Source organism: Rutidosis leptorrhynchoides, chromosome 6, assembly GCF_046630445.1.
Source record: "Rutidosis leptorrhynchoides isolate AG116_Rl617_1_P2 chromosome 6, CSIRO_AGI_Rlap_v1, whole genome shotgun sequence".
Taxonomy (NCBI): Eukaryota; Viridiplantae; Streptophyta; class Magnoliopsida; order Asterales; family Asteraceae; genus Rutidosis; species Rutidosis leptorrhynchoides.
In genome coordinates, this window is record NC_092338.1 from 394,550,128 (window position 1) to 394,622,216 (window position 72,089).

The window sequence follows — 72,089 nt, forward strand, 5'->3', positions numbered from 1 at the left end:
ATTCATAACATCATAATTAGTGAGACTCATTGATACTATTAAACCATAAGCTTTTTGGTTAATTATAATTATAATATAATATAATGAATAATGAATCTTACATACAAGATAATTAAAAAAATTTCCTTTTGATAATGTAGTTATAAGTTTTTCTGATAAAATATATTTATTTTTTAGAAAAAATGATAAACGTGACTCTAAGGGTTATGTTTAAGCATACTAAATATGGTTTAATTTCATATTTGTAAGTCAACCCTGCTATGAATAGTATTAATACCAAAATTACGTAAGAAAATTTGATATTAGAAAAAGGAATTTTTTTTTTCGAAAAGCAAGAATTTTTATAAAACACGAAAAAAGAATACAACAAGGCAAGCCCATATCCGAGGCCTTGATTCTAATCTGTACAGCCTTGGGAAAAGAGATTTTAAATTGCTATTTCCAATCTAATGATCGTTTCAAAACGATGTTGACTCGCCATCACCTACAATCTTCGAAAAGGATGGTGTAAACGCCACCAGAAAATTATCGATTTGTATCCCTGCACGAATGATATTGTTCCAAACCCCTAAAGTCGAACCATGGGATATCTGATAATGCTAAAAACGAACATATATTTCATAGCATTATCCCTCAAGAAAAAAAAGCTTTTAGTTGCAATTGTTCTATTTACAAGTGATATTCGTTTAAATAATAAAAGGTGAAGACAAAAGACAGATTCGACGAATTGAAGACGCAAACGACCAAAAAGCTCAAAAGTACAAAATACAATCAAAGTGGTTCAAATTATTGATGAGAAACGTCTAAAAGTTGCAAGAGTACGAGCCGCAAAACGCAAAGTACAAGATATTAAATAGTACGCAAGGACGTTCGAAAATCCGGAACCGGGACCAGAGTCAACTCTTAACGCTCGACGCAACGGACTAAAAATTACAAGTCAACTATGCACATGAATATAATATAATATATAATTAATTCTTAAAATTATATATATATTATATTATATATAAAACCGTCGGCAAACAAGAAAACAAAGGTTCCTGAGCTGTAAAAGAGGGCCATGCGATAGCATGGCCAGGAAGAACAATTTCCATGCGATCGCATAGCAAGAAATTGGTGGCCACATCCTATAAATTTCGCAGTTTTTGGTCGAACTAAACACATATTTTTCTCATCTCTATCTCTCAACGTAATATATATATATATATATATATATATATATATATATATATATATATATATATATTATAATTTTAATTTTAATTTTAATTTAATAATAATAAGGGTATGTTAGCGAATGTTATAAGTGTGTAAGTCGAAATTCTGTCCGTGTAACGCTATGCTATTATTAATCATTGTAAGTTATGTTCAACCTTTTTAAATTAATGTCTCGTAGCTAAGTTATTATTATGCTTATTTAAGCCGAAGTAATCATGACGTTGGAATAAATATTAAAATTGGGTAATTGGACTTTGTACCATAATTGGGGTTTGGACAAAAGAACGACACTTGTGGAAATTAGACTATGGGCTATTAATGGGCTTTATATTTGTTTAATTAAATGATAGTTTGTTAATTTAATATAAAGATTTACAATTGGACGTACCTATAAATAACCATATACACTCGATCGGACACGATGGGCGGGATATTTATAAGTACTAATAATCGTTCATTTAACCGGACACGGGAATGGATTAATAGTCAATGGACTTATTAAAACAGGGGTGAATTATATACAAGGAATATTGGTGTAATTATAGTTTAAGTCCCCAATTAGTTGAAATATTTGACTTCGGATATAAGGATAATTTGACGAGGACACTCGTACTTTATATTTATGACTGATGGACTGTTATGGACAAAAACCAGACGGACATATTGAATAATCCAGGACAAAGGACAATTATCCCATGGTAATAAACTAAAATCAACACGTCAAACATCATGATTACGGAAGTTTAAATAAGCATAATTCCTTTATTTCATATTTAATTGCACTTTTAATTATCGCAATTTTATTTATTGTCATTTTATTTATCTCACTTTTATTTATCGCACTTTAATTATTGTCATTTACTTTACGCTTTAAATTAAGTCTTTTATATTTTTAATATTTTACATTAGGTTTTAACTGCGACTAAAGTTTTAAAATCGACAAACCGGTCATTAAACGGTAAAAACCCCCTTTTATAATAATAATACTGCTTATATTTATATTTATATTTATATTTATACAAATATAGTTTTAAAAATATAGCGTTAAACTTGGCTAGCTCCCTGTGGAACGAACCGGACTTACTAAAAACTACACTACTGTACGATTAGGTACACTACCTATAAGTGTTGTAGCAAGGTTTAGGTATATCCACTCTATAAATAAATAAATAACTTGTGTAAAATTGTATCGTATTTAATAGTATTTTGTAGTAAAAATATAACTATTTCGTATACACCTATACGCACATCAAGTATTTTTGGCGCCGCTGCCGGGGAACTACTTAAACGCCGGAAGCGAAACGCTATATAAAAAAAAAGATTTTTAATTTACTTTTGTAAAAATACGTTTTAAATATTAAAAATACAAAAATATAAAAAGAAAAACAAAATATATATATTTTTAAGAGTTGTTCAAAATATAAAAAAATTAAAAAGTTTGTATTTTCTTTTAGTTACAGAAACTAATAGGTAGTTTTTTTTTGTAAAAATATAAGTTTTTATTTATTTTATATATTTATAAAACATAAAATTAAAAACAGAAAAAAAAAATTAATAATCGGGCTACACTGTAGCAGCCCAATTTGTGAGCTGAATATTTGGGTCATGCGATCGCATGAACCCGAAGGCTAAAACTCATGCGACCGCATGAGAATTTCTGACACGCGGCTCTGAACCCGGTACAGCAATAATTACGGAGTATTAATTATTATTATTATTATTATTATTATTATTATTATTATTATTATTATTAAAACCCTAATTAGGGTTAGTTATTAAATTAATTTGTTTTAGTTTTATTTAATTTGTAATTTAAGTTAAAATTAGTTTTATTAAATTATAAAATTAATACTTTTATAAAATAAATAATATAAAAATAATATTTTTATAAAAATTGTATTTTTATAACTTTAGTTTTATTTCTATATTTCGTATCCTTTTAATCGTTTATTCATAATATTTATATTTTTCGCTCGTAATTAGTTTTTAATTTAGTATTTGCCGTAGTTATTTTTATCTAGATTTTTAGGCTTTGCCGTAAAATCTCTTAAGTGCTTTTTCTTTAAACTAAGATTTAGGTGCTTTAGAATTTTGCGACGCCGTTTTAAGATTTTAGTTTTTTTTTTTTAAGTTATTACCGTTTTGGATATAGAATTCCTTTTAAGCTTTAATACTTTTAGACGCAACTTTTAATTCTTAGTTTTTAGACTTTTAAGTTTCGACACGCTACGTTCTTTTTATTATTCGACCTTTTATTTTTTGACGTTTTTCGATGCGCTCTTTTTCTTTCTTATTTCTCGACGCTCTAGTTTTTAGGACTTAGATTTTTTTTCTATTTCTTCTCTAAAATTTCTTTAAATATCAACGAAAAATTATTTTAAGCGGTTAAATTGATAGACATCCAAAATTTTCTGGTTCGTAGTAATAGTTGGATTTGTTAGTGGCGAGTTGTGGGCTTCCGATTTAAAGGGTCCTGGCTACCTGCTGCATCTATTGGCTATTCGAAACGTGGGCAAAATCAGAAAAGTCTATTTAATTTGATAACTTATATAATTTTTATCTTTTATAACTAATAGGATATTCAGTGAATGCACCGAGCAAAACGTTCACCACCTTTTATACGTTCACCACCTGTGACTCGATCAAGACATCTAGCCAATATTATCGCCGTTGATTTTTCTTTAGAATCGTTATCAAGTCGACCAAGTACTCCAATTCAAATTTCCGATAATCCATTTTTTGAACCCGACCTCACAATTGAGAATCCGGAGGATATTCAGGGACAATTCAGAGATCCTGAACCATTAATCTTTCCTCCAGAACCACCAATCATTCAAACAGAGATTGTCGAGGAAGAAACCATTAAATCAGAATCCCTTAGTGATTCAGATTCAACAAATTCAATCATGGAAAATCTGGAACCTCTAAGTATGGAAGACCGAATGAGAGCTAAACGCACTGGCCAAGGTCACGCAATTACTTAACCAGACATTAATGCGCCAGATTATGAAATCAAAGGACAAATCCTACACATGGTAACTAATCAATGCCAATTTAGTGGTGCGCCGAAGGAAGATCCAAACGAATATCTTCGTACCTTTAATAGGATCTGTACAATATTTAAAATCCGAGAAGTGGAGGATGAACAGATCTATCTCATGTTATTTTCCTGGACTTTAAAGGGAGAAGCCAAAGATTGGTTAGAATCATTACCTGAAGGGGCGATTGATACATGGGACGTTTTAGTTGAAAAATTTCTTAAACAATTCTTTCCGGCATCTAAAGCCGTGAGACTTCAAGGAGAAATTGTTACATTCACGCAAAAGCCAAATGAAACTCTATATGAGGCGTGGACAAGATTTGGAAAGTTGTTGAGAGGATGTCCGCAACATGGTTTAGACACTTATCAAATAGTACAAATATTCTACCAAGGATACGACATCACTACAAGAAAAGACATTGATATAGCAGCTGGTGGTTCCATTATGAAGAAAACCGCAACTGAAGCTTACAAAATTATTGATAACACTGCTTCCCACTCACATGAGTGGCATCAAGAAAAAGATATCGTTAGATCATCTAAAGCAGCTAGAGCCGATTTTAGCCATGACTTTGATTCCATTTTCGCAAAGATAGATGCTGTCGAGAGACGAATGGAAAAGATGACTAAAGATATTCACTCAATACGAATTAGTTGTGAGCAGTGTGGAGGACCACATTTGACAAAAGATTATCTCAGTATTGAACAAACAATGGAACAAAGAGAGAATGTTTCATATATAAACCAAAGGCCTGGAAATAATTATCAGAATAATTATCAACCGCCAAGACCAATCTACAATCAAAATCAGAATTATAACTGAAATGTTCCATACAACAACCAACAAGGTCCTAGCAATCAACAAGTATCCAACAATACTTACAATCAGCAAAGACGTATTTTTCAAAACAAACCACCACAAACCGATGATAAAAAGCCAAATTTAGAAGATATGATGTCGAAGCTAGTTGAATCTTAAACGCAGTTTTTCACATCTCAGAAACAAACTAATGAACAAAATGCTCAAGCATTTAGAAATCAATAAGCTTCTATTCAAAACCTGGAACAAGAAGTAAGCAACCTAGCAAGGTTGATAGGTGAAAGAAAACCAGAAAGTTTACCTAGCGATACAAATGCAAACCCCCGGAATGAAACAGCTAAAGCCATTACCACAAGAAGTTGGTATTACACTTAAACCACCTGAAATGCCTGTAATTTCTGATGACACTATTCCTAATCCACAAGAACCACAGCCTGATCAAGATAAGGAAACAGGACCGGTAGTTGAAAAGTTTAATGAAGATAACACAGTTAAGGCTAAACCTTATGTTAAACCATACCAACCACCGCTTCCTTACCCAAGTAAAATGAGAAAAGAGAGACTTGAATCCGAGCAATCCAAATTCTTGGATATGTTTAAATAGATAAATGTAAATCTTCCTTTCATTGATGTGATTTCAGGAATGCCTAGATATGCTAAATTCTTGAAAGATCTAATCACAAATAGAAAGAAAATGGAAGAACTTTTGGCTGTTTCTATGAATGCTAATTGTTCTGTAGTACTATTGAATAAGATACCAGAAAAACTTTCAGATCCAGGAAGTTTCACAATTCCATATTTTCTGGGTAGTCTTAGTTCAATAGAAGTATTGGCAGACTTAGGTGCTAGTATAAATTTAATGCTGTATTCACTATACGCTAAACTAGACCTTGGAGAATTGAAACCAACACGAATAAGCATACAACTAGCCGATCGATCAGTAAAATATCCTAGAGGGATAATAGAAAACATGCTAGTTAAAGTTGGTACTTTAGTATTTCCAGTAGATTTTGTTATTCTGGACATGGAAGAAGATTCTCGAGTTCCTCTCATATTAGGAAGACCATTCTTAAACACGGCTAAAGCAATAATAGACGTGTTTGGTAAGAAACTGACCCTAAGTATAGAGGACGAGAGTGTTACCTTTTCTGTTGATAGAGCCATGCAACAACCGCAATCTGCAGATGATACATGTTATTATATTCAAACTATAGATTCACATGCAGAATTGTTAGAAGAATTTCCAGAATTACAAGAAACGGGAGAATGTTCTTTAGGAGAAGGAACTGAACCAATTGAAGAAGCTGAAATGTTAGCTACACTTATGGCTAATGGATATGAACCAACAACAGAAGAAATTCAAATGCTAAAAGAAGAAGACAGATATCGATACAAATCATCGATAGAAGAACCACCGACATTAGAGTTAAAATCACTTCCAAACCATTTGGAATATGCTTATTTACATGGTAAATCTAAATTACCTGTAATAATATCGTCTTCTCTTACTGAAAATGAAAAATCTCAACTCATTTCTGTGCTAAAAGCTCATAAACCAGCTATTGCATGGAAGATTCATGATATTAAAGGTATAAGTCCTTCGTATTGCACACATAAAATCCTTATGGAAGAATGTCATAAAACGTATGTGCAACGCCAAAGAAGACTAAATCCTAATATGCAAGATGTTGTTAAGAAAGAAATTATTAAACTGCTAAATGCAGGTTTAATTTATCCAATCTCTGATAGTCCATAGGTAAGCCTAGTTCAATGCGTACCTAAGAAGGGTGGCATGACTGTCATCACAAATGAAAAAAATGAGCTTATTCCTACAAGGACTGTAACAGGATGGCGTGTTTGTATTGATTATAGAAAATTAAATGACGCCACCAGAAAAGATCACTTTCCCTTACCTTTCATTGATCAAATGTTAAAAAGATTAGCCGGAAATAGTTACTATTGTTTTCTTGACGGTTTTTTCAGATATTTTAAAATTCCAATAGCACCCGAGGATCAAGAGAAAACCACGTTCACATGCCCTTATGGTACTTTTGCTTACAAACGCATGCCATTTGGACTTTGCAACGCCCCTGCAACCTTTCAAAGGTGCATGATGGCGATTTTTCACGACATGATAGAAGAATGCATGGAAGTTTTCATGGATGACTTTTCAGTCTTCGGTGTTACATTTGAATCATGTCTAGTTAATCTTGAACGAATGCTTATTAGATGCGAACAATCAAATCTAGTTCTTAATTGGGAGAAATGCCATTTCATGGTTAAAGAAGGCATCGTTCTTGGTCATAAAATTTCAAAGGAAGGAATTGAAGTGGATAGAGCTAAAGTAGATGTAATTGCTAAACTTTCACATCCCACCAATGTTAGAGGAGTTAGGAGTTTTCTAGGGCATGCCGGTTTTTACCGACGTTTCATAAAAGAGTTTTCTAAAATTGCCACTCCTATGAATAAACTCCTAGAAAAGGATGCTCTATCATCTTTTCAGATGAATGCATCAAATCTTTTAATATTCTTAAAGAAAAACTCACTAATGCACCGATCATGATAACTCCAAATTGGAATCTACCGTTTGAACTCATGTGCGATGCAAGTGATTTTGCAATGGGAGCTGTTTTAGGACAAAGGATTGAAAAACGATTTCAACCTATTTATTACACTAGTAAGATGTTACAAGGAGCACAAACGAACTACACAACTACTGAAAAAGAACTCCTTGCTATTGTCTTTGCTTTTGATAAATTTAGTTCATATCTCGTTCTAGCAAAAACGGTGGTCTATACCGACCATTCTGCTCTTAGATACCTATTTTCGAAACAAGATGCCAAACCACGATTAATCCGTTGGATCTTACTCTTACAAGAGTTCGATATTGAGATCCGAGACAAAAAGGGAGCAGAAAATCTCGCCGCTGATCATCTTTCCTGTCTTGAAAATCCCGAATTAGAAGTTCTAAATGAATCGGCTATACAAGATAACTTTCTTGATGAATATCTATTGAAGATAGATTATAATGAAATTCCATAGTTTGCAGACTATGCAAACTACTTAGTATGCGGATTCCTTGAAAAAGAATTGTCATACCAAAAATGAAAGAAATTCTTCAGTGATATAAAACACTATTTTTGGGAAGATCCACATTTGTTTAAAAGTTGTCCCAATGGAATAATACGCCGATGTGTATTCGGGGATGAAGCTAGTCAAATCTTAAACCATTGTCACACAGGACCAACAGGAGGGCATTATGGGCCTCAACTTACATCAAGAAAAGTTTACGATGCTGGATTCTATTGGCATACAATTTTCAAAGACGCACACTTTCTTTGCAAATCCTGTGATGCTTATCAAAGGGTCGAAAAAATAAGTCAACATGATGACAATGTCACAAAATGTCATTCAAGTATGTGAAGTATTTGACGTTTGGGGTATTGACTTTATGGGTCCATTTCCAAAATCTCATAATAATCTCTACATTCTCGTTGCAATTGATTATGTATCTAAATGGATGGAAGCACAAGCTCTCCCGACTAACGATGCATGAGTTGTAGTCAACTTTTTAAAACATCTTTTTGCAAGGTTCGGAACATCAAAAGCTTTAATAAGTGATCGGGGTACTCATTTTTGTAATAATCAACTTGAAAAAGTTCTCAAAAGATATGGAGTAACTCATAAAATCTCTACTGCTTATCATCCACAAACAAGTGGACAAGTTGAAAATACCAATCGAGCTTTAAAACGTATTCTAGAGAAAACCGTAGGATCAAATCCAAAGGAATGGTCCATGAAATTAGAGGATGCACTCTGGGCTTTTAGAACAGCCTACAAAACTCCAATTGGAACCACACCTTTTAGACTCGTTTACGGAAAAGCATGTCATCTTCCAGTAGAAATTGAACACAAAGCATTTTGGGCTTTGAAGACATGTAATCTTGATTTGCATGAAGCTGGACGTCTACGGTTAAGTCAATTAAATGAATTAGAAGAATTGAGACATGAAGCATATGAAAATTCGTTAATCTATAAGGAAAGAACGAAGAAATGGCAGAATAAAAGAATCAGAAGTTCAAAAGAATTTAAAGAAGGAGACAGAGTTCTTCTTTTCAATTCACGATTCAAGCTATTTCCTGGAAAATTAAAATCAAGATGGTCTGGACCATTCATAGTCAAAAGAGTTTTTCCGTACGGAACAGTAGAATTAATAAATTCAAATGGAACTGAATTTAAAGTTAATGGTCACAGAGTAAAACATTACATAAATAATCTAATGGAAGTTGAAGATGAAGTTAATCACAATTTCGACACCACATCTAACTAAGTGTGGGAAGGTTCGAATCTTTTTAGGGTAATATGTATTTCTGTTAGAGTTAGATATTATGTTTTCGTGTAGTTTTCGAGAATGGAATCCGAATGGTCTTTCCCTAGCAGACCCTAAAGAACTAGTCTTCTCCCCCCATTCTGAATTTTTATTTTTTTTAGGTTTTACGAGATGAAGAATTCCTTTGATCTGAACCATGGTCTAATGCTGCACGCTATGATTACTAAACGTAATAATGACACACTTTCGAGTGAACTGGTATCATTCATAAGAGGCAAAATGGATGGAGTAAGAAAAGAACTCAGAAAAGATCATCATAAGATACATTTTGGTAAAGGAAAATCAAAATCTGCAACAAAAAGAAGAGCACGACACCTTGAAAGATGTTATAAATGCGAAAAATGGTCACACGAAGGTAAATGTTCAAATAATCAAACATATTCAAATACCGAATTTGTTACTCTATGTAGAGAAGGACCGTTTATATGTTTAGAAGAAAAGATATTGAAGAATCGAGGTTACGCTTATGTAGCTATGGAGAACCAAATCACACGACTCTCCTATGAGTCGGCTAAAGCAGGTCTCTGAGAATTCTTTCTCATAGGTAAGTATGTACAGTTTTTATTTTTTATTTATTGCTTTTAACCTTTTGATAATAAACGCTGAATCGTTCGCTATAAAGTATTAAATTGGTATTCAATAAAATTAGGTATGCGTAACCGAAATTATTGATATCATACAAAAATTTATTACATCATTACAAAATTTACCATTTATTCTTAAGGTATAAATATCTTTAATCAATCAACCCAAAATATTTCAGAAATTCGTCAGGAGTAAAACTAGGTCGTTGAACCGAAATTACTTTACTGAAAAGAGGGGCGTATATTTTTGATAATATTTGATTGATTAAAGTGGGATAAAAGACCAAAAAGATTTTTAATTTTATTTTTTTTACTTTGTTTTTAAAATTAAATATTAAATTATTAATGTAAATCTTTAAAATCAATATATTTAAGTTTTTAAATATTTTAAAAATTGATATTTTTAATATAATTTTGTATGTATAAAAACAAAAATATAATATAAGTTTGGTGTGAATTTAAAAACAAAAATTTTCTTTATTTCACTAAGATAAAAATATGATTTTTAAAATTCGTCGTGAGTTGAAAACTAGGTCGTTGAACCGAAATTGCTTTACCCAAGGGAGGGACGAGAAATTTTTTTATCATTATTTTTAATCTTATTGAATTAAAGTATGCCAAAAACATTTAAAAAAAATCCAAAAATCTTTGATTTTAAAACGACGTTTAAAAAGTAACAAATTTTGAAACTTTGTTGAGAGACGGACTAGGACAACGATCCGAAACGCCCTCACTCCTAAAAAGAAACAAATTTTTAAAAATTTATTGATTTATGTTTTAAAAGTATAAGGTTTTTATATTAAAAAAAAAAAAAACCCTGCACCCCATGCGATCGCATGGGGTTTGCACTTGGAATCCATGCGGTCGCATGGAGACCAAATGCAGGTCAGGAACAAATAACCAGCGAGTTCTGCTTCTGTCTCACTCCACACTCACACATATACATACGGGCATATACACACATACACTCCTAAATTCGCCATTTTTTCACCAAATTCAACCAAATTTTGTCCTACAATCCGCTCTAATCATGCATAGGTTTGGATTTTTTAGCAAGAAGGTAAAAATTACACCCCTAAACTCTTAAATTTCTTAGTTTTTGTGATAATTACCAATATTTTACCTAATTTGATTTTGTTAATTTCTAGTGTAATTAGAGTTAAATTGTTAGTATTTTATGCATGTATAACCTAGATTGATGCTAATTAACATGATTTGAAGCCAAAAACTTCAAATTTTTTAGAAATCTAGGGTTTGTGTTCTTGAGCAATTTGGAGCTTTTTGATATAAACAGGTTATGGCCGATTTTTGTCATGAATTATTGCTAAATTAAGTAGTGTAACATGTTTAGGTAGCTAAATGATCCAAACTTTGATTCTAAACATGATTTTTGAGAATTAAAGTAGACTTTTTAGGTATAAAATTCATGAACTTGATTAAATTGATGTAAATGCCATTTGAAACTTGTTTAATTGCTAGTAATGGTTATTTTAACATGTTATTTGAGTTGAATACTTATGAACTTTGTAAACATTTTCATAAATGCTTATTTGAAAAAGTGTAGAATTGTGAAAATTGTGAAAATGTGTATAAGTTTAATTTTGATTAAACATGTTATTGTAATTGTTTCAAGTTGTTATTTTGCTAACACTAATGCATATTTGGATGCACAAATTTTGTGTTTAATGTGTTTTGCAGAGAAATACCGATACTGATGGTGCATCATCATCATCTAGGTAACCTGCTCCAGAACCTGAACCAGAAATGCAATATGAGCCACAATATGAACAAGAACCTGAACCGGAACAATAACAACAACCTGATCAACACGTACCTTATTATGATCCGCAACAAGAATATGTTAATGCCTACGTAATTTTTCTAATTCATCATATAGTAGCACACCCCACGATTCATGAGGAACAGTTGCATCCCAATTTGAGATTTGATCGAAGTTGGAGAGATTACCCGACATATCAAAGTAACAAATTCAAACTAGTAACGAAAAATGTAGAAGTACCGAGGGTAATCGATTGGGAGCCTTTGGAAAGGGTCCAACTAGTTAACTCAGTTAGACGGCATCTGATCCAAAGGTATGGCAGCTCTTCTTTTCCCGATTGGGAGCGTTTATTCACCATTCGTAGGCATGTATATAAGGAATGGTGTGTTGAGCTTATGAGTACTATTTCACTTAATGCGGATGTAGTTAGGTTAGATGATAGAAGTTTTCTTAGATTTATACTTGGTCGTAGGATGTACAGGATGTCCATGCTGGACATGGCCAGGGCTTTACAGATTTACACTCTTGGTGAATTACTACTACCCGATTGTACAAATTTGATTTATCATGGGGAGCGCGTAGATAGGAATTTTGACGCGAACGCCGTCTGGAGGCGTATGTCAGATTATAATGTTTTTACGCTGGGAGGAAGACACTCCTATTTAGATATTAACAAAGCAGAGCTACGTATTATACATAGATTTTTAGCTAATTCAATTACACAAAGAGGTAAAAACAAGGAGAAGATGACCTTACACGATTTATTTTACCTTAAGTGTATTCAAAACCCTAGAAGCTTTGTTAATATCTCCTAATGTGTTGGTTTTTATCTGTCCAAAGTAGTGGCAGGAATACAGGACGGGGGAGTAATAGGAGGAGGTATTTTTGTTACTCTCATTGGAGAGTATTTGGGTGTAGATAGGGATCAAGGGGGTCCACTTATGGTATGTAGGGAATAAGATGATACTTTAGGATTGAAGGTCTATCAGGGTGCTAAGGTATTAAAAAGCAGACGCAATCAGGCAGTACCTTTATGATGGTAGACATCCTCAGGTAGAGAGAGGTTCAGATGAGGAAATGGAGGAAGCAGATGACATTAGGGATGTCATTAGGGAGGCTATGACCGAAGTCTACCAGCGTATAGATGAGGTAGAAATGACAAACCAGGATAGACATAGTCGGTACGAGCAGTGGCAAGCCCGGAATGAGTACGAGCATTCCAGGCAACGACAGCATGATAGATGGCATTATCATCAGCATCATATCATGAGCCAGCTATCACCTCAGGATCACTACATACCGACCCGACCTGCTTACTATCCTCCACACCAGCCCGATATGCGACCACCATTTACTCTCTACGACCCTAACCAGGCCTATCAGTACACCTATAACCAACCATGGAACCCGCCCGACGACATGAACTGGAACCCCTATCCAGATTGATATAGTTCCGTTGGTGATTTTTATGATTTTTATCTTTTTATTATTTTTATTTATTTATGTTTAAACATACAATATTGATATTTTTATGTAAGTTTAATATTTTTATTATGTTGTACTAATATTTCATATTTGATTTGAAAGTGGGATTTTAAGTCCCATTTCAAATTACCATGCATGTTTATATTTGTATTGTATGTATTTTATTTCATATACACAACAGGGTAAAACAACGCATTTTCAAAGACTGGCATTAAGTTCAGCAAAAGCTACTAATTTTGACGACAAAACGAAAAACAAATGTGATGTAACAACAAGATGGAATGAACAAATGATGTGCACCATTTATCATTCAGCAAACAAACGCCAATATGTTTGAAAACTTTGGTAAAATTTAATCATTTTTCTACGCTAATCACCCTCAATAATTTAAATTGTTACTGATTTCTTGCAAATGAGGGCATTGCAAGATCTTAAGTGTGGGAAGGGGTTACATTCTTTCGGATTTTTTAAAAAAAAATTTATACACTTGGTTACCATTAAAAATACTAGTAACGCAGTAGTTGTATTAGAATCTAGTGCTCTCTGATAATAAAGAACAGCCCTAGTCTTATATACTGACTATCCAATTCTAGTAAAAAATTTCAAAATTTTCAAATAAATGAATTCAAAATCATGTTTATACATATTTATGAACGATAAAACTAGGTGTTAACACCGAAATTATTGTTACCTCGAAAAGGACATAAATTGAAAAAACAATCCAAAATGTTAGAATTCATTTAAAATGGAATAGAGGACAATAAAAAGGCAAAGAAAGGAAAATAAAAGCCAAGTGTGGAAAAAATTTACAAAAGTTATTTAAAACATTTATCACATATTTTTGTACAAATAATTGAAGATACTTTTGTTTTGGACAATTTTATCAGTTTTACCCAATTTCTTATAATATATTTGAAAGAAAAGATGGATCTACACGATGAATCAATTCCATCATTAAAAGGAAGTAAAGTCTTCCGAAAAAGACACGCGCTTCTTGATTTAGGTCAGGAAGTTGTCGTCCAGACCAGTTGTAGAGTCTATGAAAAACCTTAAAAAGTTTTCTCGAAAATCAGCTGGAAATCCACGAACCTCAGCATCAAACAGGGTCGCCATGTGGTCAGACTTATCCTAACCATGAGAGGATCTGTCTCGTAAAATGGGGAGGGCGCCGTGCAAATTAGCTTGATAAGACTAATGAATCAGACCCCCAGAAAGGATAATCTCCTTAAAAGATCAAAAATCAGCTTTTAAGACTGAGATTACTCAATCCTTGTGATTGACTTTTAAAGATTGAGAATTCAAACTTATTGAATTCGATGATATCTAAACTCGAGCTTGAACGAGAAAATATTTTGATCAAAATTACAAACCGATTTGTTTTCTGAAAACTCATTTTCAATGAGTTCATTACCATTGAACGTAAAATCCTAGGAATTCACCTGAAATTCATTAGGTCACCTGAACCAAATCGGGTGTCAACCGTAAGAACGGTGGTTGCATAGCATGGTCAAAGACAGGACCTTGTGCCAGACCGAAAAACTATAGGGTAATCTTTACTATTGCTCTTACAAAGGATAGTAATTGCATCCGACACGATATAGACCATAATCAAAAGCATGTCACGGGACATTGCCTTAACAGTTGCTTGTTCAACGCTTTCATTTACAACCGGACGGTAGTTTACCGAAAGGTAATATACGGAGCAAGTATACTGGACGTGTTGCTTTCCCAATACAAGGTTAGCAAGTGGGTGACACAAAACCGCAAGTTTTGAGCTAAAATTTTCAAATATGAAACCCACCAAACCCACAAAAACAATTTGCAAACACCGGTGAAGGGTTAAATCGAAAAACTTATCTAGGGTAAAAGCTAGATTGAATTTTCAAAAGATCAAATGTTTTCATAAAGATCCAATTTCCTAAAGGATCTAAATTTTCATAGTCATGTGGGACTGTAAACCACATCGTTACTACCATTGTTCATACCGCCGTATTAAAATCACTGATGTACAAAGTGTGAAGAATAAAGAAGTGATTCTAGTAAAGTTTTATTTCAAGACTATATTGCTTGAGGATAAGAAACGCTCAAGTGTGGGAATATTTGATAATGCTAAAAATGAACATATATTTCATAGCATTATCCCTCAAGAAAGACAAGCTTTTAGTTGCAATTGTTCTATTTACAAGTGATATTCGTTTAAATAATAAAAGGTGAAGACAAAAGGCAGATTCGACGAATTGAAGACGTAAACGACCAAAAAGCTCAAAAGTATAAAATACAATCAAAGTGGTTCAAATTATTGATGAGAAACGTCTAAAAGTTACAAGAGTACGAGCCGCAAAAAGCAAAGTACAAGATATTAAATAGTACGCAAGGACGTTCGAAAATCCAGAATCGGGACCAGAGTCAACTCTCAACGCTCGATGCAACGGACTAAAAATTACAAGTCAACTATGCACATGAATATAATATAATATATAATTAATTCTTAAAATTATATATATATTATATTATATATAAAACCGTCGGCAAACAAGAAAACAAAGATTCCTGAGCTGTAAAAGAGGGCCATGCGATCGCATGGCCAGGAAGAACAATTTCCATGCGATCGTATGGCAAGAAGTTGGTGGCCACATCCTATAAATTTCGCAGTTTTTGGTCGAACTAAACACATCTTTTTCTCTTCTCTATCTCTCAACGTAATATATATATATATATATATATATATATATATATATATATATATTATAATTTTAATTTTAATTTTAGTTTAATAATAATAAGGGTATTTTAGCGAATGTTATAAGTGTATAAGTCGAAATTCTGTCCATGTAACGCTACGCTATTATTAATCATTGTAAGTTATGTTCAACCTTTTTAAATTAATATCTCATAGCTAAGTTATTATTATGCTTATTTAAGCCGAAGTAATCATGATGTTGGGCTAAATATTAAAATTGGGTAATTGGACTTTGTACCATAATTGGGGTTTGGACAAAAGAAAGACACTTGTGGAAATTAGACTATGGGCTATTAATGGGCTTTATATTTATTTAATTAAATGATAGTTTGTTAATTTAATATAAAGATTTACAATTGGACGTACCTATAAATAACCATATACACTCGATCGGACACGATGAGCGGGATATTTATAAGTACTAATAATCGTTCATTTAACCGGACACGGGAATGGATTAATAGTCAATGGACTTATTAAAACAGGGGTGAATTATATACAAGGAAAATTGGTGTAATTATAGTTTAAGTCTCCAATTAGTTGGAATATTTGACTTCGGATATAAGGATAATTTGACGAGGACACTCGAACTTTATATTTATGACTGATGGACTGTTATGGATAAAAACCAGACGAATATATTGAATAATTCAGGACAAAGGACAATTAGCCCATGATAATAAACTAAAATCAACACGTCAAACATCATGATTACGGAAGTTTAAATAAGCATAATTCCTTTATTTCATATTTAATTGCACTTTTAATTATCGCAATTTTCTTTATTGTCATTTTATCTATCGCACTTTTATTTATCGCACTTTAATTATTGTCATTTACTTTACGCTTTAAATTAAGTCTTTTATATTTTTAATATTTTACATTAGGTTTTAACTGCGACTAAAGTTTTAAAATCGACAAACCGGTCATTAAACGGTAAAAACCCCCTTTTATAATAATAATACTACTTATATTTATATTTATATTTATATTTATACAAATATAGTTTTAAAAATATAGCGTTAAACTTGGCTAGCTCCATGTGGAACGAACCGGACTCACTAAAAACTACACTACTGTACAATTAGGTACACTGCCTATAAGTGTTGTAACAAGGTTTAGGTATATTCACTCTATAAATAAATAAATAACTTGTGTAAAATTGTATCGTATTTAATAGTATTTTGTAGTAAAAATATAACTATTTCGTATACACCTCTACGCACATCAATATCCCATGATCCGACATGAGGTTACCATGAGAACCATAAATACTACGAATAACCACCGCCCACAATGAATTGGTTTCGGTTTTAAACCTCCACCATCATTTACCCAATAATGAAAGATTTTTAATGTTTAAGCACCCAATATTAATCCCTCCCGCCCTATAAGGAGCAATAGTGTGACGACCCGAAAATTCCCGACCAAATTTAAACTTTAATCTTTATATTATTCCGACACGATAAGCAAAGTTTGTTAAGTTAAATCTCAAGAATTTTAAACTGTGTTCATATATTCATTATAACCTCGACCAAATTCCGACGATTCACGAACCGTTATATATATATATATATATATATATATATATATATATATATATATATATATATATATATATATATATATATATATATATATATTATAACTTGAGAATATTAATAAAGTATTAAACGTATAATACTTTACACGAACGTATTTGTTTCAATATGATTTTTGACGAAATTAAAAATATATATATTAAATGATTGAATTATCAGAAACATTGAATTATGATTACAAGTCTCTGTTGAGAGGTCCACTATGATTTGAGAAAATCTATTCCTCTTAACGATATTCAGAATAATTTGTAAAGCTATTTATAAATAAAAATAAAAAGTGTCATTTATGAAAGTTAGACAAAAGTTAGTGGAGAATTGGTTTCCAAAATATTCTATTAATCTATTTTCAAACGTACAAAGACGTTTTCAGTTTAAAAAGAACTTTATTATTAAAACGTATATAACTTTTATAAATATCTAGAATCACTTTTGACAACTCATTACTTAACCAGTATAATAAATATAACGATATTTATATTTTATTTCATTAAATATATATAATGATTTAAATTAATATTATATATATTTATACGCGTATTATACATACATAGTTTTTATACTTTTACTATACTTTAACTTTACCTTTACTTTACTTTTACTTTACTTTAACTTTAATAATTCACTTTAATAATTCATACTTTAATAATTCACTTTAATAATTCATACTTTAATAATTCACTTTAATAATTCAAAAATCTATTATAAATAGAATTCAATAGGTTTCATTATTTCATAGAAACTTGAAAATATATTTCTCTAAACTCTCTCAATCGATTTATATATATATATATATATATATATATATATATATATATATATATATATATATATTTGCTCTGTATTATTTCAAGATATTATTAGTATACATAAAATATTACGACGGAGTACTGTCCGAGTGATTTCAAAATAGTTTTTTTGAATGAGTCGAAACTAAGGAAATTATGGGTTATAGCTATGGAGGTGATGGGTATAGTTCATGGGTATGCTCGTGAGGTCAATCTAGTGTTTATCATCTCCGTTGCGTCTACGTACTTTCCTGCAATATTGAATCTCAATATTGATACGTTCGTGAATCCGAGGCCAACCTTGCACTTGTTAAATGACGTTATATGTATTTTTACTACGAAATACAGTATTGTGAGTTTCATTTGCTCCCTTTTATATATATTTTTGGGACTGAGAATACATGCGCTGTTTTTATAAATGTTTTACGAAATAGGCACAAGTACTAAAACTAATTCTACGTGGGTTTAAACCAGAAATATACCCTTAGCTTGGTAACATTAAACTACTTGTCTATGTACGGTAGGCGCGAATCCTAAAGATAGATCTATTGGGCCTGACAAACCCCATCCTGACTATGGGATGCTTTAGTACTTCGAGGTTATTTTAAACACACCTGATCTGGTGTACTTCAGAGGGTAAAACATGAACGTTAAGGCTTGTTACCGGGTGCCTACAACTTATAGAATACTTTTATACACTTGCGAGTGTACATATATTTATAAACGGAAATCTTGTGGTCTATTAATATATTGAAATGATTGTTATGATAAACCTATGAACTCACCAACCTTTTGGTTGATACTTTAAAGCATGTTTATTCTCAGGTATTAAAGAAATCTTCCGTTGTGCATTAGCTCATTTTAAGGATATTACTTGGAGTCATTTGTGGCATATTTTGAAAGACGTTGCATTCGAGTCATTGAGTTCATCAAGATTATTATTAAGCTAATTATAGTTGGATGTATTATGAAATGGTGTACATGCCGTCAACTTTCGTTGTAAAGAAAGTTTGTCTTTTAAAAATGAATGCAATGTTTGTAAAATGTATCATATAGAGGTCAAATACCTCGCGATGTAATCAACTATTGTGAATCGTTTATAATGTATATGAACGGGTCCTTTCAGTTGGTATCAGAGCGGTGGTCTTAGCGAACCAGGTCTGCATTAGTGTGTCTAACTGATAGTCGTTAGGATGCATTAGTGAGTCTGGACTTCGACCGTGTCTGCATGTCAAAAGTTTTGCTTATCATTTTTATCGGAAATTACCTGCTTATCATTCTTAGTCTAGACACATCTTATTGCATTGATTGCATGAATAGTGTATAGACAAAATTCATATCTTAGCGTATCTGCTAATTCATATCTTAGCGTATCTGTTACTGTAAACTTTGCCTGACATATTCCGTAAATTCTTCCATAATCTACGAAACCTTTTGCTCTATATAATTAGAATACCACCCGATAGCCGGAAAATCATTTCATATCGAAAAATTCTTTATTCAATCGTACGAAATGGAATTCGTCATTAGTTCAAGTCCCTCAGATTCCGAAATGGAATCCCACTCAAGTTCCGAAAGCAGTGTGACCGGAATGGATCAACCAATTAGTCATCATCTATTCTGGATGAATTGGGGATGAGTTTGTAGCCTCCTTAATCATTGGATACAAGAAGAAGGTGATCCCTTCCATCCACCACATTGCCCTCTTGGCGAAAAACCTGAAGCGCTTACCGACGAACCTATCCGAAACACCATTTTCTCTCTTATATCTAGAGTATCTCGTCACGATTACATACTACACCAAATTCTAGATTTTATTTATCCGCTCGTCCGAACCGACAATCACCCCGGTGTAATAGAAGAAGTCAACGAGCTTCACGCTCGGGTAGTGGCTTTGGAGAATATGGTGCAAAGGTTACAAACACCAGCAGCAGCATCAGTAGTATAAACTGTACTACCATCAGCAACACCAACAGTACCATCACCACCACCAACAACAACATCCACATCCCACACCGCAACATCACAATCTGTATCTCAAACATCAACGTCATACGCCCTGTAAATATCCAGGAATATCAACAACAACAACAACAAACAATGAAGTATTAATTCATAAACTTCATTGAAGAGATATCTCTGCGGCAGTTATGTAATCTCCAAAATCTTAGAGATAATTTAATTCTGACCGTAAATCGGATGAGTGAACGGAGATGGTAGAGTAGAAACTTTGATCGAAAATGGTGTACGATTTACAAGCTAGAATTGTTTTACCAACAGCATCAACAGGACCGTAGCACCATCAACACAGTCAGTGCCGTCAGTATCGTCAGAATCAACAGCACCTGTAACATCACAAACTCTGTCAGTTCAAGAATCATTGTGGACATCATTACGAATCAACAACAAATATATTGTATCAACGAGTTATGAAGTATTAACTCATTTCCAATCGAAAGATTTATATGTATATTTTATATGTATAAATTTTTAAACCATAATAAATCTTCCCGTACTAAGCTATTATGTGTGAATCTTAACTACTCAGTTAATTCATATTACAAATATGCAATGATGTACGTCCTTCATCCGCAACTTAACCATCGTTAATTACAATCTCTGTCTCAATTAAATAAAAATCCAATTCATAATAAATCAAGTGTATTATTCCAATATATGTTTGATTTTACACTTTCATCATCGATGTACTCGAAACTTTTCAAATAACATCATTCGTACCTTGCGAAGTTCACAAGAATTTCACGAAAACCAACAAATAACAAAGTAATGATTCATAATTTCAATATTATTGAAGAAATACTTATGCAATTTATAAAGTTTTAGGGATTACTCAATTCTAGTTCCAATCATTAAACAAATGAGTTTAATTTAATATTAACTCATTAAATCTATATTACATCTAAAGAAAATAACACATATATTTTCATAAAGACTGTAATAAACTTCATAAAGACTCGCAGCATGTCTACATCAACAATTACATATACGCACAATGTCTACCTCCAAGACTTACATTCTTTGAATGAGAAATTTCTGAAAACACCCTAAACTGCGAACCAGTTCTCGAAATTTTGAAAAATGCTGATGAAGCAGCAAAAACTGTAAACGACCTTAACAGTAAAAAGTTGGATGATAAAGGATAGTATATTGGCAAAGCTCAGAAAAAGAGAAGCTTTGGAACTGGAAAACGGATTGAGCAAAGTATGAAGGAGGCTGTGGACAAATCACAAAGGCTGAACCTGCCTTCAAAGAATCCAAATGATTCAGTACTTGCTGAAGTCATTAACGAATACTTGCTCCTGACTCTAAACCCCTGCGGACAATATCCTTCATCATCCTCTGATATTAGACATTCTAAGATATCATCGTATCTTTCATTATAAATATCATCCATACTTCTGAAGATATTTTTATAATTATTCTTATCTGAAATCATTTACCTCTTCGCGCTATCTGTATTATATTATAAAAGAAACTATTTTAGTTTCTAAATTCTAAAACATTCGAGTTTAAAATAGGAATATTCTTGAAGAAGTGTTGGGAGCTGAAGCATGAGTTAGTATAATATAATGACACTTGATCAACGTGATTATATTACAGTAATTCATGCTGAGTTTCTAAATGGAACATGATGATTCACAGATCATAACGTCATCATGTGCTATGTTACACGACTCTTGTATTCTCTTTGATCTCTAAATATCAAGAAAATATTTCTTGATGATTCGGCCTTTTTCTGAGATATTATGGTAATTTGACAAGTCAAGATCGTGCCATTACAATTTTCTTCCTAGAACATTAACAATGTTCATTTCAAAATTTATATCTGCGAATTCTGGACCATTACAAGCGGTACTTAATCGCAAGAAGAAGAAACGAAAGGAAATAGCTCCGAACTAGAAATGGGAGTATAAATCATAGCAAATAGAAGAGGGCATTAACTGTGGATGAAAATGATTATAGAAGAAGCAAGGACTTTGAAATATAAGGGAAGATATAAAACCCAACAACAACCCAGAAATCACAAACCGTATATATCAATGCATATAGCAATATAAAGACACGGGAGAACTAAAAACACTATAAAACAAAGAGTATAGTAGAAGTAAATAGATTCTTCCGGAGGCAGATGAAAAAGAAGATCGACAGATATGAAAATGAGGAGTATATCAAGAATCAGCACTGGATGAAGCATATTGACAAACACTTTAAAATATGAGTTGAGAAGGTGTGAGTTGTAAGAAAACAAATGAGGTTGATTTATAGTGAAATATCCGACAGAGAAATCAAAATGGATTATCGCATTAATTCGAAGAGGATCATAATTTCCTTAATCGCCGAATAATCAAATCCAATATAGATTACAAAGATTTTCTTTTCGGAGAATAATCGTGATGACGTCAAAAGATACGATGAATCACTATTATCTTATTTCATTCATTTACGATAACTTCACTCACACGCTTCGAGTAATCGAATTATTTTATCCATTCTTCTTGAACATGATAAAACTCTATAATCGTTATAATAACATTCTCATTGTTAGTCATGATGACCTCTATCAAATTTCGGGGACGAAATTTCTTTAACGGGTAGGTACTATGACGACCCGGAAATTTCCGACCAAATTTAAACTTTAATCTTTATATTATTCCGACACGATAAGCAAAGTTTGTTAAGTTAAATCTCAAGAATTTTAAACTGTGTTCATATATTCATTATAACCTCGATCGAATTCTGACGATTCACGAACCGTTATATATAAATAGATATGTATATGTATATATATATATATATATATATATATATATATATATATATATATATATATATATATATATATATATTATAACTTGAGAATATTAATAAAGTATTAAACGTATAATACTTTACACGAACGTATTTGTTTCAATATGATTTTTGACGAAATTAAAAAAATATATATTAAATGATTGAATTATCAGAAACATTGAATTATGATTACAAGTCTCTGTTGAGAGGTCCACTATGATTTGAGAAAATCTATTCCTCTTAACGATATTCAGAATAATTTGTAAAGCTATTTATAAATAAAAATAAAAAGTGTCATTTATGAAAGTTAGACAAAAGTTAGTGGAGAATTGGTTTCCAAAATATTCTATTAATCTATTTTCAAACGTACAAAGACGTTTTCAGTTTAAAAAGAACTTTATTATTAAAACGTATATAACTTTTATAAATATCTAGAATCACTTTTGACAACTCATTACTTAACCAGTATAATAAATATAACGATATTTATATTTTATTTCATTAAATATATATAATGATTTAAATTAATATTATATATATTTATACGCGTATTATACATACATAGTTTTTATACTTTTACTATACTTTAACTTTACCTTTACTTTACTTTTACTTTACTTTTACTTTAATAATTCACTTTAATAATTCATACTTTAATAATTCACTTTAATAATTCACTTTAATAATTCAAAAATCTATTATAAATAGAATTCAATAGGTTTCATTATTTCATAGAAACTTAAAAATATATTTCTCTAAACTCTCTCAATCGATTTATATATATATATATATATATATATATATATATATATATATATATATATATATATATATATATATATATATATATATATATATATATATATATATATATATATATATATATATATTGCTCTGTATTATTTCAAGATATTATTAGTATACATAAAATATTACGACGGAGTACTGTCCGAGTGATTTCAAAATAGTTTTTTTGAATGAGTCGAAACTAAGGAAATTATGGGTTATAGCTATGGAGGTGATGGGTATAGTTCATGGGTATGCTCATGAGGTCAATCTAGTGTTTATCATCTTCGTTGCGTCTACGTACTTTCCTGCAATATTGAATCTCAATATTGATACGTTCGTGAATCCGAGGCCAACCTTGCACTTGTTAAATGACGTTATATGTATTTTTACTACGAAATACAGTATTGTGAGTTTCATTTGATCCCTTTTATATATATTTTTGGGACTGAGAATACATGCGCTGTTTTTATAAATGTTTTACGAAATAGGCACAAGTACTAAAACTAATTCTACGTGGGTTTAAACCAGAAATATACCCTTAGCTTGGTAACATTAAACTACTTGTCTATGTACGGTAGGCGCGAATCCTAAAGATAGATCTATTGGGCCTGACAAACCCCATCCTGACTATGGGATGCTTTAGTACTTCGAGGTTATTTTAAACACACCTGATCTGGTGTACTTCAGAGGGTAAAACATGAATGTTAAGGCTTGTTACCGGGTGCCTACAACTTATAGAATACTTTTATACACTTGCGAGTGTACATATATTTATAAACGGAAATCTTGTGGTCTATTAATATATTGAAATGATTGTTATGATAAACCTATGAACTCACCAACCTTTTGGTTGACACTTTAAAGCATGTTTATTCTCAGGTATTAAAGAAATCTTCCGTTGTGCATTAGCTCATTTTAAGGATATTACTTGGAGTCATTCATGGCATATTTTGAAAGACGTTGCATTCGAGTCATTGAGTTCATCAAGATTATTATTAAGCCAATTATAGTTGGATGTATTATGAAATGGTGTACATGCCGTCAACTTTCGTTGTAAAGAAAGTTTGTCTTTTAAAAACGAATGCAATGTTTGTAAAATGTATCATATAGAGGTCAAATACCTCGCGATGTAATCAACTATTGTGAATCGTTTATAATGTATATGAACGGGTCCTTTCAAATAGTATTTTCCCATTTTACCCATGACATTTTTGACCCGAAATATCCCTACCCCAAAAAAATTGTGTCTCACACTCTCAAGTAATTTGATTACACATTAAGGGGCACGGTAGAGTGAAAAATAATACAAGAGAGACTATTGAGAACTGATTTAATGAGGACTAATCTTCATCCAAAAGACATCGATCGTATTTTCCAATCTGAAAGTCTCAGTTTGAATTTATCAGTAACCGGTTGTCAAGCACTCAACCTATTCATTTTGATACCGATAGGGAGCCCAAGATATGTAAAGGGAAATTTCCCGGCTTTACACCCCATTCTACGAGCCAATGATTCAACTTCAATATTATTGGTGTCAATGTAAAAAACACAAAGTTTTTAAACTTAAATATAGTATGTTTAAGCGTAGCTCTAAGGGCTACGTTTAGCATTGTCCTTAAGGTTGAGAATAAACGGTCAAGTTTTTAATTGATTTTGTGATCGATTGAGTTTTGAAACTGAAAAGTGTTGGTTAATTTATTGTCATACATTTTAACTATCAAATAAGCATTATATTAATTGTGCAGGGTTACACTCAAATCACAAAGGAGAAAGCTAATTCATTTTAAATGTTTATTTGGTTTACTGTACTCTTTTTAGCAGAATGTAGGGTGAGTGTCTCACGTGATGGACATGGGTTGTGCTGTAGGATTAATGTGCAAGGTACAACATATAACTATATGGCCAACTTCATTTGAGCCTTCAGGGTCACACACATATACACTGAGATGTCAAATAAAATATATATATATGATGTATATATATTACTCAAGTAACAAAATAGTAAATCGAAATTAATTCATTTACTATTCATATGAATAGTAAATGAAACGAAATTAATTAATTTACTATTCAAATGAAATCGACATGATAGAAATTATTAATTATAAGTTACATAACATACCCCTAAAGTATTTGAGAAATACGACTTTTTAAAATCAAATCAAACGAAATATGATATTACAGACAAAGAAATCAAAAACAATATATTCTTTTGATTTGCTTTTTGCTACCAAACAAACAGAGTATATCATATATTCATATATATATATGATCGTTGGGTTATGAAATCAGTAAGAGAGAAGAAAGAAAAAATAACATTTTGGTTTTGCTTTCCTTTGATAAATCTCAACATACACATACGGAGTATTATCGATTAATGTATTAATATAATTGGATTATATTAATACGATATTTGAGTTTGGACTAGCATCCATTGACGGTCGTTTAAAGTGTAGTGTGGACTATCCAAAGAGACGGTCATACTTTTGATCGTAGGTTTCTCTCCGTTCATCAGTTTCTTCAAGAAAGGTATATCGTTTACTCACTTTGTGAATTACATATTTTGACAATTATTAGTGGTGTAACTGGATCTCATTGGGATAAATTAATCGTGTGCATGTTTCATTAAATATATGAATATTTAATCTTTTAAATGTTTTATGAAATAATAAAAGATTATTATTTTAACTATCTGCTGCGTTAATCTGACTAAAAGTACACACGATTTTCCAATAGTGGTATCCGAGCCATTTTTACACCATCTTAATTGTCACTTGATTTTTGTAGATTTAGCTTTGTGGTGAATTGGTAAAAGTCAAAACCTTTATGGTTTTGAAAGTCAACTTTGTTGATTACCTCATGAAGCACGAATAAGATCTGGAAAATATCACTGTTATAAATTTTGAATTTGTTTTTTATGGCTTGAATAATTGTTGTTTATTTCATTCAATGGTTGTACACATGCATTGTAACCATGGACAAGTCATATGTAGGTTTTAATAATGTAGTTATTAAAATTGTGATTGCACATAGCCCATAATGCCCCGACCTATGTATGATTGTTGTGATTGTTGATTACAGCAATATTATGTCATGTTGATTATTTATATTATTAGAAAGGCCATTTTGAAGCCAAAGTTGTATTATATTTATTTTTCATTTTTATAGTATTGTATTTAAGTTTATTTCAATTTGTAAAAGTACTAGTTTAGTTGTATTTTCAAATTTAAATAAATGTAACAAGATGAAGATTGAAGATAAAATACAACATGCTTTTGGCTTAGAAGATGGAGAACATGTCAAGTTGACAACGATGACGTTTGTCAAGTTTTCACTTGATTCTTTAATTAAGTGGGAGCTACGATATTATCCTTAGTTTGTCCTCTTGATCTCATGTCGGCTCATGGGATCAAGCATAGGATTTTTGGGCTAGGCTATGTGTGTGTGATGCATGGTTGTGTTTTAATTTTGCATATATATATAATTGTTGATTAGAATATATATGCTAAATGTTTTTGATGAAAACATTAAATAAAACGGGTAACGAGTTTCAAATAATAAAATTGATGATTTTAAAAGGTTAAACTCTAACGAGTTTAAAGTTAAATAATTTTGAGACTCAAATTATATATATGTTTTTGATGAAAACATTAACTAAAACTCTAAACGAGTTTCAAAGATTAAAATTGATGATTTTAAAATAAGTTAAACTCTAACGAGTTTAATGTTAAATATTTTTGAAACTCAAATAATATATATGGACGACATCTTTTAAAACTGTTTTAAAACGATACACGTTTGTGTATTTGTTATTTTTATATCCTATAAATTAAATAACAAATTAGATCACAAACATAATCGACATATACAATTGGTTAAAATGTTTTTAACTAATAGTGTTTAGAATCTTGTGTGCATGCATTATTCGTTAACACAAACATTTTCAAAATACCCGTCAAAATTAGGTCATGCCATCCAATGAGCTTGCAAACACTCCTCGTTATTTTTCTAACCTATTAAGTCTAGCGTGAATTATAACCACGAGGTGGAATTTCTAATCTAGTAAGACTGGCGTGAATTTCCACTGTTTCCAAATTGGACGACTTAATCGTATTCACGGTGAGACCTGAGTTCGAGGCAAGGATGAGAGAAACATGTCAGTAGATAATAGTAGTTTGTTGAACTACATATATCTCAAGGTCTCATAAAGATCTAAGAGTTGTACTTGTAATGCAATTGGTACCCGCTACCTACCAATAGACTCCATAACTGCTAGCTGATCAACAGATGTGGCTATGGAACCTCTATGTGGATCTTAGGCTTTCGTAAATTAATTATTTTTTAAAAAATATTATAAAAACTTGGGTAGTTAATTTATTAAAGCTTAATATCGAAAATACTAAATTGAATCTTATATCTGTTGTAGATGTCAAATAATCAAAACGTAAACCAAAACACACTTTCTTCTTTGTTGAAGAAGGATAAACTCAGTGTTTAAACTTTCTAGACTGGCACTGCAACCTGAGAATTGTTTTCAAGCATAATTGGAAGTTGAATAAAGTTTAGAACCCATATCCTTTCTTCCTGTTGTGGCAGTTACTGCTGCTCAGTAAAATAATTATCGAATGTTGTTCGATGATCAGGAAGAAATAGGATTGAAGGGTGAAAAAGAATAAGCCGAATACTTTACGGAAGGAAAATGACAAATCATTTTCTAGGAAAAATATTCCACCTTCCAAGAAGGAAAGCCCAACAAAAGACGCCGAATGTTTCCATTGTGGAAAGGTTGGCAATTGGAGAAGGAAATTGTCCTATCTTCCAATCTGAGCTGAGAAAAGGCAACGCTGGTGAGACTAGCAAATCAGGTATATTCCATATATAGTTATATACTTCTTCTAGTGATTCCTAGATCTTTGTTAACTGGTTATGACCTTCACACCTGTAACAATATGAAGGGAATAAGAAGAAGTAATAGATTGAAGAAAGACACACTGGATTTGCAAGTAGGCAAATGGGATCAAGCTTTTGTTAAAGCTATTGGTACCTCTGAACTTACTTCTCTAAGTGGTCTTATTGTTTTGTTGGAACAATAACATTATGCTCTCAATACTGAGAGCGACATAGTTTGAAAGATGCTAGGTTTGAACTTGCATTTACACACTTAGGTATTTCAGTTTCTATGGATAATATATTTATCTTAATACCTATCCACGTGATGGTATTTTTGAATTTGATATGCATAGTGTAATTTCAAATGAGAATTCGGTGTATACCTACATTGCCAAAGTCTTCAAGCAAGACTTGAATAAGACCTATCTATGACATTGTCATGTTGGTCATATAAACAAACAATGCATTTCAAAACTCCAATCTAATGGACTTTTTGAATCAATTGACTCTGAGTTATTTGATGTATGCGAGTCATGTTTATGTGAAAAGATGATAAATGCTTCTTTCTCCGATTTAGGTAAAAGAGCTAAAGATCTTTTATGACTAATGCACACTGTTGTATGTAGCCCTTTAAGAACAATGTATAGATTTATTTAATTTTACTTCATTACATTTACTGTTACAGTAGCTATGATTATGTTCACTTGCTGAAACATAAATATAAAGCTATTTTAACATTCAAAAGTATTCCAAAATGAAGTAGATAATCAGCTTGGAAAGACCATTAAAGCACTTCGCTCCGATGGAGTAAGTAAGTTTATGAGTCAAGAGTTTTTTGGACCACCTAAAGAATTGTGGGATTGTCTCATAGTTCATTCTACCTTACACACCACAACACGATGGTGTGTCTGAGTAAGAAGAATCGAACTTTACTTGATATAGTTTGATTTATGATGAGTCTGATTTCTCTACTACCGTCTTTTAGGGATACGTATGAGAGTCTGCTGCAGGCATACTCAATGTGATTCCAACTATGAAGGTAGAAAAGACACCATATGAGTTATGGCATGGGAAGAATCTCAAGTTATCTTATCTGAAAGTCTGGGGTTGTAAAGCGTACGTGAAGCATGACACTTCAAACAAATTAGAACCCAGAACTATCTAATGTTACTTTGTACGATACATAAAGGAAACAATGGGTTACTACTTTTACTACCAAACTGAAGACAACGTGTTTTCTGCTCGGTCTGCTGAATTTATGGAAAGAGAACTTCTCTTACAAGAAGTCAGTGGGAGTAAAGTAGATCTTGAAGAAATTCAAGTACTTTAAAGTAACATACCTTCAGTAAGCACTAGCAATTCACACGTTGAAACTGAGCGCACAGTTGGTGAGCCCGAACGTATTACACCTGCACTTTATAGATCTAGTAGAACTCATCGACTTATGAGGTTTAAACTGATTAATTCAGATAAACCTCAACTAAGGGATTATGATGAACCCTCTAGCTGCATGAGGCCATATCAGATCTTGAATCTGAAAATGACTATACTCTATGAATACAAATATGCAGTCCATGAAGGATAATCAAGTATGAGACTTGATTGATCTTCTACCCAATTGTAAGACAATGAGGTAAAAATGGGTCTTCAAAGGAAGACTGATATGGACGGTAATGTAAACACTTTTAAAGCTCGATTGGTGACAAAAGGTTATGATGAAAGTTTTTCACCAGTCGCTAGCCTTAAAACAATTAGGATACTTATTGCCATGGTTACTTTTCATGATAATAAAATATGTCTAATGGATGTCAAAACCACTTTTCTAAATGGTGACCTAAACGAGGGCTTATATATGGTTCAGCCGAAAGGGTTTATGAATCCTAAGCATCCTAATAAAGTATGCAAGCTTCTAAAATCCATTTATGGATTAAAGCAAGCATCCAGGAGCTAGAATCTTAAGTTTAATGAGAAAATTAAAGTGTTTAATTTTTTCTCAAAACCAAGATAAGCCCTGAGTTTACATTAGAGCTAGTGGGAGCAAAGTAGTCTTCTTGATCTTATATGTTGATGACATATTACTTATTAGAAATAACATTCCAACTTGCAAGATCTCAAGTCTTGGCTTGAAAAATGTATTTCCATAAAGGATCTTGATGAAGCTACTTATATTATTGGAATGAGGATCTATACAATAGATACAATTGGCTTATTGGTTTGAATCAAAGTACATACATTATCTTGCAGAGATTTAGCATGCAAAACTCCAAGCATGGAGCTTTGCCAATGCAAAAGGGCATAACCTTGAGAAAGTCTCAAAAGTCCTATCACAACAGATGAGGTGAGACAAATGAAATGTATCACATATGCTTCGGCTATATGATCCATTATGTATGCCATGATATGTACTATACTCGATGTTTCATTAGTTTTGAGTTTGACGAGTCATTGTCAACATAATCCAGGTGAAGTATATTGGATTGTTGTTAAGAATATTCTTTAGTATTTGTACAGTACTAATGATATGTTCTTGGTTTACGGTGGTTTGGAAGAAGAGTTAAGTATTAAGTTTTAAACTGATTCTAGTTTCCAAACTGTTCAAGATGATTCTCGATCCAGTCACGTTATTTCTTTGTCATGATGGGCAAGACAGTTGATTGGAAGAGCTCTAGGCAGAGCACTATTGAACAATCTACAACAAAAGTAGAATACATTGTTGACTGAGAAGCTGCTCAGAAAGCTGTCTGGATAAGGAAGTTTGTTGTTATACTCAGAGTAGTACACAACATTTAATCTTCTATAATATGTACTGTGATAGTTCGAGTGTTAATATACTTTTGAAAGAATCACATGTACATAAAAGTATCTGGCACATTCTTCAAAAGTTTGACTACATTCATTAAGTCATTAAGAGGAATGATATTAGTATTCTTAAAGGTTCATACAAATGATAATGTGGCTCACCCGTTCATGAAGTCCATGATGCACAACAAGCATGATGATCATTCTAGTAATACTGGACTTCGTTATGCTACTGATTTTTTTCATTTGTAATTTAGTATTTGGATATTTTTGGAACATTAAGCAGTTTTATATTAATGAATTGATATATAGTTGGTATGATCGTTTTCATTTATATCACTGTGTTCTATATTAGCATGTTTAATCCATGAATAATTGTTGATTATTCAAAATCTTCATAATCGGTCATGTTATGGGAATAACATGAATTAAGATTAATGTGAAATTTTGGTTATATTCATTGATGATGAATAGTTAACTTGTTGAGACCAAAATTCATATGTATTCATTGATGATGAATATTGGAATGACCAAACCATGAGATGTCACTACATGGATCGTAGTCAGTAGTAAATCTTTTAGTGATTATGTTTTTGTGTCCTTAGACTTGAGATGCATGCCCGTCTTGATGAGTGTAGCATTGTATTTTGATATGGTTAAACGCTGTCCTGAATAAGGCTGTTATAAAGGCCATTATTGGGTATAATGTAAAGCTCGTGATAGACACGTGTATGCAATATAGGATTTGTTCCTCTAAAATGTTTGGAGTTAGATACTTTTTGAGCTCCTCGATGAATGAATAAGATATTTGTGTGGCCGCACCCAGATGTAATTAAGATGATAATTAATTTGGTGATCTAATTCAGTTCTAAGATCGAGAAACAAAATTGTTAAACAAATGAGAATAACCGATGATTCATATCTCAAGTTTAACTAAAGTATCTGAAACAAAAGGACGAATGACATTTAAAACTTACCATAAACAGTTTCGAGAAACTACCCTCACATGAATTTGGGGACAATGACGTGTTGCTAGACGCTTACCATTGTTTGTATAGTTACTTGATGTTGTGCCATGCACAAGTGGGAGTATGTAGGATTAATGTGCAAGGTACAACATATAACTATATGGCCAACTTCATTTGAGCCTTCGGGGTCACACACATATACACCGAGACGTCAAATAAAATATATATATGATGTATATATATTACTCAAGTAACAAAATAGTAAATCGAAATTAATTCATTTACTATTCATATGAATAGTAAATGAAACAAAATTAATTAATTTACTATTCACATGAAAGCGACATGATAGAAATTATTAATTATAAGTTACATAACATACCCCTAAAGTATTTGAGAAATACGACTTTTTAAAACCAAATCAAACGAAATATGATATTACAGACAAAGAAATCGAAAACAATATATTCTTTTGATTTGCTTTTTGCTACCAAACAAACAGAGTATATCATATATTCATATATATATGATCGTTGGGTTATGAGATCAGTAAGAGAGAAGAAAGAAAAAATAACATTTTGGTTTTGCTTTCCTTTGATAAATCTCAACATACACATACGGAGTATTATCGATTAATGTATTAATATAATTGGATTATATTAATACGATATTTGGGTTTGGACTAGCATCCATTGACGGTCGTTTAAAGTGTAGTGTGGACTATCCAAAGAGACGGTCATACTTTTGATCGTAGGTTTCTCTCCGTTCATCAGTTTCTTCAAGAAAGGTATATCGTTTACTCACTTTGTGAATTACATATTTTGACAATTATTAGTGGTGTAACTGGATCTCATTGGGATAAATTAATCGTGTGCATGTTTTATTAAATATATGAATATTTAATCTTTTAAATGTTTTATGAAATAATAAAAGATTATTATTTTAACTATCCGCTGCGTTAATCTGACTAAAAGTATACACGATTTTCCAACATGTGCTTCATGGGCCAATTTAGGTTTAGAATACTCGGTTTTATTAATACGAAAGTATGGCAAGAAATTTCGAAATTATTATCTATCCACCAAGGTTCGTAAATGGAGATCAGGGAAGATAAGTACAAAGCTCACTTTACGTTCAATTAAACTAAAATTTCTAAAGATAGTGATTGAATCTATGGATAATAATCAATATATAGTTGTTTCCCGTGTTGACAACGGGCTCATCGGCAAAAAATGAAGTTTTTTTTAGCGGCGAAAGGGATAAATATACATATCTTTAATTTTGAGGCGAGTAATGTTTTAAGTTTTTCTTGCTCTTACATGTCACAAATATTAAACTAATAACTGAGGGCACAACCTCTTTTTATCTCTACTAACTTCCTATGTTGATTATTATTTATGAGTGATGATCCGTACACAACTAATTTTCATTCATACATTATCAAACATGCTTTAAAGTGTTGTATTATACAACATCATAAAACATAAGCATGTTTGGTTTTGTATAGATAAACATTGATTGTGTAAAGGATACCTCCCCCAATATTTATGCTAAACTTGATACCAGAATATATGTGGAGTACACCATTTGGTGGATGTTGAATTAGGGGTGTCTTTTAGGTCTTCAACTTGTTTGTTCTTTAACTTGAAATGATTGATTGAAGAAGTCATTTCAAATATTGTTTCAAGGTTAAAACACTGTAGTTTGTAGGTTTTTCACATTAGATCACCATAAGATCTGATTTAGTCTAGATTCTATTTTTTGGCTCAGTTTTAACTTTTTCCAGTTTAAACCGAATAAACACCTAACAATCATTCATATAAATAATAGACATAACTCAAGAACCAAGCACATATGTGTTAACAGAAACAAATCAAAAAAGGAGATAACAATGGTTTAAAATGTCTATAAAGATTCACATTTCTAATGACTTTTTCAATCAATCCTTTACAAAACAAAGTGATCAAAGCTAAATCTTTACACAATCATCAACAGTAGTAACTAGATCCCCGTGTGATGATCAGTTGGCAACTTGCGAAAGATTCAAGTCATCGATTACGCATTTACGCCGTCTAAAGTGTTTAAAAGTAAAACCTTTAAACCATTGTTTCCAAGCAGCATCTTGTTGCTGCTCAAGCCATGAAAGAAAGCAACTATCCAACAAGCAAAAAAGATTAACATACAGAAGTTGATACTTAACTGGTACGAATCGAAAATTAACCACTTGAACAATTGGCCATATCCCTACTTCTACTACTAACGCTGGAAGAAAATCGCGTTTCACCTCTTCCTTAACTTGACTCACATTTTTACCCGACGCAAAACCCATGTAAGCGAAGAAGACAAATAAATCTATCGGACCAAATATGATCCCGTCTAGTACTACTTTCATAGCAACAAATCGCATCGATCTTGGTGGATATTCGAGTCTGTACTTTAAAAAACGATCTAGACCTATGTACCTACAAAAACACCAAAACAAGCAACGTTTTTATTTTTTTAGAACGACAAACACATCCACATGTAAGATTCGTTTTACTTAAAACAATGACATAATTACTAACCAGAAATGGCCAATGGGCCCGACAAATGCCATACCGAAAAGGCTTATGGTCACGATTCGCCTCCAGTTTATATGTAAATCTCTATCTTCATCCTGTGGAGTTAACAAAAAATTACCTTCAACTTTGAGTAAATTAACCATTATTAGGGTACGTTTGATAAACCTAAATGATTTAGCGCTAAATGATTCATAATCTGAATGATTCAAATGTTCTTAATGAAGTTGTTTCCGAATGAAAATAACATGTTTGATAATCATTTTGAGCGAATAATGTGAATGATATAAAATTACCTTATTAACCTTTGACGTGAAAAAAGGCCCTACAACATAGTTGTTTAATAAGTGTTCTTTATATAATTTAAAGATCATATTACGTAAATTTAAGTACTTAATGGTTAAGAGATACTAGTAATTATGTCAGTGCTGAATGCTGAACTATTCAGCACCATCTGTCATTCAGAGGTAAAAAAACAAACGCGCTGAATGCTGAATGATTCAGCATTCAGCGTTTTATTCAATTAACAGGTAAACAAACGCACACTTAATCTCAAACATAAACATTGTGTATATGGCACAATCAATATACATAGATGCAACAATTCTTTTAATGATTCTTAGACATTATTAACCCTCTAACTCTATATACAAAAACACAAATGTATTTTTAATATGATCATAAATATGTCAAAAAAAAAGAAAAAAGAAAGACTTACAGAAAGAAATATATATCTTTTCCGGGCAGCGGTCACGCGCGTAACAGCCTGAGCAAGAAGATCACCAAGACCCCATATGAAACCACAACTAATTACCTGTGTTTTTACCGGATGTATAGCTAAACAAGTTCTATACCATTTCCAAATCTTCAACATTTCATCAATTTTTTTTTCTTTTTCTTTTTTATTTATAAATAAATATAAATATAGAAACAAACAATCCAAATGAGGGGTTAACTAGGTTGTTCTAAATCTCTATGGCTAAAGGTGAAAACTCAATTATATCTATTTTCACAATGAAGATGATGATTATATTAATGAGAGGGAAACAGGCCATATATCTGGCCATAATAATATTTAATTTTATTTAATTTATTTTACTTTTTGTTGTTGTGGGTTGTATGAATAATGTTGGATGGAGGGAAGGAGAGTTTGAGGAAAATGGAGACAGAAATTTGAAACCTCTGTTTAACGTTGGTTGAGATTCAATTTAGGTGTGTTTAAGTGTTTAACAATTGACAACGTGGAGAAAAGATTTTAATAAATATATTGTTGTATTATTATGTCTTCATGCCCTTTTTTGGTCCTTCAACAAATACACACAACAACAACAACAAATATTACGAAATATTTGTGATTAAACTTGTGATTTGTGAAATGTGACTCAAGCACTACTCATTTATTTGCCAGACTTGATCAACCCATTTTGTTTGGTGAAAAGTGAAAACAGTCACCAAAGTCAAATTAACATTCCCTTAATTTTTTTTTAATGTAAAAAGTTTAAAATTTCGATATGCCGAGTTAACGGCACTAAGGACTTATTTATTTTTTATTTTTATTAAACTCTTTTCATGATGTTTGTAAGAAATAAGTGAGAATAAATATTTATTATTTTTTGAAAAGCAACTTTTATTATTATTAACAAATTTACAAAGAGGTGAGCATAGGAATTGCTCACACGATACAATGCCTCGAAGAATAAATATTTATTGTTTATTTTATGTGTTGAATAACTGACTAAATAATTAAAATTACAAATTTAACTCTGTACATATGTTAGTTATAGACAGTTATGCTAACAGGTTTTAAAAGAGTAGGAGCGAATATGAAAATTCACATTTTCATGACTTATAATATTAAGACATTCTATTTTCGTTAAGTCAAAAACAAACATTATACACTTTTTTTTTTTAACGGCGATTTTTTGGCATCAGTAAATCATTTCTTTCAACGAGCCTCATCATTTGCACGTAGCACACACGTTCGGGCGGAAACCCAAACCCGATCGACGGTACCCGAGAACACATCCATTCGGGCAGTGTTCCTGAGTAGAGGTCCGTGAACGAATCCGGTAAAACCTCCCTATAGGGTCAATATATACCACCTCTATTGGTGTTCAATTGTTTTAAAGAAAATCATGTCATCCCTAAGGATCGAACCCATGACCTCTCCCTATCCCATGACACAAAGTATATGGGGAGAACCGTTGGGCTATGCCCGCAAGTTCACAAACATTATACCCTTATTCAATCTTATATGAGTATCATTAAGTCCAATAAGTTCAATCAAGTCCATTAAGTTATAAATAAACCGAGTCCGACTAAGCAACGCAATATAATCCAAATTCTGAATGACAAACTTTTTGTTCGAGTAAACGATAAACCCTACTCATTTTTTGGTGTATAGTTCTTTTTTGGAAAGTCAATATATATTAAGAAACACCATCAAATACGCAAAAAAGCATGCGGCAAAATAGAATACAAAGATCTGGGCAATAGCCCAACACCAAAAAGACTCCCAATTACAAATCCAGATTCCTATATCGACTACACCTCCACCTGAAACTATTACGACAATTACAACACCAAGCTTTTGGAATTACATTTCCATGAATCAAAGTCACCATGAATAACATTTCTTCTAGAAGACAACCATAGATGCGAAAGGATTCAAAGGCTCACCATTATATCTTCATTTTTAATCTCCACTACTCGACAGGGTTGTGACGAGCTTATTTCGCCACCTCAAAATTAACCACAGAAGAATTTTGCTCGATGCCCATATAGCTTTATTAATATTTTCTGATCCGGTACTATAGTATTATTGACGCTGATAGGGTAGGAATTCGCCTATATAGCTCTATTTTGCGAGGATTTTGGCAACTATCTTGTTTAAACATGCAATCAAACTAATCGGACGAAATTCGTAGGATTGGACACCTTGGGAACGAGGAAAATAAATGAGTTGTTACAACCGTTAGAAAAGTTGTTGTAAAAGTTGAATTTCCGACACACTTTAATATATCATCCTCCAAGATTCCCCGGAATTTTTTTATGAAATTGAAGTTATACCCATCCGGACCTGGCGTTTTCGAAATTGGCACAACTCCAGACTGCCTTCTTGACTTCATCTTTTTCAAATTCTCTACACAAATATTCATTATCCAGGTAATCAAATTTAGCAAAATTATGACTGAAATAACGTGAATTGCAGGCTGTAGAATTTTGGAATTTTTCAGCGAAACTACAATATGCAGCTTCTTTAATATTGCCAGGATCAGAGATCCATTCTCTATTTCTCTATCAATATTAATTCCAGACACACAATTAGATTTTTCCTAACTTTGTGGATATCGTGGAAGTTTTTTGAGTTTCATCCCCATCAATTGCGCAACGAATTCTGCTTTTCTGATGAAACATATCCTTCTTGGTCTTTTCAAGGTTTTCGAGATGCGTAGAAGGTCTTCTTCATATTGTCGGATGTCAGACGCATTAGGAGTAGCCACCTCTGCTATGCTTTCCCAATTGTTTATCTTTTCCTGCATATTGCGAATGTCAACATCTAACTTCCCATTCGATGGGGGAGTGTTGAATAGTTTTCCATTCGGTGTGTTTATTTATAAAATCTGCATGACAAATAATGTTAAACCATTCAACAATTTGTGATGAATCCTTCATAGTTGAGATACCCTCTTAACAATTTCGGACATCTATTTCCTTTAATATCCACTTAAGTTATACGGAGTATCAAACAAACTTATTAAACAATTATATTCTCTTGTTTATTCATTTATAATATAAAGACATTGATTTTAAATTTTAATTGACTTTATTTAGAATGTTCTTTCAAATTCAATAATGACCTTATTAATCGAGTCAACAGCAAGCGTCAATTTATTGATATTTTAACTGTCGCTTAGAGCTTAAATTGAACTTAATGCAGGTTTAAAACCCATGAAAATTTGATTCTACCATTTTCATGGCGTCTCACACTTTTTTTATTATTTTTTATTTTTTTAACATACTTATTGACCGGAGGTCCATTCGGAAGCAATCTCTCTATACATAGAACATTGAGAGATAGAACTTTCTCTACTTCCAGAGTGTTTTACTCTGGGTGGTGACTTCTATTTATTTTAGGATAGAGGAAGATTGTTTATATTTTATGTGAGATTAGATTTTGTTGTTGTTTCAAATTCAATCTAAACATTTTAATTATTTAGATGTTAAATCTAATCATTCTGTTATTAACGCAATATTAGTATTATAAATATAGAAAAAATCATACTCCGTCTATGTTATATTTTGCACTCTTTACATATTTGGCCTCGAGGCAAGTTAAGCCAAACGTATATCAAAGTCAAACAATCAACAGGCAACATATCAATTATCAATTATTCCCGTAATAATCTAATCACATATTAGCTAAGCAACAAATTGTAAAACTCTATTGAAAGAAGTCAAACTCAAACAATATTTTCTTAAGCACAACGTTATTGTCATGGAGTTTTTTAATCCAAATAATGTACTATGACTAGAATATATTGCTAGTTTATTGCTAATCTTTTATTAAACTAATTAAACGTCGTTAATTTAAACATAGATCTCAATCAACTCTCTGATCTAGACTGATCGGATCGAGATGAAGGAAAATTCATTTATTGAAACCCGATCACCGGTGCCATTGTTGTACCGAAGGCATTCAAGTGGCGAAATGATGAACAACTTGGCATCAGTGTCGAGTAGTTTGTTGCCGGCTTTCGGAACTATTGTTGGTGAGGATTCTCCTCCTTTAAGGAAATATGTCATTGCTCCTTATGATCGAAGATACAGGTATGTTATTAGTTATTTTCACAAGTTGTTACATTTACATATTTTGAAGATTGTATATGCATGATACATGAACATGTATCAGGTATCATTACTTTACCTAAGAAAATGACACTTTGAAGTTTGAAAGTTGATTAACTTAGAACAATGAAAAAAAAAGGTACTCCTTTGACGAGGTACAAGACTCAACCAGTGTATACTTTTTTCAATGATTCATTCTCGCTAGTATATATAAGGTCTTCGTAATTTATAGCGTAAAATCATTTTATTAATATTTTGTTTAAGCCGAGTTTTATAAATATTAATTAACTGAATAATTTATTTTGAATAATACCAGGTTTTTTAATACAATAATAGTAGTACATTCGTAAATTGGAACTAAGTGATTATTTAGAAGGTACAATCAGAATATATATGTATAAAATTCATAATGATAACTCTTAGGATTATCATTAGCATTTTTTTTAACGTTATAAATAAATCTATAAAACTTATAGGAAAAATAAACAATTTAAAGGCATACATCAAGGGCCGTGTAAAAATCCAAAGTCCAAACTCGATACGGCCAACACGTTGATAGATGAATCAATTGTTAAAATACAATGCAAATTTAGATAATATGGAATTAGTAGATGTATATATGTAAAATATCTAGATATTAATATGTATAAGAAAATATCTAGATATTATAATATGAGAGAAAAATCTAGAAATTGAAATCTAAAAGAAAAATCTAGATATTTGTAGGTTGTAGAAATATCTAGATATTTATATATCCATGGAAATATCTAGGTTCTAGAATGTTCCATAGAGTAGTATAAATATGGGAGGAGATTTCATTTAAGTTGTGTAGTGTGTGAGAGTTGTGAGGAAGTAAGAAAAGAGTGAGTTAGAGAAAGAACGCTTATAAGTAGCGAGTAGAAAGAAAGTGTGGTGAGTGAGTAATATTGTAATTACATTGTGTATTAATAAAAGTGTTCTTTGTTAAGTTTCCCGATTAAGCCTTAGTTTGTGTTTAAGTTCTTAGTGCACTTGTGTTATTTGTATTATATGGTCGGCTCTGCCGCCTAAGTGATATATGGTCGGTTATACCGCCTAAATGATCTATGGTCGACACTGTCGCCTAAGTATTATTGTGCACTAAGGATTCATAAAAATTAAAGGCTAACCAACGTCAAAGTGTTGGAATAGTGAGTGTTGTATAATCTAGGTCCTTTATAGTAGGTGTGTTGGGCTCGTCGAAGCTTCCAACAATTGGTATCAGAGCGGGTCGTTCGGGACCATTGCTAGTGGAGGTACTCATCAGTAAACGTTGGACGTTTACATCGTCTTGTTAACACCAAAGCCCTAAGGGAAATTCTGTCAGAGCACAGTTAGGAACTGTGAAAGCTCATTGGTCTGGGACCAAGCTTATTGGACATTGGACGTCATGATGGTAGATCTTGCAAGTACGAGCAGTGGAATCAAGAGTCTCAATAACCACAACTATGGTTATTGGCGGACCTGTATAGAATCCTACCTACAAGGACAGGATTTATGGGAAATAGTTGCTGGCAGTGACACAACGCCTCCACCGAAAGAAAATGCCGAAGCCTTGAGAAAATAGAACATCAAGGCCGGGAAGGCTTTATTTATATTGAAGACTACAATCGAGGAGGATTTATTGGAGCACATTCGTGACGAGAAAACACCAAAGGCCGCTTGGGAAACTTTTGAAAAATTATTTTCAAAGAAGAATGAAGCACGCCTCCAGCTCTTGGAAAATGAACTTGCGGGTATCTCACAAGGAAGTCTATCTATTTCTCAATATTTTACCAAGGTGAAATCTATTTGTCGTGAGATATCTCAACTTGCTCCTGAAGAGAAAGTGAGTGATGCAAGGATGAAGAGAATTATCATCCACGGCTTAAGATCCGAGTATAATGGATTTATAGCCGCTGTGAGAGGATGGCCTACTCAACCATCATTAATAGAGCTGGAGAATTTATTGGCTAATCAAGAGGCATTAGCCAAGCAGATGAATGAAGTAACCATAAAAGACGAAGAAGATGCACTCTTCACAAATAAGAAGAAAGCAACATCTCGAAAACAAGAGGCGATGAAAGAAAGTAAGACATATGGGTGGAAGGGTCACCCAAAATCAAAAGGCAATGCTTCAGGGGGAGCTCAACAAGGAAGAAGAGATCATCGCCAACAATACGGGGAAAATGATAAGAGAAAGAATGGTGAATGCTTCAATTGTGACAAGAAGGGTCATTTTGCTCGAGATTGTAGATTCCCCAGAAGGCGAACTTTTGAAGGAAATGTGGCCGCCGCAAGAGATGAGAAGAAAGAGGTCACATTCGAAGCAACCATTAATGAGGAAACATGGAATGCAGAAGCAGGACTCTCCGTTGAAGCTGACATGGATGATCAAGCTCTTACAACAACCTTAAAGTCAAAAATAAACTACAAAGATGATTGGATCATCGATTCTGGGTGCTCAAATCATATGACCAACGATAGGACAAAGCTGCAAGAAATGGAGGATTACAAAGGAAAGAGAGTCGTGTTGACAGCCAACAATTCAAGGTTGTCTATTTCTCACATTGGAAAGACAATAATTCCAAATGAAGGCGACTCTCATAAGCTCCAACTCGAGAAGGTGTATCTTGTCCCTGGCCTAAAGAAGAATTTACTATCAGTACCACAATTGACAGCAGAAGGGAATTATGTGCTCTTTGGACCAGAAGATGTGTCCGTATTCAAGAGAGTGAAGGTGGTTGGCAATCCAATTATGCAAGGAAGAAGAATAGAGTCGGTCTATGTACTATCTGCTGAAACGGCATATGTCGATAAGACTCGAGAGAATGAGACGGCTGATCTTTGGCATGAACGTCTTGGGCATGTGGGCTACAAAAAGTTAAAGGAGATGATGGTAAAACGCATAGTAAATGGGCTTCTTCAAATTGATATCCGAACAGATACAATATGTGCTGGATGTCAATTTGGCAAAGCTCACCAATTGCCATTCAAGGAGTCAGCGCATCAGTCCAAGACACCACTAGAGCTCATACACTCAGATGTTTTCGGCCCAGTGAAACAAACATCACTTGGAGGTATGAAATATATGGTGACATTCATTGATGACTTCTCAAGATATGTGTGGGTTTACTTCATGAAGGAGAAGTCGGAGACTTTTCTGAAGTTTAAAGAGTTCAAGAACAAGGTAGAAAGTGAGCTCAATACTAAGATTCGATGCTTACGCACAGATAATGGAGGAGAATATTTATCAACCGAGTTCAATATCTATCTTAAGAAGCACAAGATCAGAAGGCAATTAACTTGCCCTAATACTCCACAACAGAATGGAGTGGCAGAACGTAAGAATCGTCATCTTGCTGAAACCTGTCGAAGTATGCTTCATGGTAAGAATGTACCAGGAAAATTTTGGGCCGAATGTATGAGGACGACTTCATACGTGATTAACAGACTCCCACAAACAAAGTTGGGATATATTTCACCATATGAAAGATTATGGAAGATCAAGCCAACCGTCAACCATCTCAAGGTTTTTGGATGTGTATGCTACGTCTTCGTACCAGATCATCTACGAAGCAAATTTGATAAGAAGGCAATTCGGTGCATTTTTGTCGGTTATGATGAATCAAGAAAAGGATGGAGATGTTGTGATCCAAATACTGGGAAGTGTCATACTTCAAGAAATGTGGTATTTGATGAAGCTTCTTCATGGTGGTCACCTCAAAAGATAGAGCTTCCAGAATCTCATGGATTAGAAGAAGTTCCAAAAGAAAAAGAAGAACATAAAAAGCACATATCGGATCCAATTAAAGAAGGAGATGGATCGTACTCTAAGGAAACGAGTCCATGGAAAACTGGGGTACATCATCTACATCCGAAGAGGTTCGTCCAAGCCAAATGGATGCCGAGGAGCATGTGCAAGAATTACGGAGATCAACAAGGCCGAGGCAACCTAATCCGAGGTATGCCAATGCTGCTCATGTGGATGAATCAATACCTATTGAGCCTTCCACTTATGAAGAAGTAGCACAAAGTCAAGAATGGCAGAAAGCGATGGAAGAAGAAATTAATGCACTAAAAGAAAACCAGACATGGAGTTTAGTTCCAAAGCCAAAAGATGTAAAACCAATATCTTGTAAATGGGTTTACAAGGTGAAGACTCGATCAGATGGCTCCATTGAAAGGTATAAAGCTCGACTTGTTGCTAGAGGTTTTTCTCAACAATATGGGCTGGATTATGAAGAAACATTTAGTCCAGTGGCGAAGATCACAACAATTCGAGCTCTACTAGCTTTAGCCGCTAGCAAATCTTGGAAGCTGTGGCAGATGGATGTCAAGAACGCTTTCTTACATGGAGAACTTGACAAAGAAATTTATATGGAGCAACCAAGAGGCTTTGAGAACAAGTCCCATCCTGACCATGTCTGCAAATTAAAGAAAGCACTATACGGTTTGAAGCAGGCTCCAAGAGCTTGGTACGGGAAGATTGGCGAGTTCTTAGTACAAAGTGGTTTCACAGTTGCTCCTTCAGATTCTAGTTTATTTGTGAAACAAGATCAAGGAAAACTAGCCATAGTGCTAGTATATGTGGATGACTTAATCATCACGGGAGATCACTATGAGGAGATCCAAAGAACAAGAGAGAATCTGTCTATCAGATTTCATATGAAGGAGCTTGGAGAACTCAAACATTTTCTTGGACTCGAAATAGAGCAGAAAAGAGAAGGATTATTTCTGGGACAACAGAAATATGCGCGAGATCTTTTACAAAAGTACGGAATGCTTAATTGCAAACCTATCTCAACTCCGATGGATCCGAATACAAAACTACGAGCAGATGAAGGAAAAAGTCTTCAAGATGTTACCATGTATCGAAAGATGGTCGGAAGTCTTATTTATCTCACAATAAGCCGGCCAGACATATCTTATGCAGTTGGAGTGGTTAGTCGATACATGAGCAATCCGAAGAAGCCTCACCTTGATGTTGTACGACGCATCTTAAGGTATGTTAAAGGCACTATTAACTTTGGCATTTTGTACAAGAAAACAAAAGAATGTCATGTGACTGGATATTGTGACGCCGATTACGCTGGAGACTATGATACACGACGGTCAACAACTGGATACATGTTTAGTCTTGGATCGGGAGTAATATCATGGTGCAGCAAGAGACAACCAACAGTATCCTTGTCAAGCACTGAAGCAGAATATCGATCGGCAGCATCAGCAACACAAGAAATTATGTGGTTGAAGCAACTAATGGAAGATCTTCATCAATCAACAGATTATCAAGTAAAGCTTTTCTGCGATAACCTATCAGCTATTCGTCTAGCAGAAAATCCAGTCTTTCATGCGAGAACAAAACATATAGAAGTGCACTATCACTATGTTCGCGAGAAGGTCCTTGAAGGAGAGATCAAGATGATGCCAACAAAGACAGATGAACAGGTTGCAGATATATTCACCAAGAGCCTAAGTAAACCGAAGTTTACAAAATTTAGAGAAGCACTTGGAATGGTCTGCAAGACATCGTTGGAAGAAAATTTGCATTGAGGGGGAGTGTTAAAATACAATGCAAATTTAGATAATATGGAATTAGTAGATGTATATATGTAAAATATCTAGATATTAATATGTATAAGAAAATATCTAGATATTAGAATATGAGAGAAAAATCTAGAAATTGAAATCTAAAAGAAAAATCTAGATATTTGTAGGTTGTAGAAATATCTAGATATTTATATATCCATGAAAATATCTAGGTTCTAGAATGTTCCATAGAGTAGTATAAATATGGGAGGAGATTTCATTTAAGTTGTGTAGTGTGTGAGAGTTGTGAGGAAGTAAGAAAAGAGTGAGTTAGAGAAAGAACGCTTATAAGTAGCGAGTAGAAAGAAAGTGTGGTGAGTGAGTAATATTGTAATTACATTGTGTATTAATAAAAGTGTTCTTTGTTAAGTTTCCCGATTAAGCCTTAGTTTGTGTTTAAGTTCTTAGTGCACTTGTGTTATTTGTATTATATGGTTGGCTCTGCCGCCTAAGTGATATATGGTCGGTTATACCGCCTAAATGATTTATGGTCGACACTGTCGCCTAAGTATTATTGTGCACTAAGGATTCATAAAAATTAAAGGCTAACCAACGTCAAAGTGTTGGAATAGTGAGTGTTGTATAATCTAGGTCCTTTATAGTAGGTGTGTTGGGCTCGTTGAAGCTTCCAACATCAATTTATCAGCATTCGGCAAGGCCATGGAATAATCGACAAGGCTCTTAATTAAACATACCGAAAAAGTATATGTGTGGTGATATTTTCACTATTTAATTTAATAAATTTATTATCACACTTTACATTATGCATGTATATCTATCTATATGTATTTGATGCACAAATATGATAAATTTCTAAAAATTAATAGTGAACATATCAATGCTCATTAGAAAAGATCGATTGTTTAAAAGATCTGATATAAAATGAACAAAAAAACATGAGTCACTTGACCAACAAACTCTTAAACCTATTGTCGGCATGGTCATCACCCTTTGATATAAAATATATAAAATATAAAATATAAATTTTTGAAATATAAAATATATAAAAATAAATAAAATAAAAATATTAATAATAATAGACCATTGGAAAAAATATCTTCATTGATTATTGATATTGATATACTATGTATATATAAGACGAATAACATAAGAATAAATTTTTGATTCTAAAACTAGATAGTGTACGGTTACATATTTTTATATCTAAAGTTTTTGAACATATGTACAAATTATGTTTGAATCTAGATGGTGGCAAGCATTTCTAGTGTTACTGGTTATATACTCGGCATGGTCATCACCCTTTGAGCTAGCCTTCAAGAAGGTGGCAACAGGCTCTCTCCTCTATGTCGATTTGGTTGTCGACTTCTTTTTCGCCACTGACATCGTCCTAACATTTTTCGTGGCCTACTTGGATAAGTCAACATATCTGCTGGTTGATGTTCATAGGAAGATAGCCACGAGGTATCCTATTCGTATCATTCTGGAAACCTTAAAAGGCATGCATTAAAAGCACTGATGATTCTATTATATGCATGTTTTCAGATATGTCACTCATATGATGTTCCCAATGGATGTTGCATCAACGCTACCGTTTCAAACCATATACCGAATCTTTACTGGAAAGCTACACCATGGAGAGGTTTTTGGGTTTCTTAATCTGTTAAGGTTGTGGAGGCTAAGGCGTGTTAGTGAGCTATTCTCCAGGTATAAACCACAAAAGTTGTTGGATTGGTCCTAAATGTAGTACTCTTTGAAAATAATCCACTAAGCAAGCACTTTTTCTTTGATCAGGCTAGAAAAGGATACACGTTTCAGCTACTTCGGAACCAGAACCCTCAAATTGATATGTGTTAGTACTACTTTACCAAAGGGTGCCTATTCATCCCATTCACTTAGGAACATATGTTTTATCTCTAAAGGGTAACTTGGGAGGAAACAACAGTTTTAATGCATTAAGCATCATATATCACATTGCTAAAAGGAATATATTTTCTGACACGATAAGAACAGATTCATTTTTTGGGAAAAAAAGTGTTTCGGGTCAATATTGAACCCATCATGCCCAAAGAATTATCCATTATGACCTGTTAGCCAACACACCAATCAGTCACCTCTAGTTTTACCTTAGCTATTTGATCATTCTTGAAGTTGGACTAACCTTACGAATTGGATAATCACAGGTTACCCTTTTTGCAGTGCACTCAGCTGGTTGCTTCTACTATTGGATTGCTACTCATCATAAACCCTCACATGACACATGGATTGGATCAATTATCGTCAATTTTGAGGATAGAAGCATTTGGCTAGGATATACATACTCAATGTATTGGTCAATTGTTACTCTTACAACAGTTGGTTATGGAGACTTGCATGCAGTAAATACAGGAGAAAAAGTGTTCAATATCTTCTATATGTTGTTCAACATTGGGCTAACTGCTTATCTGATCGGAAACATGACCAATTTAATCGTCCATAGCGCTGTCAGAACTTTTATCATGGTAAGTTATTCCTTGATTTCCCTAACTACTTGAATTCAGCTCCTTGATATTGCCATTTTGACCCAATGATCATGAATGAGCCAATCTGGGTTCTGATTTATTCTTATCAGTTTATCAAAAAAAAGTACATGGATAAAAAAGGCTAAAATGGAGTCGGAAAAAGCTAAATAGGAAGCAAAACAAATGAGTAGAATAGATAAATCAGGTTGAAACTCACCCAAAGCATATTTATAGACTAGTATTGATGGGATACGTATAGATTTTGTTATAAAATCCAACACATTACCTATAAGAAATGAATCTACATTTTGTGCAGTCTTCGAAATAGTAAACACATCACATTTCAGCCCGAAGTCCCAAACCCATTTTGCCAAGCCAATCCATTTTGACTGTTACCCAACCCGCTATAGATGCGCTATATAATTCTATCTCTGTACTTATATGTATTGCTGTAGAGAGATTCTATCAACGAGATCTTAAGATATGCAAGCAAAAACAGACTACCAGAAGGATTGAAAGAGCAAATGCTAGCACATATGCAACTCAAATTCAAGACAGCAGAGTTACAACAAGAAGAAGTTCTAGAAGACCTACCAAAAGCAATAAGATCAAGCATTGCCCAACATCTATTTCGCAAAACTGTCGAGAAAACTTATCTCTTTAAACGCATTTCAGAAGACCTTAGCAGGCAATTGGTACATTCCTTGTACAGTACAACTATCAATGCAATGGACATCGATCTATTCCTGATAAACTTCTATTATGGTTTTTTTTGCTAACAGGTTACAGATTTGAAGGCAGAATACTTTCCGCCCAAGGTTGAAGTTATACTACAAAATGAGATACCAACAGATTTCTATATTGTAGTATCCGGGGCCATGGTAAAATCTTTCCCAACTCAAATTTAATTACAACTAATGTACCCATTCAGAATTCTAATAATCTATAATTCCAGGAAGTGCTAACGCACAAAAATGGAATGGAGCAGGTACGTACCCTCATTACTTTCACCATTGTATTAAGCAGTTTACAATATGTTATGAACAAAGCTACAGATGATTGATACATATAAATGTGTTTAACATCATAAACAAAGAATATCATATGCACAATCAAGTTTGTCCAACTGTTCTTTAACCAGATGGATGGGACACGATAAGAGACTGATGCAATTAGTAAGAGAAGTAACCCTTTCGAACAAAAAAGTGACATTGGCAACTATAGTACTTCTTATTAAATAAAAAACCTTAATGTCCTAATGTCATGAAATTTACAAGTTTTTCATAAAATAAATTAGGGATGATAGTTGATATTCTTCAGCAAAATCAAATGCCCTTGTTAAAATGAACTGGGTTATGCCAATAGGTCAACAATATCCAGAGTTTCAAAACACAAATTAATAAAGATCTGAATTTAATTTTCTATAATGATGTTAATAATATCAAATAGGTTATGTTTTGCATAAAAATACATAAAAGAAAATTAATAGCCCCATCCAACTGGGGAGAACAAGATTATATTAGATTGTGATAAGCATGAATAATAGAAAAGGCAATGGAGGTGTATATGTAACTAGTTCTAGTGTATAAATTAAAGTCCATTTTCTATGTTTCAGTCCTTGATAAAATTAGGCCCAATGGATATGTTTGGAGAAATTGGGGTATTCTTCAACATTCCCCAACCTTTCACAGTTAGAAGCAAGAAACTTTCACAGGTAGTTCGAATTAGCCATCATCACTTCAAGCAACTTGTGGAGCCGCTTCATGAAGACGGAAAAACAGTCATGTCTAACTTCACACAGGTTTTCAACTAGCATCTCCTCTTAAATTATGTCTTTATATTGAAATTATAAAAATTTAACACAAATAAATATGAGTGTCTTAAAAAGGATTGTGCAAGTTCGTTATAAGTTGGTGGTTGATTTCACAGCCACTCAAAGTGCATAATTCTTTTTGAAGCTGACATATTGGTTCTCAGTATCTGAAGGACTTGAAGAAGGAAGTGCAGGATGAGATGCCATTCTTAACAGAGCTTCTATTAGACTTAAGTTTGGAGGTAATACTTCATAGGAAAACTTATTAGACTCTTATGTTACTTGATTATCTTTAATGTGATTGCATCATCAATTATGTTAGCTTAGTGAATGAAATTTTCATAAGACGAGCGATATTCAGTTTTTCGACACTATCTTATACACATTTTGAACTCCTTAAAATAGCTCATAGTGCAACTCAATGAGGTGAATAACTAATAACACATGAAGAAACAACGTATGCAAATTATCTATTAGTCAGACAACTAGAATATGTTTCCTTAGTTAATTTAAGCATAAGTTGTTATAGTATATCTACACATTTTATTCATTTATGAAGAGGAAAAACCTTATTCGTTTACCCGTTTATTAATTTCTAAGTCATTGCATTTGATTAGGCTATTATCATTACTTTTGGACCTTCATATAGAAGTACACGTTAAATGTATATCGAAGAATGATGAGTGAGGTGGTGCTTTTTAAGTCAATGCCTTCGTATGTATGTAAATGCTTATAGGGAAAATTATGTTTAAGTTCTAATGTTCTGCTTCTAATAAATGCATATTCTACCCGATTTATAAACGATTCTGAAACACTCAGGAATACGAAGCGTGGTCAAAACATAAGCAATGAACATGATTCTACTGAATGTAAGTATATAAGTATTCATATAAGTTGACAACAATTAGATTATTGCTAAAGTGAAGACATGTTCCATGGAATTTAAAAGCTACTTGATAGTGATTGATGTACATTATATCCAGTTAGTCATATTTTGCTTACTCATTCAATGACTACTACTATACAAAATACAACAGCTTATGAATGTTAACATTTCTCTACACATCCTCATTTCAGCATGCCACGCCAGCTGATGAATCAGAAAACCATGCAACATCAAATAATGGTCTAGAAGAACGAGAAGGTTGGTGATATTTCGTATAGTTCGCTGAAAAGACTTATACACAAAGAGCAACTAAAGCAAAAAATAATCATAAATTAATTAATTAATTATTATTATTATTATTATTATTATTATTATTATTATTATTATGGGGGATGATTCTCACACATTGTTTTTTGATCCTCACACACCAATTTACTTGAACTCCTCCCTAATAATAGGGTAAAAGGGTGTGTGAGGATCAAAAAATAGTGTGTGAGAATCATCCCCCTATTATTATTATTATTATTATTATTATTATTATTATTTATATTTATATTATTATTATTATTTTCTGATGATTTGCCTGCACCGTAGGATGGATGAAACTCGCCTAATAAACAATTTATTGATCAATACTTAGAAATTCGTATCCTCCAATACCATAATTTTTCACTTATATTTGAAGCCAAATAAAGTTGCCTACTTTGTACGCTAAATTGTGCAGTCTCATATGAAAGACATAAACCTATAGTCACATTAATTGCAGGAACACCTATTTCCGAGTTTTCAAACACATTTCATTTACGGGTAGTAATCCATGGCCATCACCCACATGAAAAAAGAACAGACAGTAATAGGAGGGGAAAACTTGTCCACCTTCCAGACTCCATAGAGGACCTTTTGAACTTAGCAGGTAAGCTATTCAGCTGTAAATGGTTCCTTTGGATCTTGAAAATATTTGAATGTTGCAAGTAATAACTTTCCATTTGTAAAAGACAAATTCTTTCGTTTATATATCATCCAACCTATTTATGTTGTCATGCAGAGAAAAAGTTGAATAAAAGAGGAACAATAATTCTAATGAATGATGCGTCTCAAGTGGAAGATCTCAATACTATAAGAGATGAAGACCACCTGTTTATAGTTTGAATACATGATAACAGAATATAAAAAATTTAATTTCCAAATAGAGAAGTTGCTATCACTTCTATTATACCAATAATATACATAACGTTATCTGCAGAGAAGTATACATAATATACGATTATAGGACTCAAATTACAGTGGCTTATTATATAGAATCGGTTACATATTCATCGCAAGGGTTATTAATATAAAAGGTTAAATTATGACCAGGCACATAAATGATTACTAGAATTTTAGCTACTATCTTTGTTACTCGGCATGTTTAACACCAAGTAAATTCCATTTCCTCTCAAGAGCATAGTCTTTGCATTTCTCTATGCATTCTTGTAAGTAACTAGGGGGTGAATAATTAATTTATGGTTTCTTAAAACTTTTTTGATATGTTTGTCGATCAAAGCATAAGTTTTTTTTAGGTGTGGAAGCATTTGTGTTTTGTAATGAAAAAATTTAAGATGTGTAAAGTGCACAAACATAAGGATTTATAGTGGTTGGGGAGGATGTTAACTAATCCACCTTAATCCACTCCTCGACTCATCATGTAGAGAGTTAGTTTCACTAAGCTTTTCTCCAATCCGGTGGAGATTCGTTTACAACCCTTGTTCTTCAATAAGCCACACCAACAATCTTTGTATCCCATCGAAATATCATAGCCTACTTAGATCACTCGTATCTCGAGTGAGATACGGATTGTTCTTATCACAAGAACAATCAATTTCCTAAGTCCCTTTAAGGAAATTAGTTAGCTAAGTAGGATGTTGTTCTTATTATAAGAACAATGCTGCTAACTTGATCATCCCAAGTTAGAAGTTTATAATCACTTACAAATAATACAAGTGAAAGTTTAAGCCACTTCTTTAAACATTTCAAAGATATTAGCTTATAATGTAAACTCACTAATGATAGTAAATTAAGAGTGGAGTTTACATTAATTCTATCTTGGGTGCAAGATAGAATATTCATCTATCTAATCACAAGTGAAATTGTATGAAATGATGTCATATGTGATTGTTTCTATATCTGAATGAAGTTCTAGAGGGCAGGGGCCAATCTTCAAGCTTTGAATATGTCTTCCTTTTATAGTCGAAAGAGAAGCTTGTCAGATTGCATACGATTGAGCCACGGTCAGATGCGGCTTCGATCGTCCTTAGTAGTCCAAATAAATTAGCCTTTTGAGCAATGACTCATTTTGATCAGGTTGGACTTTTTCTAAACAAGAACCAGCAGCACAAACTTGTTAGACATTAAGCCATTCTTGACTTGCAATCTTTGTTTGAACTTGTCTTGGCTTTTGTACTTGGATGTTGACTTGTCCATTACCATTTGAGTATGCATCTTTCCTTGGTATTCCCATTTCATAAGCTCAACTCACTCATAAAGGTAATAGTAGATTTTGACTCTTATTTGAAGTCATACATATCCATTGAATGACAATTACTCTTGATGCACATTATCAAATTTTGAATCCTTTTAGAAGTAGTCTCAAGTGATCAATTATATGTTATCAGCTAAACATATCACTAACAGTTACTCTAGACATGTTCCAAGAAATGTGCATATATATATATATATATATATATATATATATATATATATATATATATATATATATATATATATAGAGGAGCATGTTAAGTAATAAGCATAACCACAACATAGCATATTGAATGTATCTTTTGTAGTTAGTGCTTATCATGTAAACATGCAAGTCAAGTGTTCAAGCGAAACCACGACTTAACATATATTCAAGTACTCTTAGTTAAGGATATGTATATACATGGGTATGTTAAATGTTCAACTAGGCCATGCATTAGATATACGCTTTATTTAGATGGTGTTTAACGTGTGATTGAACATCCAAAATCAAATAAGCAAGACGTGTATCAAAGCTTACAAACCGATGCATGCATGTATATATGGCATTAAGCAATGTTAGTGATTACTCAATAAGAAAGTTGATATTATCTTCTTAAACCAACATGCATTAGTTAGTTAGACATTTAAGTAGGTAACACATATAGATCATTTATGAAAATAGCATCCATCAATCATTTAAGCTTTAAGCAGAAATCATGTTCTTAAAATGTTAAGAAATATACTCAAATAATTGTTCTTATTAACTAACATTCCTTTTACTAAGTGTTCCTAATAACTTAATCAGTTATTCAAGTAGGCACATAGATCAATATTAATGAATGTAGATAAGATCATATTTTCAATGTGTTAGACATATTTTATATAGTCTTATCTTGGTTTATCATGTCTTAATCCAGGTACATTTACTCGTGATAGTTTGATTTCAAGAAATTAATACGGACATGATTTAAGGTTATTACAAATCAAATCATATTTATATGGCCTAAACGGACAGTTTATTTTAGTGCGAAGTCTTAAGGTCGCTAATCGTCAATTCAAGATATTAAGAGGTAATGATAGTGTTAAATTTATAATAGCGGGACCTAAATCTACTACTCCTTCCTAAGTGTGGGCAAGGGAAGTATGACATAAGGTCGTTTGTTTAAGAAGACAACAAAATCAAAACAATTACAGTAGCAAACTAATCATATATTTGTAGACGGTTTAAATAAGGAGTAGTTTTGCTTTGAATTTTCTAATCCTAATAAGATAAGCCCAAGCCTGTAGAAACTATACTAACCCGCAGGTTCAGTACGAAGCACCTGATGGAACAGTCTATTACGTTTAATATCCATCTCACCAGTAAAACCCTGGATACAATCAGCAATCCATAGGAACTAATATCTGTTAAAAATTCACGTTTTTACCTCCGATATTGAGCCTTAAAACAATAAAGTTAGCTGGGCCCCTTAAGAAGCCATTACTTAATAAGAATTTGTTATGCAAGCTTCAACACAGATCAAATGATTGTTCTAGAATGGCTATTTCTCACAATTGCTCCTTGTAGTTAACTTTGTTGAGAAATTAAACGTTTATTTGCTTTATTTGATAGATGAAGTAATTACGAAGACGATGCAAGAAGAATCGAAGAAAACAGACTTAAATGAATAATCCAGAGCTAAAATGATAGAAACCAAGTTACGATCTCGAAAACAGAAAAACTAGATCCAAACGGCCTTGGCACACGGCCTAGCCATACGGCCTGCCACTAGCCACAAGTGCTGCCATGATCAAAGATACACGACCATGGAAAATAGCTTGCCAGTATGCACGACCATGGAATACGGCTTGTGCACACAGCCTGCCAGACCATACGGCCTTGGCACTCTGCCTGCTAGGGTCAGAAGTTACTTATTTAAAGGCCACTTGTTTCCACATTTCAACACACTTCACTCTCTCATTACAATTAGTTTCTCTCTCTAAAGAACTAAATATTTTCAAGGCTTTCTCACATTAGAGGAAATTTAGTACCTAAAGGCGAACGTCGAAGATTGTATTAGGAGAGGTCTAGAGAATATCAGCACTTGTAATAGTCAAGACCTCGTTTGTATATGGTGAATGCTTTTCTTAATCTAATGATATGGTTTTGTTATATTAAACTGCTTTCACTATATACATTCGTCTATCTGTTATAATCGTTTTGTTATAATTATTTTGCGTGTTGAATATTTATCTGTAACTTATATTGTTGTTATGCTAAAACCTTGTCAGATTTAGAAGTCTAGTTCACGGACTACCCTTTCCAATTACTCACGTGGCTATAACCTAGCGTTAAGACCTGATTAATCCTAGGATACATGGTAAGTAGTCATGTGTGCTTAACGTCACTATAGGATTTAGTACCTACATATAAATAGTCACCTATCTGTCAAAGAAGAGCTGCCCAAATAAGATAGTGATTAGAGTTAGTACTAAAGAGTTCAATGAACACATTGACTCACTCAAAAGCATGATTCGCGTCAGAAGCAAGCCCCCAGTGGTGTTGTAAGATGATCCGGGGTTGAGTAAGTTGAACATAAAGGAGAGACCTCTAAACTAGTTAACAGGCAGCGATTGGGGGGGGAGGGGTTATTATCGCTGCATCGGCATAGTCAAAACTGGAGATGCTCGCAACAGTGGTTTAGTCCCCCTCGGGTGATCCAATCGCTGTCCAAAAAAAGGTACCTTAGAATATCTAAGATTGCACATCTGTTAATGTTAAAGCTAAACTACGTATTAAGTGTAGATCTCGATTGTAGTTAAACCAACTAGGGTTAAGAAAAGCCAAAACCTTTCTTAAGTATACCACTTTATTCATGAGCCTAGGATTTAATCGAAGAGGTCGACACTCGCTCTCTGCCGGACGGCTATTCATCAACGACAATGATGAATTTGAAGATATCCTAGCAGCTATCCGCCATTCAACAATCGAGCACACGCCTCTATTAAAAGACCGGATAGACTCTATCGAATCAGAATACAGTCTCTATCTAGGAAGAGAAGATAGTGACGCGGAACTATTAGAAGAGTGCATTCAAGACTTCATTATAGCACTTCACGATCACATCTATTGGGAGGAAAGACAAAGAGAGCACAACTCAGTGATTCGCACTATCCAAGAGTTGTGATTTTGCCGAGATCATAAAGTTATCTATTCTAATGTCTATAATGCTTTAGCTGGATTTACAGTTCCATTCTCCACAAGCTAACGAGCGGTGCTAACTCTCATCTGAGGACATATGGACAATGCCACAAGGCATCCTACCTATCGTTCCGAATTAAGAATGATCTATGATCTTCATGGCCTCTTCGTTCTCTTATCTAAAGACAACTTCGAAAGCACACAAGACATGCTAGTGATCTACGTAACACTCGATCACCACACTTGTCTGATTATCAAAGAATTATGATTGGTAGTTTTGGAAGAGGAAATACGCAACAATCCCTTCTTAAATTTGGATCCCAGCTGAGTCAACCTAGCCACCTTCGTGATGAGACAGCTCGAGCATATCTTTAATGAGTCCACAGATCTCAACTTCACATTCAAATATGGATGTCGGGAAATCTATAGCAAAGCAAGCACTTTGCTTCTTGAATTAGGATTATTGTTCACCTCCTGTGAAACGATCTCAAATCGATTTCTAAATTAATTTGTAAGGATTTGACACATTTTTTTTAACATTAGCATTAACCACAACAACACAAGTTTGGAGGCATTACTTGCTCAATTGTTAGACACAAGCTTCAAAATACATCAAGTTATAAGTTTAGATCATCGGGAACTCAAGTCCCATAAATTTAACCATTGTTTAACTAAAACAACCCAATTGTGAGCATGACCGTCGGGACCATTACCAAAAGCGCCTTTCAAAATCCACCACATGCAAGCTAGGCCAATCCCTTAACCTTGTCCTTCGATGTGCCACAATCTATAAAAAGAGAAACAATGAGGGAGTAAGCTACAATGCTTAGTGAGTGCAATACTTACATGTATACATACATAAACCACTTACTTGCACAACTTACACATAACCACATACAAGATAGCATCACTAATGCGTAAAAACACAACCGAGTATAAGCTAGCATGTTAATCACATACGACAATAATATAACACGCTACACTACTAATAAACAACATATGAACGTTATATGGTTAACCATACTCAAGTGTGTTAGTCATTAAATGATTAACACCGTTAACCCGTGTATATGGCCAATAAAAGTGCCTCCCGAATGGCACTACCATATACACCCGAATGTGGCCAACAAAAAGTGTTCCCAATATTGACACTTATCACATCCTCACAAGTGGCCAACAAAGAGTGTACTTTTAGGTAGTCACACTCACCACTTTCCCCAAACGCAATGTGGCCAACAAAGAGCGAGTCATTAGAGACTTCACTCACCACTTTCCCCAAACACAATGTGGCCAACAAAGAGCGAGTCTTTAAAGACTTCACTCATCACTATGCACCAAGTGGCCAACGAAGAGTAATACCTTTACAACCGGATAATACTCGCCACTAACCCCACAAGCAAACAATTTATATCTACACGCATATAAATACTCCACTCACCTTAATCACCTAGATGAGTCAACAATTGAGCTATGACTTCAAGCTTGTTCCAAGAGCAAGTCACCTAGCATAAACCACAACATCAAGCTATAAACACTAGTAGCTTGACCCAAAAATCCCCAAGTGCAATTTCAACCCATTTTACACCCAAACCATCAACTAGGTCAAACAAGACCCAATTACCCCAAATCACCAATAGCAAGTGATTTGGTCATAAACTCACCAAAATACAACTTTTGGTCAAGTGCTAGAAGCACTTCATGACCCATTTCAACCAAATGACTCATTTTAACCCAAAATCGGGTTTACATCCAAAATCAAGTTCCAAAAACACCCATTTGGGATCCAATTACCAACAAAATCAATATTAGGCATTACACCCAAATTGCAAGTCTTTATATAGCCACAACATTTTCCAACCCAAAACCCACCAACAAGGTCAACCACACCCATAACTAGCTTCAAACACCCATATGTGAGCTAGAGGGTTTTCTCAAGAACATGCAAGTTCAAACCCCTAACATAAAATTGATTAAATAGAAGTTAGGACTTACCACTACTATCACAATGTAGCTAGGAATAAGATGAACAAAGTTAACTCTTGCACTTTGAAGAGATTCAACCTCCTTCTTCCTCAAATCAAGCTTTCTCTCATTAGAAGTGGGTTTCTCACTCTAAGAGGGTTAAGAGAGTTTGTGTGTGTGGAAGATGAAATTAAAGTGAACCTAAAACTGGTTCACCAGCTATATGGTCGTCCATAAGTGAAAAGACATAATTGCCCCTCATTAAGACCCTTTAGAATGGGTTTAAAACGTAGCTCAGACACAGGAACGTCATTCCTTTTAAGAAGAACGTCGTTCTTCAAACGGCCTCAAACTCGTTCTGTTCACCTGGTACCCATTCCCATGATCACAACGTCGTACCTGGTTTTGGAACATCGTTCCTTCATATGGAACGCCTTTCCTCCTCTTTGGAACGTAGTTCCTCTCACAAAAAATTGTGGTGTTACAATCCCCACTTGGACCCGATCGCGTCCTCGCGATCCACGCAGCATGTAATGAGGGCAGATGTTCCAGCACAAATTCCTCAGATTCCCAAGTACACTCAGACCCTTTTCGGTAACGCCATTGCACCTTATAAGTCTGCATCCTCTTATTCCGGATCTCTTTTACCTTCTCATCAAGAATAGCCATCGGCTCCTCCACATACTCTAGCTTGTTATTTAGAGTAATCTCATTCAATGATACCCACATCGAGTCATAGCAAGACACTTGCAAAGATAAGAAACATGGAATGTGTTATGGATTCCCGTAAGCTCTTCGGATAACTCCAAACGATAAGCAACCTCAACAACACGTGCCAACACTTTAAAAGGTCCAATAAACCGAGGAGAAAGCCTTCCCCGCTTCCGGAACCTAATTACACTCTTCCATGACGACACCTTAAGCATCACCATATCACCCACATTAAATTCAATCGGTCACCTACGCTTATCCGCATACAACTTTTGTCGATCTTGTGCCTCCTTGAGGCAAGCACGAATCACATCAATCTTTTGGTTCATCTCAAGAATCACTTCGGTACCCTGACTTCCTTTTGACCCACCTCGCCCCAATAAATCAGGGTCCGACATCATCGCCCATAAAGCATCTCATACGGTGGCATTCCAATACTAGCATGGTAGCTATTTGTCACACCCCCCAAAATGGACCAGGGGTAATTGTGACCAATCATATCATAACACAGTTGTATAAACGAGAACGACTCTATATGAGACTTTTTAAATAAAACCTTTGTTAATAAAACAGCGGAAGCAGTAATACATGTTTACATTATTATTAAAACGTAAAATAAATGTTTATGAACTAAAATATAATATGCGATGTGGACTCCATGCAAACATCAAATCTATCATCACAAAGTTGCAAACCGCTAGCTCAATCATCACCTGAGACAAAACATGCTTAAAGTGTCAACCAAAAAGGTTGAGTGAAATTCACAGGTTTATAAATAATATCCAAAGTTTTAGACCACAAGATTTAGTTTAAAGTTGATTGATATAGAAATATCAATCTAAAAGTGTTGCTGCATTTTGTAATATCGCTACTAAATAAGTTTACCCTATGACACCTTGTACTGTCAGTGTCGTGGAATCATTATTATGTAACCAAAGACCAACGGTCTATTGGTTAGAGACGTTACTCTCAATAGGCCTACTCACAATAATTAAGTTTGCATTTAAACGTAGCAATTAATGGTATTACGGTAGGGATTTAGCATGAATCAAAGCATGACAACATAGTTAACAATTTAGTACTTGTGTCTAAGCGTAAAACAGTTATAAAGCAAGCATGTGTCTCACCCCAAAAGTTATAAAATAGTTATGAAACAGTAAAAAGTGGGGCTATGAAGTTCACCTTAGTAGCAAGTAAGTTATTCCACGTAAAGAAGAATGAACGGAAGGACGTGACCTAGATCTCAACCTAGAGATAGAACGTATGATCAGACATTGCCTAACAAACAATAGTATATAGTACTATATTGATAGTAATGGTTCACTAAAGAATTTCCATTTTCAGAAGGTTACTATTTATGGAAAGTTTCCACTTAAAGTAATTTTCCAATTTTAGAAAGTTCGGGTTAATCTTTAGCAAGACGTTGTATAACTGATAATGCTAAAAACGAACATATATTTCATAGCATTATTCCTCAAGAAAGACAAGATTTTAGTTGATATTGTTCGATTTACAAGCGATATTCGTTTAAATTTTAAAAAGAGAAGATAAAAAGCAGATTCGACAAATTGAAGACAAAAAGGTCCAAAGAGCTAAAAAGTACAAGATACAATTAAAAAGGTTCAAAATATTGATGAGGAACGTCTCAAAATGACAAGAGTACAAGTTACAAGACGCAAAGTACGCGATATAAAATAATACGCGAAGACGTCCGAAAATCCGGAACCGGGACCTGAGCCAAGAAGAAACGCCCGACGCAACGGACCAAAAATATCTAGTCTACTATGCACAAAAATATAATATAATATATATATAATTATATATAATTATATATTATATATATTATTATTATTATATTACGTCGGCAAGAAGAAAACAAAGCAATTTGGCTGGATCCAGGGTGGCCATGCGACTCGCATGGCCAAAGGCACAAATCCATGCGAGTCGCATGGAGTGAGATTGCTGGTCAGGTCCTATATAAAGCCAGTTTTGTGCCGAGTTTTAATCATCTTTTTCTCTTCCTCTTCATACGTAAATATATTTATATTTATAATTTATATTTTAATTTTAATTATAATTCTAATAATAAGGGTATGTTAGCGAATGTTGTAAGGGTGTAAGTCGAAATTCTGTCCGTGTAACGCTACGCTATTTTTAATCATTGTAAGTTATGTTCAACCTTTTTACATTAATGTCTCGTAGCTAAGTTATTATTATGCTTGTTTAAAACGAAGTAATCATGATGTTGGGCTAATTACTAAAATTGGGTAATTGGGCTTTGTACCATAATTGGGGTTTGGACAAAAGAACGACACTTGTGGAAACTAGACTATGGGCTATTAATGGGCTTTATATTTGTTTAACTAAATGAAAGTTTGTTAATGCTAATATAAAGATTTACAATTGGGCGTCCCTATAAATTACCATATACACTCGATCGGACACGATGGGCGGGGTATTTATATGTACGAATAATCGTTCATTTAACCAGACACGGGAATGGATTAATAGCCACTAGAATAATTAAAACAGGGGTGAAATTACATTCAAGGGTAATTGGTGTAATTGTTAACAAAGTAGTAAAACCTTGGTTTACACGCAGTCGATAACCTGGTGTATTCATTAAACAAAGTATTAAAACCTTGTTACAAATTCGAATCCCCAATTAGTTGGAATATTTAACTTCGGGTATAATAATAATTTGTCAAGGACACTTGCAATTTATATTTATGACTGATGGACTGTTATGGACAAAAACCAGACGGACATATTGAATAATCCAGGACAAAGGACAATTAACCCAAGGGCATAAAACTAAAATCAACACGTCAAACATCATGATTACGGAAGTTTAAATAAGCATAATTCTTTTATTTCATATTTTATTTCCTTTATTTTATATTTAATTGCACTTCTAATTATCGCACTTTTATTGTTATTTAATCGCACTTTTAATTATCGTACTTTTAATTATCGCAATTTAATTTTATCGCATTTTTATTATTCGCAATTTCATTATCGTTATTTACTTTACGCTTTAATTTAAAGTCTTGTATTTATTTTATATTTTACATTAGGTTTTAACTGCGACTAAAGTTTTAAAATCGACAAACCGGTCATTAAACGGTAAAAAACCCCCTTTATAATAATAATATTATTTATATATATATTTGTATTTTTATAAAAGTAAACTAATATAGCGTTGAGCTTTGTTTAAAGATTTCCCTGTGGAACGAACCGGACTTACTAAAAACTACACTACTATACGATTAGGTACACTGCCTATAAGTGTTGTAGCAAGGTTTAAGTATATCCATTCTATAAATAAATAAATATCTTGTGTAAAATTGTATCGTATTTAATAGTATTTCCTAGTAAAATATAAACTATTTTATATACACCTCGTTCGACATCAAGTATTTTTGGCGCCGCTGCCGGGGAACGCCGAAGCGAAACGCCATATTTTTAATTTTTAAGTTATAATTAGTTTTGGTAAAATTTATATTTTTAAAAAATAAAAAAATATATAAAAAAAAAAAGCTTTTAAAATCGAAAAAAAAAAAAAAGTATTTTAAATTTATTTTTTTAAGTTTTTCTTTTATTTTTACAAAATTATAAAGTATTTTAAGTTTATTTTTAGTTTTTAAAATTAAGTTTTATTTTAATTATATATATATTTATATTTTAAATATAAAACAGAAAAAAAGAAAATAAATATTAAATATTACGTGACCTGTCAAATTGAACCTGTCAATTGAACCGGTCCAGTTCAGTCATGCGACTCGCATGACCCACCCTCTTAAATCATGCGACTCGCATGAGGGGTCTGACAGGGCCACAACCAAACCCTAAAAACGCATTTATTACGGAGTATAATATATTATTATTATAATTAAACCCTAATTTGATTATTATTAATTAAGTTTTTAGTTTAATTAATTTTAACTACTTTTAATTACTTTTATTATATTTAAAACTTAATACTTTAATATAATTAATATAAAAATAATATTTTAATAAAAATTGTATTTTTTTTTTATCACTTTTTATTTCTTTTAATATTTTGTCCCTTTTTAATCGTTGTAGCGTAATATTTATATTTTTAGCTCAAATTTAATTTTAAACTTAGTTTTTGCTATAGTTATTTTTACTCCTATATTTTTAGGCTTTGCCGTAGAATTCCTTAAGTGCTTTTTCTTTAGACTAAGATTTAGGTGCTTTAGAATTTTGCGACGCCTTTTTAAGTTTTAGTTTCTTTTTAAGTTATTTCCATTTGGGATTTAGTTTTTCCTGTAAGCTTTAATATTTTTAGACCGTTTACTATGTATCAATTATCATTCCAATTAGTAATTTCAATTTGCGATTATAATTTTAAGTTAGTTGTAGTAATAAGGTTAGGTTAGTTAAGTATTTTTAAGTTTTTATAAGTTTCTTTTATTTTTCCGTCAACTTTTATTTTTCAACCATTTTTTCTTTTTCGACCTTTTTCGACGAACTCTTTTTCTCTCTTATTTCTCGCTATTCTAGTTTTAGGACATAGATTTTTATTCTACTTCTTATCTAAATTTCTTAAAATTACGAAAATTTATTTTAAGTGGTTAAATTGATAGACATCAAAATTTTCTGGTTCGTAGTAATAGTTGGATTTGTACGTGGACCGGGTTATTGGAGCCAAACAGTCCTCAATTATATTGAGACCAAACGAATCCTGCCCCTCTGCTGCATCTTTTGGCTATTCGAAACGTGGGCAAAATCAGAAAAGTCTATTGATTGGATAACTTATTATAATTTTTCTTTCCTTTTAAAAAACTAATAGGATATTCAGTGAATGCACCGAGCAAGACGTTCATCACCTTTTGTACGTTCACCACCTGTAACTAGATCAAGACATCGTTTAACAAATATAACCGCCGTTGATTTTTCTTTAGAATCGTCATCCAGTCGACCAAGTACTTCAGTTCAAATTTCCGATAATCCAGTTTTTGAAACAAACCTCACAATTGAGAATCCAGAAAATATTCAGGAACGGTTCATAGATCCTGAACCATTAAACTTTCCTCCGGAACCACCAATCATTCAAACAGAGATTGTTGAGGAACGAACTATTAAATCAGAATCATCTAGTGATACCGATTCAACAAATTCAATTATGGAGAATCTGGAACCTTTAAGTATGGAAGACCGAATGAGAGCTAAACGCACTGGCCAAGGTCACGCAATTACTCATCCAGACATTAATGCGCCAGATTATGAAATCAAAGGACAAATTCTACACATGGTGACTAATCAATGCCAATTTAGTGGTGCGCCGAAGGAAGATCCAAATGAACATCTACGTACCTTTAATAGGATCTGCACACTATTCAGAATAAGAGAAGTGGAGGATGAACAGATATATCTCATGTTATTTCCCTGGACTTTAAAGGGAGAAGCCAAAGATTGGTTGGAATCGTTACCTGAAGGGGCGATCGATACATGGGATGTTTTAGTTGACAAATTTCTTAAACAATTTTTTCCTGCATCTAAAGCCGTAAGACTTCAAGCAGAAATTGTTACGTTCACACAGAAGCCAAATGAAACTCTATATGAGGCGTGGACAAGATATGGAAAGTTACTAAGAGGATGTCCGCAACATGGTTTAGACACCTGTCAAATAGTACAAATATTCTACCGAGGATGCGACATCACTACAAGAAAAGACATAGATATAGCAGCTGGTGGTTCTATTATGAAGAAAACCGAAACTGATGCTTACAAAATTATTGATAACACTGCTTCCCACTCACATGAGTGGCACCAAGAAAAAGATATCATTAGATCATCTAAAGCAGCTAGAGCCGATTCTAGCCATGACTTAGATTCCATTTCAGCAAAGATAGATGCTTTCGAGAGACGAATGGAAAAGATGACTAAGGATATTCACTCAATACGAATTAGTTGTGAGCAGTGTGGAGGACCACATTTGACAAAAGATTGTCTCAGTATTGAATTAACAATGGAACAAAGAGAGAATATTTCATACATAAACCAAAGGCCTGGAAATAATTATCAGAATAATTATCAACCGCCAAGACCGATTTACAATCAAAACCAGAATTATAACCGAAATATTCCATACAACAACCAACAAGGTCCTAGCAATCAACAAGTATCCAATAATACTTACAATCAGCAAAGACCGAATTTTCAAAACAAACCACCACAACAAACCGATGATAAAAAGCCGAATTTAGAAGATATGATGATGAAGCTAGTTGAAACTCAAACGCAGTTTTTCACATCTCAGAAACAAACCAATGAACAAAATGCTCAAGCATTTAGAAATCAACAAGCTTCTATTCAAAATCTGGAACAAGAAGTAAGTAACCTAGCAAGGTTAATAGGTGAAAGAAAACCGGGAAGTCTACCTAGCGATACAAATGCTAACCCCCGGAATGAAACAGCTAAAGCTATTACCACAAGAAGTGGTACAACACTTAAACCACCTGAAATACCTGTAACTTCTGATGAAACTATTCCTACTCCACAAGAACCACAACCTGATCAAGATAAGGAAAAAGAACCGGTAGTTGAGAAGGTTAATGAAGATAACACAGTTAAGGATAAACCTTATGTTAAACCATACCAACCACCACTTCCTTACCCGAGTAAAATGAAGAAGGAAAAACTTGAAGCCGAGCAATCCAAATTCTTGGATATGTTTAAACAGATAAATGTAAATCTTCCTTTCATTGATGTGATTTCAGGAATGCCAAGATTTGCTAAATTCTTGAAAGATCTAATCACGAATAGAAAGAAAATGGAAGAACTCTCGGCTGTAACTATGAATGCTAATTGTTCAGCAGTGCTGTTGAATAAGATACCAGAAAAACTATCTGATCCAGGAAGTTTCACAATTCCATGTTTTCTGGGTAGTCTTAGTTCAATAGAAGCATTAGCAGATTTAGGTGCTAGTATAAATCTAATGCCGTATTCACTATACGCTAAACTAGATCTTGGAGAATTGAAACCAACCAGAATAAGCATACAACTAGCCGATAGATCAATAAAATATCCTAGAGGGATAATGGAGAACATGCTAGTTAAAGTTGGTACTTTAGTATTTCCAGTAGATTTTGTTGTTTTGGACATGGAAGAAGATTCTCAAGTTCCTCTCATATTAGGAAGACCATTCTTAAACACGGCTAAAGCAATGATAGACGTGTTCGGTAAGAAACTGACCCTAAGTATAGAGGATGAGAGTGTTACCTTTTCAGTTGATAGAGCAATGCAACAACCACAATCTGCAGATGATACATGTTATTATATTCAAACTATAGATGCACATGCAGAATTATTAGAAGAATTTCCAGAATTACAAGGAACAGGAGAATGTTCTTTAGGAGAAGGTAATGAACCAATTGATGAAGCTGAAATGTTAGCTACACTTATAGCTAATGGATATGAACCAACAACAGAAGAAATTCAAATGCTAAAAGAAGAAGACAGATATCGATATAAATCATCGATAGAAGAACCTCCGAAATTAGAGTTAAAGCCACTTCCAAACCATTTGGAATACGCTTATTTACATGGTGAATCTGAATTACCTGTAATAATATCGTCTTCTCTTACTGAAAATGAGAAATCACAACTCATTTCTGTGTTGAAAGCTCATAAACCAGCCATTGCATGGAAGATTCATGATATTAAAGGAATAAGTCCTTCGTATTGCACACATAAAATCCTTATGGAAGAAGGTCATAAAACGTATGTGCAACGCCAACGAAGACTAAATCCTAATATGCAAGATGTAGTTAAGAAAGAGATTATTAAACTGCTAGATGCAGGTTTGATATATCCAATCTCTGATAGTCCATGGGTAAGCCCAGTTCAATGCGTACCTAAGAAGGGTGGCATGACTGTCATCACAAATGAGAAAAATGAGCTTATTCCTACTAGGACTGTAACAGGATGGCGTGTATGTATTGATTATAGAAAATTAAATGACGCCACCAGAAAAGATCACTTTCCCTTACCTTTCATAGATCAAATGTTGGAAAGATTAGCCGGAAATAGTTACTATTGTTTTCTAGATGGATTTTCCGGATATTTTCAAATTCCAATAGCACCCGAAGATCAAGAGAAAACCACATTCACGTGCCCTTATGGTACTTTTGCTTACAAAAGAATGCCATTTGGACTTTGTAACGCCCCTGCAACCTTTCAAAGGTGTATGATGGCGATTTTTCATGACATGATAGAAGAGTGCATGGAAGTATTCATGGATGACTTTTCAGTCTTCGGTGATACATTTAAATCATGTCTAGTTAATCTGGAACGAATGCTAATTAGATGCGAAAAATCAAATCTAGTACTTAATTGGGAGAAATGCCATTTCATGGTTAAAGAAGGCATCGTTCTTGGACATAAAATTTCAAAAGAAGGAATTGAAGTGGATAGAGCTAAAGTAGATGTAATTGCTAAACTTCCACATCCCACCAATGTTAGAGGAGTTAGGAGTTTTCTAGGGCATGCCGGTTTTTACCGACGTTTCATAAAAGATTTTTCTAAAATTGCCACTCCTATGAATAAACTCCTAGAAAAGGATGCGCCATTCATCTTTTCAGATGAGTGTATCAAATCTTTTAATATTCTTAAAGAAAAACTCACTAATGCACCGATCATGATAACACCAAATTGGAATCTACCATTTGAACTAATGTGCGATGCAAGTGATTTTGCAATGGGAGCCGTTTTAGGACAAAGGATTGAAAAACGATTTCAACCTATATATTATGCTAGTAAGACATTACAAGGAGCACAAACAAACTATACAACTACTGAAAAAGAACTCCTTGCTATTGTCTTTGCTTTTGACAAATTTCGATCATATCTCGTTCTAGCAAAAACGGTGGTCTATACCGACCATTCTGCTCTTAGATACCTATTTTCAAAACAAGATGCTAAACCAAGATTAATCCGTTGGATCTTACTCTTACAAGAGTTTGATATTGAAATCCGAGATAAAAAAGGAGCAGAAAATCTCGCCGCTGATCATCTTTCTCGTCTTGAAAATCCTGAATTAGAAGTTCTGAATGAATCGGCCATACAAGACAACTTTCCTGATGAATATCTATTGAAGATAGATTATAAAGAAATCCCATGGTTTGCAGACTATGCAAACTACTTAGTTTGTGGATTCCTTGAAAAAGGATTATCGTACCAAAGACGAAAGAAATTCTTCAGTGATATAAAACACTATTTCTGGGAAGATCCACATCTGTTTAAAAGTTGTCCCGATGGAATAATACGCCGATGTGTATTTGGAGATGAAGCTAGTAAAATTTTAAACCATTGTCACACAGGACCAACAGGAGGGCATTATGGGCCTCAACTAACAGCAAGAAAAGTTTATGAAGCTGGATTCTATTGGCCTACAATTTACAAAGACGCACACCTTCTTTGCAAATCCTGTGATGCTTGTCAAAGGGCCGGAAAAATAAGTCAACGTGATGAAATGCCACAAAATGTCATCCAAGTATGTGAAGTATTTGACATTTGGGGTATTGACTTTATGGGTCCATTTCCAAAATCTCATAATAATCTATATATACTCGTAGCCATTGATTATGTATCTAAATGGGCGGAGGCACAAGCTCTCCCAACTAACGATGCACGAGTTGTAGTCAACTTTTTAAAACGTCTTTTTGCAAGGTTTGGAACACCGAAAGCTTTAATAAGTGATCGGGGTACTCATTTCTGTAATAATCAACTTGAGAAAGTTCTTAAAAGATATGGAGTAACTCATAAAATCTCCACCGCATATCATCCACAAACAAGTGGACAAGTTGAAAATACCAACCGAGCTTTAAAACGTATTCTAGAGAAAACCGTAGGATCAAATCCAAAGGAATGGTCCATTAAATTGGAGGATGCACTCTGGGCTTTTAGAACAGCCTACAAAACTCCAATTGGAACCACACCTTTTAGACTTGTTTATGGAAAAGCGTGTCATCTTCCAGTAGAAATTGAACACAAAGCATTTTGGGCTTTGAAGACATGTAATCTTGATTTACATGAAGCCGGACGTCTACGATTAAGTCAACTAAACGAATTAGAAGAATTAAGACATGAAGCATACGAAAATTCGTTAATCTATAAAGAAAGAACGAAGAAATGGCATGATAAAAGAATCAGAAGTTCAAAAGAATTTAAAGAAGGAGACAGAGTTCTTCTTTTCAATTCACGATTCAAGCTATTTCCTGGAAAATTGAAATCAAGATGGTCTGGACCATTCATAGTCAAAAGAGTTTTCCCATACGGAACGATAGAATTAATAAATTCAAATGGGATTGAATTTAAAGTTAATGGTCACAGAGTTAAACATTACATACATGGTCCGATGGAAGTCGACAACGAAGTTACTCACAATTTCGACACCACAGCTAACTAAGTGTGGGGAGAATCAAGTCTTTAAAGGATAATATGTATTTCTGTTAGAGTTAGATTGTCTGTTTTCGTGTAGTTCTCGAAAATGGAACACGTATGGTCTTTCCCTAGCAGACCCTAAAGAACTAGTCTTCTCCCCCCATTCTGAATTTTTATTTTTTTAGGTTTTTACAAAATGAAGACTGCCTGTGAATTAAACCATGGTCTAATGCTACACGCTTTGATCACTAAAAGAAATAATGACATACTACCGAGTGAATTAGTATCAGTAATCAGAGAAAGAATGGACGGAGTTAGAAAAGGATCCAGATGCGAAGATAATAAGTTACAATTTGGTAAAGGAAAATCAAAATCCGCAGCGAAAAGAAGAGCACAACACCTAGAACGATGTCACAAATGCGGAAAATGGTCACATGGAGGTAAATGTTCAAATAATCAAACATATTCAAATACCGAATTTGTTACTTTATGCAGAGACGGACCGTTCATATGTTTAGAAGAAAAGACAATGAATGCTCGAGGTTACGCCTATGCAGCCATGGAAAACCAATTAAACCGACTATCTTATGAATATAATAGATCATATAACTAAGAAATCTATTTCACAGGTATGTCTGTACAGTTTTTATTTTTATTTTTATTTTTAACCTTTTGATAATAAACGCTAATTTGTTCGCTAAAAAGTATTAAATTGGTATTGAATAAAATTAGGTTTGGCGACCGAAATTATTGATATCGTTCAAAAATTTATTACATCACTGCGAAATTTAACGTTTATTCTTAAGGTATAAATATCTTTAAACAATCAACCCAAAATATTTCAAAAATTCGTCATGAGTTAAATTAGGTCTTGGAACCGAAATTACTTTACCGAAAAGAGGGGCGCATATTTTTGATAATATTTGATTGATAAAAGTGGGATAAAAAGACAAAAAGATTTTTAAATTTATTTTTACCATGTTTTTAAAATTAATATTTAAATCTTAAGTTAATATTGTAAACTTTGTAAAAACAATATATTTAAAATTGTAAATATTTGAAAAATTTATATAAGTTTGGTGTGAATTTATAATATGAATTTTTAAATTAAGTCTGGTGTGAATTTTTAAAATATGAATTTTTAATTTTATGCATTTAAAATTTTAAGTTTGGTGTGATTTTTTTTATTATTAATTTTGAATTTTATATTTAAGTTGTGTGAATTTAAAAACAAAAATTTACTTTATCTCATTAAGTTAAAAATATGATTTTTAAAATTCGTCGTAAGTTGAAGACTAGGTCTTTGAACCGAAATTGCTTTACCCGAGGGAGGGACGAGAACTTTTATTATCATTATTTTTAATCTTATTGATTTAAAGTATGCCAAAAACATTAAAAAACCCAAAAATCTAAGCTTTTAAAACAATTGCTTGAAATTGACAAATTTTAAAATTTTGTCGAAGGACGGACTAGGGCATCGTCCCGAAACGACCTCGTCCTAAAAAGAAACAAAATTTTTAAAATTTTATTTATTTATGTTTTAAAAGTATAAGATTTTATAAAAAAAAAAAAAAATATAACTGGAATTTAACCCCATGCGAGTCGCATGGGGATGGGCATGAAACCATGCGACTCGCATGGCTGTTAAAAACTGGACAGGATCAAATATTCAGCCGAGCTGCTCTTTTTCACAAACACACATACACAAACACGAACCATCTACAAAACCCTCTCAAAAATTCATCATTTTTCATCAAATTTCTTGCAAAACTTCACAATAATCATGCCTAGATTCAGTAGTCTCAACCCCTTCAGGAGAAAGAAAGCCGATACTGGAGGTTCAGGAGCATCATCATCCAGGCAACCAGAGCCCGAACCGGAAATGTTTCATGAACAAGAACAGCATATGCAACAAGAAGAAGAAGAACAGGAGGAGCAACATATTCCATATCACGATCAAGATCAGTTATTCATGAATCAGTTTCGTCAATTCGCTCCACATCAAAGGATTCTGAGCTTAGACATTAATGAAGATCAGTTACACCCAAATCTGAGATTTGATCGATGTTGGATAGAGTATCCAGATTATCAAAAGAACATGCACATTCTCTACTTTAAGGTTGTTGAAATGCCAAGGGCAATTGACTGGGTACCTTTGGAAACAGTTGATCTTGCCGAACCGATTCGGGAATTATTGGTGCAAAGGTATGGTAATTCTCAGTTTAACGATTGGATGCGCCTATTTTCCATTCGTAGAACCATATATAGGGAATGGTGTATAGAATTACTTAGTACTATTAAGTTAAACAGTGATGTTAGGAGGATAGATGATAGAAGCTTTATTAGATTTCTGTTAGGTGGACGCATGTACAGAATGTCCATTATAGATTTAGCTAGGGCCTTACAGATTTACACCCCTGCTGAACTTTTGAGCCCCGACTGTAATAGCCTGATTGCCCAAGGAGAAAGGGT

The 72,089-nt window shown here is 33.2% G+C and overlaps 1 protein-coding gene and 1 pseudogene across 1 annotated transcript; one reads left to right on the forward strand and one right to left on the reverse strand.

Annotated features, from left to right (window-relative positions):
• Positions 1–34,721: 34,721 nt before the first annotated feature.
• LOC139855005 (protein sym-1-like) lies at positions 34,722–36,133 on the reverse strand. The gene is made up of 4 exons (XM_071844269.1): positions 36,014–36,133; positions 35,741–35,750; positions 35,266–35,380; positions 34,722–35,163 (listed from the first exon to the last, which is right to left on the reverse strand). Exons 1-4 carry the CDS (start codon positions 36,131–36,133, stop codon positions 34,722–34,724), a joined length of 687 nt encoding a protein of 228 aa, XP_071700370.1.
• A 3,765-nt stretch (positions 36,134–39,898) lies between these two features.
• On the forward strand, positions 39,899–52,003 carry LOC139853070 (potassium channel KAT3-like; annotated as a pseudogene).
• The last annotated feature ends 20,086 nt before the right edge of the window (positions 52,004–72,089 follow it).

Excerpts from the sequence above, each read along its gene's own strand:
- LOC139855005 (XM_071844269.1), bottom strand. The coding sequence starts at position 36,133 with ATGTTGAAGATTTGGAAATGGTATAGAACTTGTTTAGCTATACATCCG. Across the intron at positions 35,164-35,265 it reads GGGCCCATTGGCCATTTCTG|GTACATAGGTCTAGATCGTT; the intron begins GTTAGTAATTAT and ends GTGTTTTTGTAG.